The sequence below is a fragment of the Carassius auratus genome, chromosome 28, assembly GCF_003368295.1.
Source record: "Carassius auratus strain Wakin chromosome 28, ASM336829v1, whole genome shotgun sequence".
Lineage (NCBI taxonomy): Eukaryota > Metazoa > Chordata > Actinopteri > Cypriniformes > Cyprinidae > Carassius > Carassius auratus.
The window spans coordinates 3,795,752-3,867,840 of NC_039270.1; the positions used below are offsets into that span (position 1 = coordinate 3,795,752).

A 72,089-nucleotide genomic window follows, 5' to 3' on the forward strand; every position below is an offset into this window, starting at 1 on the left:
TCGGGAATGGCTTCGGGCACCACCTCGGCCTCCGGAACAGCACCGGGCACCGCCTCGGCTACCGGAACAGCACCGGGCATCGCCTCGGCCTCCGGAATGACACCGGGCACCGCCTCGGCCTCCGGAACAGCATCGGGCACCGCCTCGGCCTCCGGAACAGCATCCGGCACCGCCTCGGCATCGGGCACCACCTCGGCCTCCGGAACAGCATCGGGCACCGCCTCGGCCTCCGGAACAGCATCGGTCACCGCCGATGACAGCGGGCTGCTCGGGACCGTCCTCCGGGCTTTGAGGAACGGTTGACACCTGTCTCCTCTTCCTCCGCCCTCTATGATGGCGAGTCGGTGGCACCTTGACGGAAGACTCAGGCGTTGAGTCAGCCATCTTGTCTGGCAACACAGGTGTAGATTCGGCCATTCTGTGCAATGGTGCTGGGCTGGCGGCCATCTTGTGCTGTGGCGCTGGCCTGGCGGCCATCTTGTGCTGTGGCGCTGGCTCAGCAGTCATGACGTGAACCATCTTGGGAACCTCTAGGATCCTTGATAGCATCTCGAAGTAATCGAGATGGGTGTCAGCGGCCATCTTGCACTGTGGGGTGAGGCTGGCTTCCATCTTGCCTCGTGGTGCGGGGTTGGTGGTCATGCACTGCAGCAGCGCTGGGTTGGCGGCCATCTTGTGCTGTGGCGCTGGACCTGTGGCCATCATGGGCAGTGGCGCTGGCTTTCTTCTTCTGCCCTGGCGAGATGGCGGCTCTGGTCCCTCCCACATGAGCCCAGAGTCGAAGGGGGGCCATGGTGGAGAGCGATGCTGAACTTCCTCTCGCCCACCTCCTCCTCGGCGACCTCCCCTGGTCCCGCGAAACACGACCAGGCGGGTTCCCTCAAACTGACTATCTCTCTCTCCCGCTCAGTGGCTGGGGAAGAAGCGTCAGTCGACATACCGCTGAATCTCAAGGTTGTGACGGAGTCCTTCTGTCACGTTCTCTGATACAAGAAACACAGGAGAGATCCAAATGCAGGTACGAGGTTTATTGAGGGGCAATCCAAAAGGGGTAAACAGTCCAGGCATGGTCAAAACCAGGATATCCAATAAACATAACAAGAACAAGAACATACAGCAAGAGCAGACTCAGGGAAGTATCACGCATACGACAAGGACTCCATGACAAAGACTCAGACAGACCGGGTATTTATACACAGAAGGATAATGGGGAAACAGGAGACAGGTGGGGGAACAATCAATTAACTAAAACAAGGAGGAAGGTGACCAAATAAGGGAACAGGAAGTGATAAGATGACAGACACCGTGGGAACGGAGGACACCTAGTGGACACGCAGGGAACACAACCCAGACACTGTGACAAAAGTGGTGTGGTGTGGTGACTTTAATAGTCACAACACTTTATGGGGTAATAAAAATACAGATTTTAATGGTAAGGAAAATGAATGACGAAAATGGACTGGTGTGTATTAATGATGGATCAGAAACAAGGGTGAACATTGTAAATGGCCAGAAGTCAGTACTAGATCTTACACTGGTATCAGAAAATATGGCAAAAGTTTGGTCATGGAAAGTTCTGAAGGAAACAACAGTAGGGAGTGATCATTATCCAGTAAGAAGCAGAATTGGTGTTAGAATACAAAAGGCAGAACTAGAAAGATGGAAATGAAAGAATGCACCGTGGGAAGTATTCAGTTATATTTGTAGTAATAGAATTATTGAAATGGATGACCAGGAAGATGTAATAGAAGAATATAATGGAAAAATAAGTAATATTATAAATAAAACCGACAGAGATAATAGGAAAGAAAACAACAGTTAGGAAAAGGAAGTCAGTTCCATGCTGGAATAAAGAGTGTGTAGAAGTTGTACATCAAAGAAATAAAGCATTTAAGAAAGTTAAATCATCATATGTATACTCTGACCTCATAAAGTATAAGAAAGCACAAGCTATAGTAAGGAAAACAATAAAAACCGCTAAAAGAAACTATTGGCGAAATTACTGTAATAATATTGGATGGGATATTCAGATTTCAGATATTTGGAGTATGATTAGAAGGATGGGAGGTATTTGCAAGAATTTTAACATGCCAGAATTAAAGAATGGAAATGAAATTGCAGTTTCAAATAAAGATAAGGCAGAAATGATAGCTAAAGTATTTTCAAAAGTAAATTGTAGTAGTAATTTGACTGAAGAGGAGAGAGAGAGTTAGGAGAGAAAATCCTGATATTTTGAATAAATGTGAAACAGGTGGAAACCTGCTAGATGCAGATTTTACACTTTATGAGTTAAAAACAGCAATTGCTAAAGTAAAAGAAACTTCTCCTGGGCAGGACGAGATATGTTATAGTATGATAGGACAATTATCAGATGTAGCACTTTTTAAATTACTGAAATTATATATGGGCAGAGGGCAAACTTCCTTCAGCATGGAAACATTCAATAATTATTCCTGTAGGAAAGCCTGGTAAAGATAGGTCATAAGCAACAAATTACAGACCAATAGCACTAACATCAAATATGTGCAAAATTATGGAGAGAATGATTACAAGTAGGCTTACATATGTAATAGAAAACAGAGGTCTTTTAACTCCTTATCAAAGTGGTTTTCAGAAAGGTAGAACAACAATGGATTTATTATTATGTTTAGAATCAGAAATAAGAAAGGCACAGATAAATAAAGAAGTCATAGTTGCAGTTTTTATTGATGTGGAAAAAGCTTATGACATGTTATGGAAAGAAGGACTTCTTATAAAACTCAAGAATATGGGAATTAGAGGAAGAATGTATAACTGGGTGTTGGATTTTTTATTTGAGAGAAAAATTCAGGTTAGAGTGGGAACATCTTGTTCTACTGTTTATACAGTTGAAAATGGAACTCCTCAAGGGAGTGTGTGCAGCCCTCTTCTATTCAATATAATGATAAATGATATATTCCATGATTTACAGCAAGATATGGGTAGATCTTTATATGCGGACGATGGGGCACTTTGGAAAAGAGGCCGAAATGTATCATATACAGTTAAGAAAGTTCAGGCTGCAATAAATAAAGTTGAAGAGTGGGCGCTGAAATGGGGTTTTCGAATATCAGTAGCCAAAACACAAATCATTTGTTTTACAAAAAAGAGAAATATTAATATTAATTTATCATTATATGGACAGATTCTGGAACAGGTGTCAGTGGTAAAATTTCTAGGAGTGTGGTTGGACTCAAGATTGACTTTTAAAACACATGTAGAGAAACTGCTGACCAAGTGCAAAAAGGCACCGAGAACTGAGGCACTGAGTAGAAGTTCTCTGAGGAATATATATATGAATAATATATATATATATCATCCGATCAGCATTAGATTATGGTAGTATGATTTATGGGGCAGCGAGTAAGTCTCTACTAAAAAAATTAGATGCTGTACAAACACAGGCTTTGAGAATATGTTGTGGGGCATTTAAAACTTCCCCTAGAGCTTCCATGCAAGTTATAATGGGAGAAATTCCATTGGAAATAAGACGTAAACAACTGAAAATGGTATATTGGGCTTCTTTGATGGGGCACAACAATGAACACCCTACTAAAGCAATATTGGTAAAAAGCTGGGAAAATGGAAAAAGTAATTTTAAGAATATTGGTCAAGAAATGGAGGAAATAGCGGAGTCAATAGAGGTAAAAAATATAAAATTCAGTAATACAGTACACGTCAGCAATTCCACCATGGATGTTTGTAATGCCTAAAGTAGATTTTTATTTAACAGATGGCGTGAAGAAACAGGATTGTGAACCAATAAAAATAAGAGTTAATAAATATATGGATCAGGCGTATTATGAAATGATACAGGTATTTACTGATGGTTCAAAAGATCCAGAAACTATGAAAACAGGAATAGCAGTAGTTATTCCACATTATGAAATAGTTATTAAGGAAAGAATCCCAGAATTTTTATCTGTATTTACAGCAGAATTGGTAGCTATTGTTTTGGCTCTCCAGTGGGTAGAGGAAAATAGATGAAAAAAAAAAAAACTGTAATATGTTCAGATTCATTGGCTGCGTTAAAAAGCATAAAATCAGGCCAGTCTAACTGCAGACCATATGTTATACTTGAAATACTGCAGCATATAGAATGGAAAATCAGGGCATTTTTATTTCATTTATTTGGGTTCCAGCACATGTTGGAGTTGAAGTAAATGAGAAGGCAGATAAGCATGCTAAGAATTCTTTGAATTTGAATCAGATAGGAATTGCCATAAAAATGAGTAAGGCAGAAGCAAAAACAATAATTAGGAAAGCTCTTATAAATGTATGGCAGAAACTTTGGGAGAAAGAGAAGACTGGACGACATCTATATAGAATTCAAAAGGAAGTAGGAATACGTAACAATGACATGGGATTAAGAAGACGAGAAGAATCAGTAATAATAAGAATTAAAATAGGACATACTGCATTGAATGGAAATTTAAATAGAATTAAGAAACATCCGAATGGATTATGTATGCATTGTGGGATTTGTGAAACTGTAGAGCATGTACTGTTGCATTGTAGAGCATATAACAACGAAGGACAAATGCTAGAAGCTAAAGTAATAGATGAAGGTGGAAGCATGATGCTAGTAGATATATTAAGTATGCTAAAAAGGAATAAGAATATTAGAATTGCTTTGTTGAAATATCTTAAAGATACAGGAAATTATATAAGAATATAATGATGTTTGTTTATTTGTTTATTTATTTATGACTATAAGTATTATTTAGTATGCCATACATACATGATACATACTGATATACATACATCGATGCTCCACACTCCAGTTCAGTTGGTGGCGGTAACGCACTAATAAGCTAGTCTGCCAACCGCCAATAAACAGAAGGAAAGAAAGAAATCACTGTCGGGAGAAACCGTGAACAAACGCTGTCTGTGAAGTCATTGTCTGATAAGAGAGCGAGTCGTCAAAGCTTTCGGACGCTGCTGGGGTTGAGTTTTCTGAGGAGAGGTCAGTAATTCACTGTATTTCATATTTGAAACCCATGTTACACAGTTTGTTCTTACAACAATATGTAAGAAAGTAGGTACTCCGTAGTAGTGATGTCCGAACGAATTTTTCGATTTAACCGGTTCTTCTTATTGAACCGGTTGAACCAGTTCCCCAAATCGAACTGAATCGTTTGAAACGATTCGCGTCTCCAATAAGCATTAATCCACAAATGACTTAAGCGGTTAACTTTTTTAATGTGACTGACACTCCCTCTGAGTCCGAATAAAACAATATCCCGTAGTAATTCATTTACTAAAACAGTACACTGTCTAACTGCTGTGAAGACCTAATTGAAGATGAACACCGAGCAGAGCTAGATGACGAACGAACATGCCCACTGCTGGAGCGTTTCTCGAGTCAAGAACCGGTTGCATCGGGTTTCGGATCACCAGTACACTGAACCGAGAACCGTTTCTTTCGGACGCGTCCGATTTGAGAACCGATGAACTGAGGATACGGCTCATGATAATTTTTAAAGTATTTTGTTAATCATCGGAAAGTGTGATATATTATGAATTATCTGTACTGTGTTAACGATGACAGATTCACAAATTGAGTTTGTAGTTAACAGAATATGAACACGAGTAGAGCAGCTGATACTGGACTTCAGCACGTGCCGGTTAGCAGGGGTGGTAAAAGTACTCAAAAGTTATACTCAACTAAATGTAGATGTATCTAAATAAAAAATGACAAAAGTAGAAAGTCCTCCATTCAAACATAATTTGATTAAAAGTACAAAAGTATCCTATTTAAAACATACTTACCGGAATTAAAAAGTAAATATTCAAATTAACTGTAAATATCAATAATTAAGCAGATCAGTTCTTTTGGGAGTGATATGCAATGTTTTAATTGAAAAAATTATGAGATTAGCTGCAATTAAGAATTTGTTAGATTTACAATCAAAAGAGACAATGAAGCACCTTATCGCAGTATAGGGGTTGAACTTTTAATAGACATGTTCCATAACATAATAGCTGCATCAAACAGAAGATGTGCAAGATACAAGGTTAGGCTGTTTCAGAATATCAATGAGCAAGAACCACCTCTTTAAAGATATAGTTCACCCAAAAATGAAAATTCTGTCAGTAATTACTCGCCCTCATGTTGTTCCAACCCCGTAAGACCTTCGGTTGTCTTCGGAACAGAAATTAAGATATTTTTGATTAAATCTGAGAGCTGTCTCACTCCTCCATAGTCTTCTACGGTAATGAAATGCTGGCCCTGAAAAGTTATTAAAGGGGGGGGGGTGAAATGCTATTTCATGCATACTGAGTTTTTTACACTGTTAAAGAGTTGGATTCCCATGCTAAACATGGACAAAGTTTAAAAAATTAAGTTGTACGTCCGGTTTGTCACAAGTTTCGGAAAGTTTTTTTCCAGTATGGCTCTGTGTGACGTTAGATGGAGCGGAATTTCCTTATATGGGTCCTAAGGGCTCTTCTGCCGGAAGAGCACGCGCTCCCGTATAGCAGAGCACTGAGAGCACAGACATTCACTGATCAGAGCGAGAGCGTCGCGACTTGTCACAAAAGAAGTGTGTTTTTGGTTGCCAGGGCAAGACAACCCTGCACAGATTACCAAAAAAAAAAACAGCATTAAGGTACCAGAGGATGGAGTTTATTTTTACAGAGCATCAACGGAGTTGTGCAAGTGTTTTCGTTTGTTCCCTGCATTTCGAAGATGCTTGTTTTACAAACAAGGCCCAGTTTGACGACGGATTTGCACATCGTTTATTTCTTAAGGATAATGCAGTCCCAACGAAAAAGGGTCACGATCGTGTGTTGGAATTGCAGGCGGTGAGTAAAACTGCTTAAAATATCTCTGCCTCCTTGTTAGTGCGTCCGCCTCCCATGCCAGAGACCCGGGTTCGAGCCCGCTCGCTTACTTGCGCTCGTGATTCTTTAGCTCCGCCCACACGTCATGCCTCCAGCCGGTCGTGTTTTTCCGGGAAAAATCGGTACAGACTATCTTTCTCTAATGAATATAATAAAACTAAAGACTTTTTGGAGTTATGAAGGATGCAGCACTACTCTATAGGTACTCAAGATTAACAGGATATTGAGTGAAAGCGAGCATTTCACCCCCCCTTTAGAGAGATCATTAATATAGTCCAAGTGACTACAGTGGCTCAATCTTAAGTTTATCAAGCGACGAGAATACTTTTTGTGCGCAAAAAAACCCCCAAAATAACAACTTTATTCCACTATTAATTTCCTTCTCTCTGGTCCTCTGGAATTTTTCTGCAATATATATTGCGATATTTTTTCTTACAAACAAAAATGGGGTGAGCACACTTACATTCTCATTTTAAATGTTTTAAACATCGACACCATAGTGTCAATTGATTAATATGCGCGGGGGAGAGAGAGCAATACAGCGCTAGTGTTGTTTGAAGACGGCTCGCTCTCTCTCTCTCGCGCTAGTCTCTCTCGCGCACGCTCTCTCTCTGTCTCTCTCTCTCTGCCCTGTTAAACTTGCATGTGGTTTTCAGTCCTGTCAATGATAAACTTTCACTCTATGATGGTTAAGCTGTGCAATGAATCTGCGAATCACATTCGTCAAGGGCCGGAGAGCAGCTGGCCTGTACAGTTAATGAATAATGGATCAACTATGACAGCCTACATCGCACATCCTGCGATATGACTATCGTGGATTCGTACATCGCGATTTCGATGCTTAAACGACACATTGTGCAGCCCTAATCTTTACTGATGAGATTTTTTTTTTCAGCCCTACTGAAATTTCATTCACCCATGGCAGGCAAAGAAGACATTTCAGCCGATAAGAATCTCCCTTGAATTCAGTGAATTCAAACATATCCTTGAGATATGGCCATGGGTGATCCCTGTCGGGAATCTCGGGATCATTGCAGGCAGCAAGAGCTGCACTATAATCTGTTTTAGAGGTCATCTTCCACCTCGAACTAACTGCTGTGTGAGCGTATGTTGGTGAGAACTCGCACGTTCTTTTTTTTCCAAAAGAAAACCAGGTTTTTCATTGGTTTGTAAAATAAGTGTAATAAATACTTGTAGCGGGCATGGGGAAATGTATCGGAGTAAAAAGTAAACTTTGTCTTTAATATAGTAGTGGAGTAAGAGTGAAAGTAGATGCAAATAAAACATACTCAAGTAAAGTACAGATCTCCGAAACGGTTACTGTATTTGCATCCGTTGTTGCAAAACTTAATTGTAAACCTTTCATGATTATGAGGCTTTTAACTGACTAAAGTTATGATTACTGACTTGATATATTTGAATGTTTGATAGACGTGATGTCATTGCGTCGAGTGTAAAGAACCGGTGAACTGTTTTTTTTCAACCGGTTTATTGAATCGAACCTTCCAAAAGAGCCGGTTCGCAGGAAAAATACCAAACTTCCCATCACTAGTGCTCAGATCAGGATTTTTGAGGCTGATCATCGATCTCAAGAAGGAGTTTACCTACTATCTGAGATACCACCAATCATGGGCGCTGCCAGGAATTTTGGGCCCCATGACAAAAAAAAATCGAATTGGGCCCCCTCTGCGCAGCTGTTGTCACCAAATCTCTTGGACCTAACTGTCCCGTCAAAAGCTTTACATAACTCTAATCAAAGGCTTGCAATTGTCTTGCTGCTTGTAGTTCAATACTAGTACTAGCACAATATTTACTGCTGGTGATTTGTAAATACAAGTCTGCATACAGTATGCAGTTCACTATTTGATGCAAGATTAAAAGCCCCCATAAAAATGTTTTTAAAGCAACACTATGTAAAATTTTGAACCTTAAAATAATGTTTCCAAAATCATTTCTGTGGTTCATCACGTTGTAACAGGTTGAAAGGCATTTCTCTCTTTAAACCAAATCAATTAAGTTTATGAAAATCTTGAATAAATTATGACAATTTTCATTTTTATTTCATATATATATATATATATATATATATATATATATATATATATATATATATATATAATATTTTTTAAAAGCACAATAAGATAAATACAATACAGATACAAATTAAACTAATTTTTCAGATACTGTAGGTTTAACTTAACATGTATACATTTATTTAACGTCTTTTGTTGATTACAATTAATGACATAGGTATTTAATTTGGAATGCTGTCCTTTTAAGACGGAAGACATGCATTAAATACTGACACATTAAGTTTTCACACACCTGTTCACGTTCACTTATTCCATAACCTACTGTATTTACGTGAGATACTCTACACGATAAACATCTGGACTGCTGTGTGTGTATTTGAGTGCTGAGAACTGATCTATGTATTTGAACTGAGGAAGTGGAGCGAGAGAGAGAGCACTTCTATCAGCGTGATTTCGCTTATCCCGTCTTCACTAAATTTAAGTTAATCGACAATGATTTATTACTCTTTGGAAAAAACGGGACGTCTGGTCACCTCATCTCTGCCCCTTTGGGTGCTGAGGCCATTGTTTCAGATCGCTAGTTCGCATTTTGGTGGTTTATCCATCCACTGCAGCTGTTATACTGACTAGATATGCAAAGGGCCCTTATCCGATCGCAATCCAAAGACAGGGACGCACATTTTGAAAGACAATAGCCTATAGGATTCATTTTGAATGTCCGGTAGTCCTCAAATAACATTGTAGTCCAGTCTCATTTAGTTAACGAAAACGCGGCATAAATTTCATCGTAATTTCGTCATCAGATATTCTTTTTAGCTCATCAACTTCTTGTCTTAGTCGCACATAAAATGTTAACAAATATTTTTCGTCATTGACTTCATTAACGAAATTAACACTGATAGCGTGCCGTGCATTAATTGACTGTCTGCAACTAACTGTCGAGCTTAAACCGAGCGTGCTAGTGCATGCCAGGGCCAGTCGCGTTTCCACTGTCACTTCCGGAGCTTGATCGTGCATTGTCAGGGCTTCTTTGGGGCCAATGGGCCGGGTTTTTTGGCCCGACGAAAACCTTGCTGGGGCTAGAGGAGTGGTTATGAACAAAGGCAGAGTGTAACAACACAAACTTCATAATCATCGGGAAGAAGGAGGCGGGAACCGGCGGACAATCAAAATGAAAGCTTTAATAATAAAATAAATACAAAACAGCGCGACAGTCCCTCGCAGACGACTGTTGCACACAAACAAAATCAAAACACAAAATAAAACGCGAGACCGGTGAGTGGCGCAGGTGTCACTCATTTCTCAATCACTCCACCGGCCTCTCCCTGTTCCCAAGGCTCTCGGCCCCGCCCCACTCGCCACACAGAGTTTCTCCGCATCTGGAAAGTTTCAGCGCTTCAGATCATTACAGAAAGATAACAGCTTTAACACCAGTATTACAGACTTTTTAAAATAAGTTGACCTCAAAACTCACTTTCAGTTAGCAGCTAGTGTTTGAAATAACTTGATCCGATGTGGATTATGATTACCATACAAGGAAGAAATATTTAAAAGCGATGTAAAAGACTATGCACAATAAACATTAACATTACCATAGCAAACAAGGTTAATACAACCACATGGAGAAATCAGACGTCAGTCTTATTTCTTATCACAATTGTGTTTTCATTTAGTAACATATTTTATCTGTCATAAGTCTCATATCAAGAGTTTAGCTATGTGTAGAATATGTCATCAAAATAAAATGATTTTTGTTCGGGTGCTTTTATAAAAATAGAGAGTCAGCGCTGCGGATCATAACAAAAAGCAGCTCGAATGAATAAGCAGGCTATTTTTATAAGCGTTTAAAATAAATAAAATACAAATACATTTATTTCTGTGTGATTTAATTTTGAGTCCTGATGAATTAATTCATTATGATCAATGTATCAATTATTCTACCATAGTAAAACATTGATGCTTTTGAATTTGAATATTTAACAAAGCATACAAACACACGGCCACTTTTATCATGTTCGTTTTATGATCGCGCTAGTTCCTGTGACTTATTTCTTAGTTTTCTGATAACTTCTCTTTGTTGGTGAAATTATGGGGTTGCGTGACGTTGTTCCTGAGAGAAGTGTAAAGGGTGTGTTTTAGTGAAACACAGCGGAGCTTCAGGCTCTACTGTGGAAACCCTGTGCTATTCTGGCCTCGGTGCTACTTGCCCGGGGCTATGAGCCCCAGCCAGCCCATTTTAAGCCCTGGCTCTCACTGGCCCGACAGTGGAAATGCGGCTACTGATGAATGCGCTAAGGCAGGACCATTTCATGCAGATACAGGGGGTGGTTGGTAAATATGGATGTTTTATTTTTTGGTCAATGGTGATATTTAACTTTTATTGCCAAAATAAGTAAAATCAAAGACATCATTCATTTTATTATTATTTGAAATATACTCTGTGTTTTATAGTGTATAATGTAATACAAATTTTAAATTAGTTTTTACCTTTTTGTTGGGCCCCCTGTCAGTCAAGGGCCTTTGGATTTGTCCTAACTTTCCCCCCCTATACGGCGCCCATGCCAACAATACAGATATTAAAGACTTCTTTTTATCTGATAAAACTATTTATAGTGATACTCCTATGGAAGAAAATGAATGACAAATGTCTTTGGAATAAGAAAAAAGCATGAGGAATTGCACTAACTGAAAAAAATAAATAAATAATCCATTTAATTAATAGTGCTTGCTTTTTTAATGCCTTGTATTTTCAGGGTATTTTTAGGTCCTGAAATGTAACATAGTTATTTATTTAGGCTGTGAATTGTATAATTCAAAATATCTCACACACTATTTCAGAATTAAAAATTAAATAATTCATATTCACCTGAATTCACTTCCTAAATATTCAATCTGTTTAAAAATATGAAGGATGTATTCGACTGGAATATTTTGGTTCATTTCATTTTACTTAACAAAATATGCTTCCATAAATTCAGTGGTTCAAATACAGCAGAAAATTCAGCATTTCACATCCGGGAGCTGCATGAATAGCAGTAAAGCATCCCCCGAGATGGAGACAGAAACTAACAATTGGAATTTGCATTAAGTCAGGTCACCAGGGTAATTTACATCTCAAATGGAACAGAAGGTAGTTAACATGGAGGATCCTGAGAAGGGGCACTCCCATTACTGTAGGCAAAATATCTCTTAATTCTTATGCTACGTTCACACCAGATGCGACTTGCATGAATAAATCATGCTATTCATGCTTAGTTGGACGCTTGAACAATTTGAGTTTAGATACTTCATTCACGCGTGAAATTAACTTCACAACAGACGCGAATTCTTGTCATGGGGGGGCTTGTGCCAGTTGAGTTCATGCAGCATTTTCAACCACCATTTTTATTCGGATGATTTTCAGAATATTACTGTTACCGTGTCATGAAATGTAGTTTTAAAAGTAGAGGTCGACCATTAATTGGCACTGATAGTTGATTGCTGGAACAATCAGTTATCAGCAAAAATCCATGCCGATAGTTTTCCAGCATTTCGTCCCTTGCTGGAGCGTCTGATAGTTTTCTGGGTTGCGGCTGTTGCTGGAGCGGCTGAGAAGGCTCTGTTTTCATTATACAGTGCGAGATCGGCCTCTAGTGGTTGAAGTCACTGACAACACGTGCTGTGTGTTTAGACACGTGCACGCTGAACAGAGAGAGGGGTGTGTGATTCAGCGCTGCTCTTTTATTCTGATTAGATAATCACTTGAGTGTTCAATAACAGAAGTTCAAGTGTGAGAGATTACATCATACTGGGATAATTGTAGGGCTCTATGATTTCCGCGATGCGGAAAATGTGGACGGAATCCATTCATAAAAACGAAATTCACAGTTAATTCAGTTGACTCTCGCGGTGATTTCAGCGTCTGCCGACTGACTTAATGAGGATGAAAACACATGAACAACATCTCCAGAACTGCTCTGAGAGTTAATTCATGAGCATCTGACCGTTTGATTTGAGCAAATGCATCATTTCACATGCACAGAATTGTAAAGGTAATCATTTATTTTAAAACCCATCAAAATAAAAGTCCGGTTTTGAAGTATATTGTTCAGTAGGATGTAGTGCTGCAACGACGCGTCGAAGTCATCGATTACATAGACTACAAAAATACGTCAATGTGTGTGAAATGCATTGAAGCGTCACGCTGTTTGTTTACATCTCGCGTAATGGCATACTGGGAATGGAGAAAGTTGCATTATATCACAAAAACAGAGGCCACTGTTATCAAAAGTATGGGAATACTTTAAACAGAGGACAAATAAAATGGCCCTTTGTTCCCTTTGAAAAACCGATATGGTGTACCACGGCAGCACAACTGCGATGCGCGAGCACCTCAGAGGAAAACATCTTGGCGCTCTCCGGTGTTACGGTTTAAAGGGACACTAAGTAGGAATTACTCCCATCTAGTGGTGAAATTGTATTTTGCATTCAAACTAATTTTGCTCTCCAGCGCCTCGCTTTTTCAAATTCACGTTGCATCTACGGTAGGCGATATGTACCAAAAAGCTTTGACGGGATGTCTTCTAATAGCACTTCGTCGAGTTTTCCTTCAGGTGAACAGGTGTGTTATTTCAAACAAACTGCACCATGACCATAAACAAACGAATGTTACAGTATGAATTACTGACTGTGGAAAACATGAAATATTGTAATTAGAGACATATTGTAATGTCTTCTTTATTCGTTATATTTTCTGAATAATGTGCATTGTTAGATATAAAAAAAAATATTGTAATATAGATTGTAACACTGACTTACCTGTCGAGAAGAAAACTGGCCACTTCAGCGTCTCTTTTGAAATCTTTATCCAGCATTAGCTCTTTCCACCTAGAAAAAGCTTCCCCGACATTAACTCTTGTTTTCTGTAATCTACGGTCACGTTTCCTTTTACGTTCTATTTTTGACTGTTTTGGCGATGATGTTTTCTTCTCCTGTGGCGCGGCATATGTGTGGTCCATAATAAGAATGCAATCCAGACTTTTAAACTTGCCGGTGCAGTTTCAAGCGCCTCTCACTGCTCTGCACCTGCGTTTCTGGCTCTGACCGAAAACACGTTGTGGAAACGCGTTGGCTTAGTACTTTTTGTCCCTCTCTGCTATTATAGTTTTGCAAGATGGTGGAAGTACATGGAAGCCTCCGTCGACCTACCCGTCCCATGTATATAAAGATAATAAATTCTTCATTTACGAGGATTAGTTTAAACATTGGCATAGGTATTTGTACACCATTGAGGGCATATTTATGAATAAAAATATTGATTTTAGATAATAAAATACCTAAAAAGTTACTTATTGTCCCTTTAACTGGTTACCGTGTGATCTGGTGACTTCCTGGTTCAGGTCTGATATGCTTGAGCTTGCGGCATTCTGAAAAGTTGAGATGTTTTTAACTCGATGCGGTGCGGACACGCCTGGAAAAAACAAGCGTGTCGCGACCGCGTAGCTTCCATTATGAGCGCGCTTATTGTGTGCCTACATTGGAAATAACTAACTTGAGCGCGCAAAAGACGTGATATGTGAACGGCCCCTTAAAACACAACAGTCACAAACAGTCACAAACCACCGAGCTACCCCGATTCAGCTCCAGATCTCTGGAAACCATGCTAAACCATAGCAGAACCCTGACTACATTTTATGGTTTGTGATGCTAAAGAACATTTCATGACGTCTCAGACAACTGTAAATTTATGGCTACTGTCGTTTAATTATAAACGCTATCATAAGCTCATATTTACCATAGTAAAATAATTTTATTTGCCTCTTATTTATTTTATACTGTAAAAACTTCAACCCCATAGGTTGAAAATGAATAAAGGTTGAAATATTATATTAAATAATTGTTAGATTAGTCGACTAATCGAAAAAATTATTGTTAGATTAGTCGACTAATCGAAAAATAATCGTTAGATTAGTCGACAGAAAAAATAATTGTTAGTTGCAGCTCTAGTAGGATGTACATTGGAAAAATCACACAACATTTCTTCCATGTATTAACTTTAATAGTAAATCCCCCTTGTTTCACCAAAAACGTTTGCTTAATTTTAAGTTTCATTTCTTGATTTGATAACAATAAAAATTTAAATGCACAGAATTTTTTAAGGGTAAAAATCATTAGGCTTCTTTAAGAAAAAATAAATTAAGTTGTTTTATGCATTCAAATAATTAGACATGCTAAAACAGAATTTGATAAACAATTAAACATTTCTTTTCAATCTTAACAATTGCTTTTACTATTCAAACTTGACATTTTGGTCTAATATATGTACAAGAAGATTGACCGAGCTGTAATACTCCCCTGTCCTTGTATGTCATGCTCCAAGATTCCCCAACGATGCCCTCAATTAATCAATACAGTGATATATAGGCTACAGTGAATTGATGAATACTTAATACTTGCTTTTCAGAACAATGTTGTAAAAAACAACGCGTTTCAGAAGATGGTGCATAGAGGAGAAATAATAATATACTGTATGTGGAAAATGTTTTTTTTTAACCTTAAACTAAATAAACACCATTTCATTACACCAACTACACAAAATAATGTCCTTTTTGGCAATATCATATGACTCCTTTAAATACATTAAGGTCTGAGTGATTTCATGTTTTTGTATACTGTGTGAATCATTGTTTCAATGTTTGCAGTGATAATATTGCTGATTGTCTCGTTATCTGTGAGGGGAATGAACACGAACCGATATCAAGTTTGCTGCTGCTTTTTTTTTTTTTTTTTCTCTCTTTTGAAGGTTTATCTTTATCAGATAAAATCTGTTTTAGTTACTTTTTTAGTTACTGTTAGAACAGACACTGCCTGATAGTTCATATAATTAGTCCGTATGCCACGTGGGTTATTTTAAATCTCTTCAGATGAAGAGATTTACAAAATATTACATTCCTTATTTGCTGTTTAAAGAATATTTTCTGATCACTTTCAATTACTGCATATATAAAACTATAACATGTTAATAATTTACTTTAATTGCTCTGAATTTAGCTGTTAGAAAAAACTATATTTAGATGTGCTCTAGTGTAGTTATTTACCTGTAATTGTTAACGAAGATGGATGTAATCAAATTTCTGTTTATGCTTTTTTCATGTTTTATTTACATTTGGAAGAATTTACATTTTTTTTTTTTGTATTTCTAGATGGATATGTTTTTATATGTAAATAAAGCAGAATGAAAAATAAAGTTGGTTAGTGATGTTAACAATAGAAAGATAGACAAAACAGAAATGCACAGAATGTGTAAATGAGCACATGTGAGTGCAGTGTTACAGAATGAACATTTTAAATTGATCTGCTCTGTGTTGACTGTGTTGACACTGGTACTTTTAATATAGTAAAATTCTGATGAAGAGAACGCTTTGTATTTGTAAGGCTCTAGTCTAGGGATGTATCGTTATGAACATTTTTTATCACAATTATAGTGAGCAAAATTATCACTGTTTTCAGTATTATCACGGTATTGTTAATGTGCTGGAGATTAGGGATGCGCAATCATGATTTTTCATGGCCGATTCTGATACCGATTTTCAGTTATTTTTTTCTTTAAGCAACGAACAAGAAAGAAGGAAAGTATGCATAAACAAGATGTTTATTTGGTATTTAATAGGCCAAACTGGCTTTTGGCTATTGAAAACAATAACCATAACCATCTGTAATTAACGGCAGAAACTGCACAGTAAGTAGCCTACATTCAATACAAACATAGATGTACAGACATCAGCATTTAGCTTTTGTTTTGGAATTGGGTTGAAACTACATAGAACTGGCCTTAAATGAAAACATAAACTGTAACCATGTGAAATTAAAGGCAACAATTACATAGTTCTACAGTCCAAACCAAATCACAATCAACACACATTCAATAAGAGCATTCAGCATTTGTTTTAATTTTTAAATTTGGTTTTAAATAAAAAAAGATATTTACCATTGAGTCTAAATGAAAGTATGCTATATGAATATGAGTATAATATATGAATATTTTATTCCAAAATGTTAATAAATCAAATAATGTTGGTGCGAATAAAAGTATGAGTATAATATATGAATATATTATTCCAAAATGTTAATAAATCAAATAATGTTGGTGCGAATAAAACAAAGATGCAAAGTGTTTTATTCATCTATCCATCCATCCATTATCTGGGAGCCGGTTCGCGGGGGCAACAGTCTAAGCAAAGATGCCCAGACTTCCCTCTCCCTATACACTTCCTCCAGCTCTTCAAGGGGGATACCGAGGCGTTCCCAGGCCAGCCGAGAGACATAGTCCCGCCAGTGTGTCCTCGGTGTTCCCCGGGGCCTCCTCCCGGTGGGACATGCCCAACACACCTTCCCAGGAAGCCCTCCAGGAGGTATCCGGAACAGATGCCCGAGCCACCTCAGTTGGCTCCTCTCGATGTGGAGGAGAAGTGGCTCTACTCTTAGCTCCTCCTGAGTGGCAGAGCTCCTCACCATATCTCTAAGGAAGCGCCCAGCCACCCTGCGGAGAAAGCTCATTTTGGCCGCCTGTATCCGGGATCTTGTCCTTTCGGTCATGACCCACAGGTCATGACCATAGGTGAGAGTAGGAACGTAGATTGACCGGTAACTCGAGAGTTTCACCTTGCAGCTCAGCTCTTTCACCATGACAGACAGGTACATTGACCGCATCACTGCAGAAGCTGCACCTATCCACCTGTCAATCTCCCACTCCATCCTTCCCTCACTCGTGAACAAGACCCCAAGATACTTGAATTCCTCCACTTAAGGCAGGAGCACTCCACCAACCTGAAGGGGACATGCCACCCTTTTCCGGCTGAGAACCATGGCCTTGGACTTGGAGGTGCTGATTCTCATCCCAGCCATTTCACACTCGGATGAAAACCATCCCAGTGCATGCTTTAGGTCCTGGCCCAATGAAGCCAACATGACAACGTCATCTGCAAAAAGCGGAGATTATATCACGTGGTCCCCAAACCGGACATCCTCTGGCCCCTGGCTGTGCCTATAAGTCCTGTTCATAAAAATAATGAACAGGACCCGTGATAAAGGGCAGTCCTTCTGGAGTCCAACATGCACCGGGAACAAGTCTGACTTACAGCCAGCAATGCGAACCAAGCTCCTGCTCCAGTCATAAAGGGACCGGACAGCCCTTAACTGAGGGCCCTGTACCCCATACCCCAGGAGCACCCCCCACAGGAGGCCTCAAGGGACATGGTCGAATGCCTTCTCTAGACCCACAAAACACATGTGTACATGTTGGGAAAACTCCCATGAACCCTCCAGCACCCTGATGAGGGTATAAAATTGGTCCATGTGTTCCACGACCGGAATGAAAACCGCATTGTTACTCCTGAATCCAAGGTATGACTATCGGCTTGGGTGAAGTCCATCTCTGAGCCCTTAGCCTCGGCTTCCTCCACGGAAGTCATGTCGGTTGGATAAAGGAGATCCTCAAAGTAATCATTCCACCATCCAACGATATCCCCAGTTGAGGTCAACAGTTGCCCACCTCTACTGTAAACAGTGTTGGCAGGGCTCTGCTTCCCCTTCCTGAGGCGCCGTATGGTTTGCCAGAATCAGCTGCCTTAGGAGTCCTGCAAGCCAGCCAGGCCTGGTAGGTCTCCTTCTTCAGCTTGACAGCATTCCTTACTTCCGGTGTTCACCCAGTGGGTTCAAGGATTGCCGCCTCAACAGGCACCAGAGACCTTATGGCCACAGTGCCAAGTGGCCGCATTGACAATGGAGGAGGAGAACATGGTCCACTCGGACTCAATGTCTCCAGCCTCCTTCAGAATCTGGTCAGAGCTCTGCCGGAGGAGGGAACTGAAAATCTCTCTGACAGGGCTCAGCCAAATGAACGTTCCAAACAGACCCTCACAATACGTTTGGGTCCACCAGGTCTGTCCAGCTTCCTCCCCCACCATCGGATCCAACTCACCACCAGGTGGTGATCAGTTGACAGCTCCGCCCCTCTCTTTACCGGAGTGTCCAAGACAAAAGGTTTATCATTGACCTCCTGCCTAGGGTGTCCTGGTGCCACGTGCACTGATGACATGGTGTTCGTTATGGACAAACTGTGACTTGCACAGAAGTCCAATAACAGAACACCACTCGGGTTCAGATCAGGGGGGCCAATCCTCATGTATTCGACCGTGTAGAGTCCACGGATAGAGCACTCTCCAGCACCTCTCCCGAAGACCTCAGGAAGGTCGGTACTCTACACTGCCATTTGGCCCGTAAGCACAAATGACAATGAGAGACCTATCCCCTATTCGAAGGCACAGGGAAGCGACCCTTTCGTCCACTGGGGTAAACTCCCACACATGGCGTCTTAGCTGGGGAGCTATGAACAACCCCACACCAGCCCACCACCTCTCGCCGCGTGCAACTCCAGAGTTCCATATCCCTAAGGCCAGTTTCCATGTCCAGTGATCAGGTCGTTTGGGTCCCCTGCCTTCGACTCCTGCCCGATCCACATTGCACCAGCCCCTTATGATTCCTCCCGCAGATGCTGGGTCCACGGTAGGTCAGCCCCACCTTTTTCGGGCTTAGCCCAGCTGTGCCCCATGAGGGGAGGCCAAGCCACCAGGCGCTCGCATTCGAGCCCCCACCCTGGAGCCAGACCCTGGCTGCGCCTTGATGAGCGATGTCACGGTCCTTGTTTTTATATTATTCATAAAGGGCTATTGAACCACTATTAGTCTGACCCGTCACCTAAGACCTGTTTGCCTTGGGAGAACCTACCGGGGGCATATTACCCTGGACAACATGGCTCCTAGGATCCAATGAAAAATAAATAACTATTGGCTCAAGTAAAAAAATATAGATGTGAATCATTACTCATTATTTTAAATTGGATGAATGAAACATCTATTTAACTGTGAAAACATTTTCAGTGTGCTACAGCAGGTGATTTAATGAAATTAAGTCAATGTATTTTTAAGGTAAAATAAAAATAATCATCCTATACAGAACTGACATTTAATTCTGTCTTCTCAAACGTGTATGCAAGTTTCCTTAAAAAAAAAAAAAGGATTTTAGTTTTGTCCCTTCACTGTCTCCACTTGTGCAGGACGCGGACAGGTACAGTACTCTCGCGCAGGATCAGTGAGCGCAGGAAAGACTCTTATTTGTGCGCCAGTACACCCACAGCTTTTTGGTTCCTGCTTTCTGTGCCTCAGACATGTAGCTCTGAATGGCTGCCTGTGTCCTGCGCACAGATTTCAAAATACTTCCACACAACTGAAATGATAGCAAATGATTAAAATGTAGTCTGTGCACGCGGGCGCACTTCAGGAAAAATCGGTTGAAAAACTACCAAGAACTGGTTCTGATTTATGGCCGGTCAACCAGTGCGTCCCTACTGGAGATGATAAAAAAGTACCGACACACAAATCACTTCACCAAGTTTTATATTTAAAAATCAACAAACAGCAAATAAAATGACTTTGTTTGCATAATCACTAAAACAATAACATTACCAATGATGTCCAGATTTTAAATGACAACTTGACTGACAACAGTTTAATAGCATGTTTAGATGTAAACTCATCTAATGTAAATGTTCAAATAAAGCTTTGAAAAAGTTTAATAAAAAAGTAAACCTTCAGCCTTTAAATACAGAAAATGTCAAAATGATAATTGCTTAAAAAATGATTATATGCATTTTATCTACTCCATAAATAATTCTAGATATATTTTTTAAGCTTCTTTTTTCCTCAAGCAGTCAAAAAATGGCCAGACAGAAGCTGCACACAGACTGAATGTAAATAAAAGTCTTGGCAAATCCACTCTTACAGCAGGTGGCACTTACGGACAAGCTGAATTACAGCTGTTTCTGTAACCTCTGTGGACAAAACAGCATTGCCATTTAAGAACATTTCCTTTAGGTCAGCAGTTCTCAATTCCAGTCCTCGTGACCTTCAGCTCAGCACATTTTTAATGTCTCTCTTTGTTAACACACCTGATTCAGATAATCAGCTCGTTAGAAGTGAGCTCTGTGCATGAACTGTGTCTCCAATGACATGATCCCTACACAGTGTTCATTACTCCCTGAGCAGGGGAAATCTGAGGAAGTTTAACTAAAACTAAACTACTCTGTGTGCTGTGTGCACCGGAGACTGTTACTGAAAGCTAAGATTTTTGCTGGACAATACTTATCGCAAGTTGTTCAAATTGCAGTAATCTAATATGGTTTTAATGATAATTAAAAGATGAAATGTTAATGCTAACCATGTTGTTTGTGTCAAATCTGCTTCTTCCACACACACAGACTCTTATTCAATGAAGCTCTTTACACAAATCCTGTAGAATGAAATGCACAGAAGATTCTGAAGAGCAAACAGGTCTTTGTTTTTTCTTCATTATTAATAATGCAGATGGTTATAAATTTTCGAGCAGATTTAGATTTGTTGTAATAGGGTACTTTTTCAATAGCATTATGTTGGATAATTGCCTAGTTGATTAAAAATATTTAATAGTTCTTCCTATAGAAACATGTTATTTGTGCCTATAATGTTTAAAAAAAAAACATCAACCCTACAAAGATTGATAAATTACAAAAATGTGCTATAGCAGTTGTCGTCTTAATCAGTTACAGAGTTTACAAACCTTTTTTATTTCAGAGTTGATTGAAGAAAATGAAGAAATTAGTGAAGTTGAAGAGAAAAATCATGTTAAAACTGGAGAAAAACAACGGAGTTGCAAACAGGAAGATTTAAATGAAATGGCCAATAAATCTTTCAACTGCACTCAGTGTGGAAAGGGTTTCTCATTCAAACATCAACTTTTGCTTCACATGAGAGTTCATAATCGCGAGAAACCATACACATGTGATCAATGTGGGAAGAGCTTCACTCAATCATCAAGCCTTAAGGAGCACATGAACATCCACACTGGAGAGAAACCATACAAGTGTTCATACTGTGACAAGAGATTCCGTCGGCTAAGAGAACTGAAAAGACATGAGAAGATCCACACTGGAGTGAAACCGTACACATGTGATCAGTGCGGGAAGAGTTTCACACTTAAAAGGCACCTTACAGAGCACACTAGAGTTCATTCTGGAGAGAAACCTTTCACTTGTGATCAGTGTGGAAAGAGTTTCTCACGATCATCAAACCTTAATGAACACATGAACATCCACACTAGAGAGAAACTGCATGCATGCGTTCAATGCAGCAAAACATTTTTGAGAGCTTCAGGTCTGAAGAATCACCTGAGAGTTCATTCAAAGGAGAAACCACATTCATGTCATTTGTGTGGAAAGAGTTTTTCAGTTCTAAAATATTTGAAAGTACATCAGAAAACACACACTGGTGTGAAAGAGTACATGTGCTTTGAGCGTGACAAGACTTTAACTTCAGAAAACTGTTTAAAACACACGAGAGGATCCATACTGTAAAGAAACTATATCACTGAACTGAATGTGGGAAGTGTTTCAAACATTCATCTTCTCTACACAGTCATACAAAAACCAATCAGTATTATCTTCAGATCCAGTACTTTCAGCTCCTCACCACGTGACACAACGATGCATCAAGCAATAAAATATCTGATGAATCTGTCATTACAAGTGACTTGACAAAGAAACATTATTTAATGTTTTCGCAGTGAATAAAGTTAATCTTCATCTTCAAAACCAGCAGATTTAACTGTGATTCAGATCAACTCAAAGATAGAGTTCCTCCCTAAAGAACAATGTCAGAAAGGTTTATTCTTGTGTATCATTTTGCTTCAAGATATGATATATTTGTGTTTTAGTCTTACAGTATTGTTCAAAATAATAGCAGTACAATGTGACTAACCAGAATAATCAAGGTTTTTCGTATATTTTTTTATTGCTACGTGGCAAACAAGTTACCAGTAGGTTCAGTAGATTCTCAGAAAACAAATGAGACCCAGCATTCATGATATGCACGCTCTTAAGGCTGTGCAATTGGGCAATTAGTTGAATTAGTTGAAAGGGGTGTGTTCAAAAAAATAGCAGTGTGGCATTCAATCACTGAGGTCATCAATTTTGTGAAGAAACAGGTGTGAATCAGGTGGCCCCTATTTAAGGATGAAGCCAACACTTGTTGAACATGCATTTGAAAGCTGAGGAAAATGGGTCGTTCAAGACATTGTTCAGAAGAACAGCGTACTTTGATTAAAAAGTTGATTAGAGAGGGGAAAACCTATAAAGAGGTGCAAAAAATGAGAGGCTGTTCAGCTAAAATGATCTCCAATGCCTTAAAATGGAGAGCAAAACCAGAGAGACGTGGAAGAAAACGGAAGACAACCATCAAAATGGATAGAAGAATAACCAGAATGGCAAAGGCTCAGCCAATGATCACCTCCAGGATGATCAAAGACAGTCTGGAGTTACCTGTAAGTACTGTGACAGTTAGAAGACGTCTGTGTGAAGCTAATCTATTTTCAAGAATCCCCCGCAAAGTCCCTCTGTTAAAAAAAAGGCATGTGCAGAAGAGGTTACAATTTGCCAAAGAACACATCAACTGGCCTAAAGAGAAATGGAGGAACATTTTGTGGACTGATGAGAGTAAAATTGTTCTTTTTGGGTCCAAGGGCCACAGGCAGTTTATGAGACGACCCCCAAACTCTGAATTCAAGCCACAGTACACAGTGAAGACAGTGAAGCATGGAGGTGCAAGCATCATGATATGGGCATGTTTCTCCTACTATGGTGTTGGGCCTATTTATCGCATACCAGGGATCATGGATCAGTTTGCATATGTTAAAATACTTGAAGAGGTCATGTTGCCCTATGCTGAAGAGGACATGCCCTTGAAATGGTTGTTTCAACAAGACAATGACCCAAAACACACTAGTAAACGGGCAAAGTCTTGGTTCCAAACCAACAAAATTAATGTTATGGAGTGGCCAGCCCAATCTCCAGACCTTAATCCAATTGAGAACTTGTGGGGTGATATCAAAAATGCTGTTTCTGAAGCAAAACCAAGAAATGTGAATGAATTGTGGAATGTTGTTAAAGAATCATGGAGTGGAATAACAGCTGAGAGGTGCCACAAGTTGGTTGACTCCATGCCACACAGATGTCAAGCAGTTTTAAAAAACTGTGGTCATACAACTAAATATTAGTTTAGTGATTCACAGGATTGCTAAATCCCAGAAAAAAAAAATGTTTGTACAAAATAGTTTTGAGTTTGTACAGTTAAAGGTAGACACTGCTATTTTTTTGAACACACCCCTTTCAACTAATTGCCCAATTGCACAGCCTTAAGAGCGTGCATATCATGAATGCTGGGTCTTGTTTGTTTTCTGACAATCTACTGAACCTACTGGTAACTTGTTTGCCACGTAGCAATAAAAAATATACTAAAAACCTTGATTATTCTGGTTAGTCACATTGTACTGCTATTATTTTGAACAATACTGTATATTATATTCACTTGTCTTATAATGCATGTATCACTTGTACGGTGAGATTTAGATCAACTTAAAATCCCTATTCAGATAGCAAATGTTTGCCCTGAGACCTTGAGATTGAAATAACTTGATAATAGATGATGGATTCGTGAAGCAGTGGAAGTTCATTCATCATTTCTGTGATGTGAAGCTGAAGTATAATGTGAAGATTATTTTATACTGTATGTTTGAACTGAACTTACAGACATGATAACTGCAGTCTTACTGACTTCAGTTACTGTTGGATCTTTATTCTGTGGTCAATGAACGTTATTACATTTACATTTAGTACATTTATTCATTTAGCAGACGCTTTTATCCAAAGCGACTTACAAATGAAGACAGTGGAAGCAATCAAAAACAACAAAAAAGAGCAATGATATGTAAGTGCTATAACGAGTCTCAGTTAGGTTAACACAGTACACGTAGCATGGGATTTTAAATAAGATAATAAATAAAAAGAATAGAGCAAGCTAGTTAGAGGTCTTTATACACACACACACACACACACACACATATAAAATTGCATAATAAATGAAAAGAAAATAGAATACAAAAAGATTAGAAAGGTAGTTAGATTTTTTTTTAAAGAATAGAATTAGAATAGTGAGTGTTAAAGTTAGATTGTCAAATAAAGATGGAAGAGATGTGTTTTAAGCCGATTCTTGAAGATGGCTAAGGAATCAGCTGCTTGTATTGAGTTGGGGAGGTCATTCCACCAGGAGGGAACATTTAATTCTGACATTTACAAAGGAACTAGGTAATTTGTGCAGGTACTCTGTGTTTTTCCACCACAGGAACTAAATAAAGTTCTGGGTAAAAAAAAGTCCCTGCTGGCGAGGTGGTACTTTTTCAAAGTTCTGGAACTTTCGGGGGAGGGACTTGGGCGCGAAACATGCTGATTGGTTGAGTTCACGCAGCATTGGTTGAGTTCAACCACCATTTATTCTGATAATTTTCAAAATATTACTGTTATTGTGTCATGAAATGTAATTTTAAAAGTATTTCAGACGAGAATGTAATTGTTTAAAACTCAAATCTATGGTTTATTTATAAAGACAGCGCCTATTTAAAAATGTGTTTCGCCGATTTCGGAGACGGTCAGGAGGAGCTCAGTGATCATGTATCCGCAGAGAGCAGCCTCAACTCGGCTAGACCTTCTGATATGTGCCGCTGGCTCTGATGTCTCTTTAGTGGTTAAACATTACATATAATTCGTTTTGGGTAAATCTAACGGGTAATCTTTGGTCTGTTTTCAATTTATCTATATGTTAAAATGAAAATATAAAGAAGCAATTGATATAACATTTCATTGTAATGGCTGTATATGAAGAGTTCAGATGCAAAAACCTCTAAATCCATCAGACTTATTTTCTTTAAATGAGCATTTTTTTATCAGGCTCCTGTGTTCACGTTCATTAGTTTTGTTTTAAAGGTACTGATAAGGTTATTAGTCAGTGAATAAAATAACTTTTTTTTTCAAAACTGTCACTTCAGTCAATTCAGTGAGTTTTTTTTTTAACAAATTAGATTTTCTTTTGCATTAAAACCAGCTAAATCCACTTGTGCTTTTTTCACAAAAACCTCTTAATCCACCTCTTTGGGATAGGACATAGCAAATATTTGAAAAATCACTCAAAATGTTACTAGAAACACTGAAAAAGATTAGAGCATAATCGTTTCAAAACGAAACAGTAGACAAACCTCTTTACAGGGTAAATATATATATATATATGTATATATGTATATATGTATGTGTAAAAGAAAGATTCACAAAGTATAACCACATTGGCAAAAATAGCAGTACATTTATTTTAACAATTCAAAAAACAAATGTTGCACAAACATTAAATAAAAAATACATAAATCTATCCAAGTAAGTGCATTAAGTCAGTAACATTACATTGACATCAATAAAATCTTAACGATAACGTCATTTCTGATATTTGGGATTTATAAGTTGAACTATGTAAACATCGCAAACATTGTTGTAAACAATGCATATTCGATTCAGTATAATCAAGTATGTATGTAAGAACAGTGCAAAACATTCTGAATTTTTTTGAAGTGTAAAATAACAGTCTATATAAAAACATAAATACTTCCAATGCCCACCAATATCATAATGTGCTATGTGCATCTAGTATAAAAAAACTTAACCGAGGTTTATTGTATAATCAAGTAGAACAGAGCTACATTCTTAAACGTCAATATCTGTGCATTTTGTATAAGAAGCTTATAAGACTTAAGCAGTGTAAAGTAATAATTTAATGTAAAATTCAAGTATAAAACAATTCAGTGCACAAAACAGGTATTCTAAATTTAATTTTAAAAAAAATGTAAAAGGCCCAAACAATTCCAATATAATGTTCCAATATAAACTGCATATCAGAGAATAAATTAATTCATTAAATTTAAAGCGACATTAAGATAACAATAAAAATAGGACTTGACCTCTTTGTGAATTAGAAAATAGCTTACAATAGCTTACACAAGCAATTAAAACAGAACTGTGCAAAAAGAGGACATCTCTCAGACACCTTTTCATAGAACTCTTGTACAGCTTTTGGTGCTCCCAACTCACCCAGCAGCTTCAAGACATCAGTCCTCTTTGCTTCATTGACGCAGTTCACATCCGGAAGAAGAGCCGGCTTGAACTGAAACCACTTCTTTCCCCGCTTCAGCACAGAGTGCTGGCAAAATTCACCAGCAAAAGCAGGCTTTAGCCCCTGCTTATCTCCAGAGATTTGCAGCACTCTTGCTTCAGTTATTTTGAATTATCTCTGAGTTGTTGTGAACCTGGCTGCTGCCTCTTTGAAGTCCTAGCACTGCCAGTCCTTTCCATATTGATAGACAGTGCCATGCTTCAGCAAAATGTTGTTCTACTCTTCTGGCAACAGAATAGTTGTATGCTTCTGGATATCTTGCTCAATCCTTCCAAACACTCTGTCAGCTGGAAGCAAACTGTGCCATCGTATAGGAAAGAAGTGATGTTGAGCTTGGGGTACAGCTGAGAACGCATGGTAGTGATGTGTCGTTCGTGAACATATCGTTCATTTTGAACGAATCTTTTAGGTGAACGAATCGTCCACTGACTCATATTTCTCGTTCAGTGAAGTTCCTCCCTCCACAGCAGCGCGGCGCTATTAGTAGCACATGCGCAGCTCAGTGAACCGGGTAACAACCATTTTATCCATTTTATCCTCTCAGAATTACTCAACCTCGAGCCAATAGCCTTCGAGTATGAGATGTGACAGAGTATGTGATTTGTTCAATGTAGTGAACGAATACGCCCTGCAATGAACGAGTTTCATTTTAAGTCTGAAATTACTCAACTGAAACACGTCATTCGTGAACGAGCTGAATGAACGGATACATGTCGTTCGTGAATGAAATGAACTGTTACATAGCTTATGTCTATTTTACATAGCTTATTACTATTTTGCTAAATAGTGAGGCGTGTCCAGCTGACTTCAATCACAGGTAATCAGGCTAATACAAAGCACTAGGTTTCGCAGCGGTCGCGGCAACCCTCATGTGAAGACCGACGAGTGTAAATCAATCAATCAATCACCTTTATTTATATAGTGCTTTAAACAAAATACATTGCGTCAAAGCACTGAACAACATTCATTTGGAAAACAGTGTCTCAATAATGCAAAATGATAGTTAAAGGCAGTTCATCATTGAATTCAGTTATGTCATCTTTGTTCAGTTGAAATAGTGTCTGTTTTTATTTGCAATTAAGTCAATGATATCGCTGTAGATGAAGTGACCCCAACTAAGCAAGCCAGAGGCGACAGCGGCAAGGAACCGAAACTCCATCTGTGACAGAATGGAGAAAAAAACCTTGGGAGAAACCAGGCTCAGTTGGGGGGTCAGTTCTCCTCTGACCGGACGAAAACCAGTAGTTCAATTCCAGGCTGCAGCAAAGTCAGATTGTGCAGAAGAATCATCTGTTTCCTGTGGTCTTGTCCTGGTGCTCCTCTGAGACAAGGTCTTTACAGGGGATCTGTATCTGGGGCTCTAGTTGTCCTGGTCTCCGCTGTCTTTCAGGGCAGTAGAGGTCCTTTCTAGGTGCTGATCCACCATCTGGTCTGGATACGTACTGGATCCGGGTGACTGCAGTGACCCTCTGATCTGGACACAGACTGGATCTGGTGGCCACGGTGACCTCGGAACAAGAGAGAAACAGACAAATATTAGCGTAGATGCCATTCTTCTAATGATGTAGAAAGTACGGTGTTATGTGAAGTGTTTCCGGTTCCGGTTTACCTAATTAATGCAGCCTAAAAATCCTTTAACGGATTTGGATATTAAAAGCATATTAGTATGTTATGTGTATGTCAGGTTAAAGAGATGGGTCTTTAATCTAGATTTAAATTGCAAGAGTGTGTCTGCCTCCCGAACAATGTTAGGTAGGTTATTCCAGAGTTTAGGCGCCAAATAGGAAAAGGATCTGCCGCCCGCAGTTGATTTTGATATTCTAGGTATTATCAAATTGCCTGAGATTTGAGAACGTAGCGGACGTAGAGGAGTATAATGTAAAAGGAGCTCATTCAAATACTGAGGTGCTAAACCATTCAGGGCTTAATAAGTAATAAAGCAATATTTTAAAATCTATATGATGTTTGATAGGGAGCCAGTGCAGTGTGGACAGGACCGGGCTAATTTGGTCATACTTCCTTGTTCTAGTAAGAACTCTTGCTGCTGCATTTTGGACTAGCTGTAGTTTGTTTACCAAGCGTGCAGAACAACCACCCAATAAAGCATTACAATAGTCTAACCTTGAAGTCATAAATGCATGGATTAACATTTCTGCATTTGACATTGAGAGCATAGGGCGTAATTTAGATATATTTTTGAGATGGAAAAATGCAGTTTTACAAATGCTAGAAACGTGGCTTTCTAAGGAAAGATTGCGTTCAAGTAGCACACCTAGGTTCCTAACTGATGACGAAGAATTGACAGAGCAACCATCAAGTCTTAGACAGTGTTCTAGGTTATTACAAGCAGAGTTTTTAGGCCCTATGATTAACACCTCTGTTTTTTCTGAATTTAGCAGTAAGTAATTACTCGTCATCCAATTTTTTATATCGACTATGCATTCCATTAGTTTTTCAAATTGGTGTGTTTCACCAGGCTGCGAGGAAATATAGAGCTGCGTATCATCAGCATAACAGTGAAAGCTAACACCATGTTTCCTGATGATATCTCCCAAGGGTAACATATAAAGCGTGAAGAGTAGCGGCCCTAGTACTGAGCCTTGAGGTACTCCATACTGAACTTGTGATCGATATGATACATCTTCATTCACTGCTACGAACTGATGGCGGTCATATAAGTACGATTTAAACCATGCTAATGCCCTTCCACTGATGCCAACAAAGTGTTCAAGTCTATGCAAAAGAATGTTGTGGTCAATTGTGTCAAACGCAGCACTAAGATCCAATAAAACTAATAGAGAGATACACCCACGATCAGATGATAAGAGCAGATCATTTGTAACTCTAAGGAGAGCAGTCTCAGTACTATGATACGGTCTAAATCCTGACTGGAAATCCTCGCATATACCATTATTCTCTAAGAAGGAATATAATTGTGAGGATACCACCTTTTCTAGTATCTTGGACAGAAAAGGGAGATTCGAGATTGGTCTATAATTAACAAGTTCTCTGGGGTCAAGTTGTGGCTTTTTTATGAGAGGCTTAATAACAGCCAGTTTGAAGGTTTTGGGGACATATCCTAATGACAATGAGGAATTAATAATAGTCAGAAGAGGACCTATGACTTCTGGAAGCACCTCTTTTAAGAGCTTAGATGGTATAGGGTCTAACATACATGTTGTTGGTTTAGATGATTTAACAAGTTTATACAATTCTTCCATTCCTATAGTAGAGAATGAGTGGAACTGTTCCTCAGGGGGTCTATAGTGCACTGTCTGATGTGATACGGTAGCTGACGACTGAATGGTTGCAATTTTATCTCTAATAGTATCGATTTTAGAAGTAAAGTAGTTCATAAAGTCATTACTGTTGTGGTGTTGGGAAATGTCAACACTTGTTGAGGCTTTATTTTTCGTTAATTTAGCCACTGTATTGAATAAATACCTGGGGTTATGTTTGTTTTCTTCTAAAAGAGAAGAAAAGTAATCAGATCTAGCAGTTTTTAATGCTTTTCTATAGGATATGCTACTTTCCCGCCAAGCAATACGAAATACCTCTAGTTTTGTTTTCCTCCAGCTGCGCTCCATTTTTCGGGCTGCTCTCTTTAGGGTGCGAGTATGCTCATTATACCATGGTGTCAAACTGTTTTCCTTAACCTTCCTTAAGCGTAAAGGAGCAACTGTATTTAAAGTGCTAGAAAAGAGAGAGTCCATAGTTTCTGTTACATCATCAAGTTGTTCTGAGGTTTTGGATATGCTAAGGAATTCGGATACATCAGGAAGATAACTTAAAAAGCAGTCTTTTGTGGTAGAAGTGATGGTTCTTCGATACTTGTAACAAGAAGTAGAATTTACAATTTTGGCTATATGAAGTTTACACAGAACTAAATAATGATCTGAGATATCATCACTTGGCTGAATAATTTCAACACTATCAACATCAACGTCGATTGTAAAGACAATCGACTCTACCTGCGCGACTCCACCGAGCAAGGACACCGGCAGGGCACTTGAGTATTGCTTTTCTCTTTTTTTTCCCCACTCTTTGTATAGTTTGTTCTCAAATATCTTACACTTATAGTCACTATGTGCTTTCAGATCTCTACTATCACTACTAACACTCGGAGAGCATGCTATGTACTTTGCAGGAAGGCCTGTGTGACAAACCTACACCATGTCCCTCTGACCTCTACTACTATGCTCTCTATTCCAGTTGGTCTCTGGAACTGCCAGTCTGCAGTTAACAAAGCAGACTTCATTTCTTCTATTGCTACTCATTCCGGTATCAACCTCATGGCACTGACAGAGACTTGGATCAAACCTGAAGATACTGCCACCCCTGCAGCCCTCTCCACTAATTTCACTTGTTCCCACACTCCTCGTACCACTGGGAGGGGTGGAGGTACGGGTCTCCTTATATCCAAAGAATGGAAATTTGATCTTCAGCCATCACCTACAGGTACTGGTTCATTTGAATCACATGCCATTACTGTAACCCACCCTGTTAAAATCCACTTTTTGGTCATTTATCATCCTCCAGGTCAACTGGGAAACTTCTTGGAGGAGTTGGATGTGCTGCTATCAAACTTTCCTGAAGATGGTACTCCTCTGGTACTAATTGGTGACTTCAACATCCACCTAGATAAACCCCAGGCTGCTGACTTCAAAACTCTGCTCCCCTCATTTGATCTCAAGCTAGTGTCCACTACAGTGACTCACAAATCGGGCAACCAACTAGACCTCATCTACACACGCTGTTGCTCTGTGGACACATCTTCAGTTGCTCCACTGCACACCTCTGATCACTTCCTCATTACTGCTAACCTAGAACTTACTCCTGAAGTGGCACACACTCCAACGCAGGTCACCTTTCTACGGAACTTACGCTCACTCTCTCCATCTCGCCTATCTGCTGTGGTTTCATCCTCTCTTCCATTCTCTCAGTTTTCTGCTCTGGACACGAACAGTGCTACGTACACTCTTTGCTCCACTTTAACATCTTGCTTGGACAACTTTTGCCCACTGTTGTCTAGACCAGCACGCACTGCCCCATCTGCCCCCTGGCTGTCCGAGGTTCTCCGTGAACATTGCTCTAAACTCAGGGCTGCAGAGAGGAAATGGCAGAAATCAAAAAACTCTACGGACCTCAGTGTGTATCAGTCTCTCCTCTCTTCCTTCTCTGCAAATGTCTTCACAGCTAAAACATCCTACTACCACAAAAAAATGAACAGCTGCTGTGACGCTCGGACACTCTTCAAGACTTTCTCTTCTCTTCTTAATCCGCCGCCTCCACCTCCTCCATCGACTCTTACAGCGGACGACTTTGCAGCTCTCTTCACAAATAAGACAAGATCCATCAGTGACCAATTCTCCACACCGCAGACTGAGGAAAACTTCACAATGACCGATGCACACTCTTTATCCTCCTTCTCCCCACTCTCAGAGATGGACGTCTCCAAAATTCTCCTGTCCAATCATCCTACTACTTGTCCACTTGATCCTATCCCCACTCACCTCCTTCAAGCAATCTCTTCTTCAGTCATACCTTCACTTACTCACATTATCAACTCTGGAACATTTCCCATAGCATTCAAGCAGGCTCGGGTAAGCCCACTGCTCAAGAAACCATCTCTAAATCCAGCGCTTCTTGAAAACTACAGACCGGTATCCCTTCTTCCATTCATTGCAAAGACACTTGAGCGGGCTGTGTTCAACCAGCTTTCTATGTTCCTTGGACAGAACAACCTCCTGGACAACAACCAATCTGGCTTCAAAAGTGGCCACTCAACTGAGACTGCTCTGCTCTCGGTTACTGAAGCCCTGCGACTAGCAAGAGCAGCTTCAAAATCCTCGGTACTCATCTTACTGGACCTGTCTGCTGCTTTTGACACTGTTAATCACCAGATTCTCCTGTCCACCCTCAGAAAGATGGGAATCTCTGGAACTGCTCTCCTGTGGGTTAAGTCCTACCTCTCTGACAGATCCTTCAGTCTTGGAGGGGTGATGTTTCAAAGTCACACCACCTTGCTACTGGGGTTCCTCAAGGCTCAGTACTTGGACCACTTCTCTTCTCCATCTTCATGACATCTTTAGGATCTGTCATTCAGAAGCATGGCTTTTCTTATCACTGCTATGCTGATGACACCCAGCTCTACTTCTCATTCCAGCCAGATGATCCGACGGTAGCTGCTCGCATTTCAGCCTGTCTGAGTGACATTTCTAGCTGGATGAATGACCATCACCTTCAGCTTAACCTTACGAAGACTGAACTACTGGTGATTCCAGCTAGCCCTGAATGCCTCTCCAAACTACCGTTCACACCATTAACAGCTCCTGCAACCCATCCTGAACACCTCTCCAATCAAGCACTCTCACCATTCACACCTCCTGCATCCCCCCTCTCCCCCACACCTGCAATTCAGATCAGCGAGGATGCGGTGCGCCAGGTCTTCCGGAAGCAGAAAAGGAAAAAAGCACCAGGCCCAGATTGTGTTACACCAGCCTGTCTGAAATCCTGTGCTGACCAGCTGGCCCCCATCTTCACACAGATCTTCAACAGATCGCTGGAGCTGTGCGAAGTCCCTTCATGCCTCAAACGTTCCACCATCATCCCCATCCCTAAGAAACCCAAAATTACAGGACTAAATGACTACAGGCCTGTGGCTCTAACGTCTGTAGTCATGAAGTCATTTGAAAAACTGGTGCTGGCCCACCTGAAGGACATCACTGGGCCCTTCCTGGATCCTCTTCAGTTTGCCTACAGAGCAAACAGGTCTGTGGACGATGCAGTAAACATTGGACTGCATTATGTTCTGCAACACCTAGACAGACCGGGGACTTATGTGAGGATCCTGTTTGTGGACTTCAGCTCGGCCTTCAACACGATCATCCCAAACCTCCTCCTGCCCAAACTAAATCAGCTCTCCGTGCCCACCTCAGTCTGTCAGTGGATCAACAGCTTCCTGACAGACAGGCAGCAGCTAGTGAGGCTGGGAAAATACACATCCAGCACCCGTACAATCAGCACCGGAGCTCCCCAGGGCTGTGTTCTCTCCCCACTGCTCTTCTCCCTGTACACCAACGATTGCACATCTAAGGACCCCTCTGTCAAGCTCCTGAAGTTTGCAGATGACACCACACTCATCGGCCTCATTCAGGACGTTGACGAGTCTGCTTACAGACAGGAGGTAAAAGAGCTGGCTGTCTGGTGCAGTCTCAACAACCTGGAGCTTAACACCCTCAAAACAGTGGAGATGATCGTGGACTTCAGGAGAAACCCCCCTGCACTCCCCCCACTCACCATCATGAACAGCACTGTGACTGCAGTGGAGTCATTCAGGTTCCTGGGAACCACCATCTCTCAGGACCTGAAGTGGGACATTCACATTGACTCCATCGTAAAAAAGGCCCAGCAGAGGTTGTACTTCCTTCGCCAGCTGAGGAAGTTTAACCTGCCACAGGAGCTGCTGAAACAGTTCTACTCCACCATCATTGAATCCATCCTCTGCACTTCAGTAACTGTCTGGTTCAGCTCAGCTTCTAAATCTGACCTCAGAAGACTACAGAGAGTAGTCCGGACTGCTGAGCGAATCATCGGTTCAACTCTCCCATCTATTCAAGAACTGTACTTATCCAGAGTGAGAAAAAGGGTGTCAAAATCACTCTTGACCCCTCACATCCAGCACACTCCCTCTTTGAACTGTTGCCATCTGGTCGACGCTACAGAGCACTGAGCACTAGAACGACCAGACACAGGACCAGTTTCTTCCCTCAGGCAATCCATCTTATGAACAGCTGATAATAACGGCGAACACGCTACACTTTATATTTATATACACACATTTTATTTATCTAACACACATACTTAGTATACACTTAAATTTTGCACACAATATATATGTACATACATAACTTCACTTTGTAATATACCTGCCTACAATTGTCATTTGTATATTGTCATTCACTGTCTACATATTTGTATTTTTTATTCTTTTATTATGTGTTTTATGTTCTGTCGCTGTCATTCTGTTGTACTGCGGAGCTTCTGTCACGAAAACAAATTCCTCGTATGTGTAAACATACCTGGCAATAAAGCTCATTCTGATTCTGATTCTGATTCATCACAACTTCTCTATACAGCTGGGCTCGTCAACCATAACTCCTTCGAGGACAGTCAGAAACCTAGGAGTTGTGATGGATCATCAATTAAGCTTCACTGACCACATTGCTACAACGACCCAGTCCTGCAGGTTTGCCTTATACAACATTAGGAAGATTAGACCCTTCCTGTCAGAGCAAGCAACCCAACTTCTTGTCCAAGCTCTTGTTCTCTCCAGACTGGACTATTGTAATGCTCTCCTGGCGGGCCTTCCTGCATGTACTGTCAAGCCTCTGCAAATGATCCAGAATGCAGCAGCGAGGGTTGTCTTCAATGAGCCAAAAAAAGCTCATGTTACTCCTCTCCTCATCAGGTTACACTGGCAACCAGTAGCCTCTCGCATCAAATTCAAGGTACTGATGCTTGCCAACAAGACGACCACTGGCACGGCACCCACTTACCTAAACTCACTGGTTAAATCCTATGTGCCCTCCAGAAGTTTGCGCTCTGCAAGTGAACAACGCCTTGTGGTGCCATCCCAAAGAAATTCAAAATCACTCTCACGGACCTTTTCCTGGACTGTGCACAGCTGGTGGAATGACCTCCCAATCTCAATTCGTACAGCTGAGTCTTAACTCATTTTCAAGAAACATCTAAAGACTCATCTTTTTCGCCTGCACTTAACCTACTAACACCAGTACTTTTCCTTTTCTTGTCTTTTTCATTTAATAAAAAAATAAATAAATTATATATATACCTGGCTATGCGTTCTATACTAGACTAACTGAGACTTGTCATGGCACTTCTATACTGTTGTTGTTCTCTTGTTGACCTGACTGCTTCTATTGTTCTCATTTGTAAGTTGCTTTGGATAAAAGCGTCTGCTAAATTATTAAATGTAAATGTAAATGTAAATCTCGTTCGTGAACGTAATGAATGAGAGTAAACCAGGTTAGTCTGCCATTTAGCATGTCAATCTCGGAAAATCTCTAGAAAGAATCATAATTTCCACCACTAATGCATGGCAAACAACATAGACAGAACATTAATGTTTTTATTCTGGCCATATCAAGAGTTTGAGAACAGGCGGAGGCTCTGACACTGGCGCAGATCAACCCTTGCCACTGAGGTGAAGTATTGATTTAGAGCTGAGGCGACAATGTTACTATCCTTTGAGTTCTCATATTCCAGCCAGGTGTACAGATTTATCTCATGCCGACTCTGGGGTTCTCCTCTGCCACGGTGAAGGACCACACCGAATACATAAAAGTATGCCTCCAGTGACTAAAACATTTGATAGATGGCAGACCTAGGAAGGACCAGGTTATCCATTATGTCAAAGCAGTGTATCACCCACGTCATTTAGTGTGTCATAAAATTAACGAGCTCGGCAATGATGAAGTTTGTAAAGAAGAATCTTGTTCCGCTTCTCTTCTGTAGTCAGATCAGGATCATTGATTGCGATGCGGAATTTCACACACAAAGAGCACACATCTTTGGCAGGATGACCAAAAGCCAAGTTGAAGTCATATACAAAGATGTTCCAGAATAGTGAGTAGGAAACTTGTTGATGATTCTGCTCAAGAAACATCTGAAGCACTTTCGCCACACTCAAGTCACTCGGCAGGAACTTTCTCCCAGGTGCACCACGGAGGGCATAGTGGCTTGCTCTACAATTAAAAGACTGAATGTGCTTTCGAACTATGTCCTTCTTTGCAGTTTGTGCTTCAATTTCCCTGGGACCACCACGATTTTCGGGACGTGCTTTGCCGTTCTCAAGCCAGTACTTTGCAATACTCTGAACTCTGTCTTTCTTGACACCTAAAATGAAAATAAACATGAAACCAATCATGCATACTCTCTCCATTGTGCAACAATACTATTTGTAATTTCAATTATATTTCTTTGATACCACCCATCTTAGTCCATCCCTATAACTTATTCCATCTATATCTCACCTGCACATACAATGTTTGTTCTATTTTTTATTTTATTTTATTATACATATGTATTTTATATGTGTTTGTATTTTTATTCACTTATTTTTATTTTTCATTATCTGTGTGTTGTTGTTGTCTCTGTTTACTGGAAGCTTTTGTCACCAGAACAAATTCCATGTATGTGCTAACATACTTGACAATAAAGCTCTTTCTGATTCTGATATCGTTTTTAAACAAATTTAGGTAGCCTATGACCATCAATGATAATAATTTAAATAAGATATATGTAATTTAATACTGCAGAGAGATGCGTTACCAGATAATAACTGCTGAAAAATAGCCTGTGTAACGTTACTGAGCATGTACTAGAGGAAGATAATTGGATAAACATGGCTTTGATGAGGTAAAACAAAAATTAGAAAAATAAATAAAACACTAACAATAAAACAAATACTAAGCCACTAATGCAAAAATAGGGGAAAAAATATATAAACTTGTGATGAGAAAATCTTTGTACTTACAGAAAATGCTCAGGAATCAAGCGTGGCAGATGGGAACTTTTGTTTTATCTTCTTTCAAAATGGGATACTTTATCAATACATCTATTTGCCTTCTTTTCTCTTCAGCCTCCACTTGTTGTCTCCTCCATTTACATGGCATAGCATCCATATGAGAAAGAAAGATTGGCATCTTGTTCGACTTTGTCGTTTGTGGAATAGAGCTATTGTTTGATGTAAAATAAATCAGATTCCTTCAAAGTAACAGCACTGCACCAAGAAGTGTTATGAGTGCATGCTACACTTGCGTCCACGCCATTTCCACTGAATCGATTTACTTTTGCCTTGTAACAGGAAGAGTTTTGAGGTAAACGACATTTTCTTCTGCCATTTGATGTCAGTAGGACAGGCTCATCCATTTCATCATATTCCATCTTAAAAATTAAAAAAAAATCTGATCGGAGTAAAACAAAAACAATCTGCCTGTATTGATTCGCACCTTCTGACTGGTTCTCGGGACGTAGCGGCTTTTGCCAAAGGGAAGTGGCGTCTAGAGGCTTTTGCCAACAAACTGATATTTCTGAATGGGCTGAGGGTGAGATTTAGGGTATTTGAAGCAAACATATTTGTTGAACATGTACTATGTGCAGATAGCTTTCACTCAATGTCATTATCTCATTTTTGACGGAGGTGGCGTTTAGTGGCTTTTGCATCTGAACTCTTCATATATACACACATTTCCCTGAACTAAGTACATTTCTGCAGCTGTTATTATGTTTAAATGAAAACGAAAGGAGGCAGTGGAATTTAATATCCTATTTCTTTTTATTATAAATATACAATGAGGAAAATTGCAGTAGCCAAGGCGAGCTGACTGATATTATCAAGTACGTAAGCATGCTGTTTGCAGATTTACCAGTTTGTGTCATCGCGTACATCACACTCCTGAGTTGAATGCACAAAGTCAGAACTACTGAGGATGCAAGTCCAAAATCAGCGTACTTTGTATTGAGAAACGAGCGCAGACCTACGTCACCAGTCTATTTGCCTAATCTTCCCGGTACATTAGACAGCGGTGAAAACGCAGAATGCAATAGGTCTGGGGGAAAAATGTTCCTGGGGAAAAAGGTTCCTGGTACAAATGTTTCGGGTAATTTCGGTGGAAACGCGGCATTAGATGGCAAGCATGTCAACACAAAGGATTCAATTCAATAGTTTTTATGGCTCTAGTAAATGCAAAGAAATGTATTTATATTGATGCAGGGACAATTGGCAGAGTTAGCGACGGGGGAGTTTGGGCAAAGTGTGGGCTGAGCCGGTCATTGGAAGACAACACACTGACCATACCACCACCAGAAGACATGCCTGGACGTCAAACCCCTGTCCCTGTTGTTGTCGTGGCAAATGAGGTCTTTGGTTTGAAGCCATGGATGATGAGACCATACCCAAGGACAAAACTGGATAATAACAAGCAAAGTTTAACTACTGGCTCTCTCGTGCACGTCGTTGTGTTGAGAATGGCAAACAAATCAAAAAACCTAAAATCAAATCCTCGATTAATTGAACATTTTACCTCAATTACAATTAATGAACCATGTATTTGTTTATGTTTAGTTTCGGGGGGGGGGGGGGGGGGGGCATGTGGATGGTTACATCAGTGTATATGTCAGGAGTCTAGTTTTATTCCTCTGAATGTTTTTCTCTCACACACACACACGTGCGCTCCCGCACAGCTGAACTCATTCTCAATCAGCGCTTACTCTCCTGCTCTCTTCACACCTGTTTCCCTTTTACCCTGATTTTCTGGCTATTTAGATCTCATGTGCTTTTCCCCTCTTGTTGGTTTATTGTTTGTTCGCTCATGTCCGATACTGATGTATTAGTTAAATTGCTACTAATCCTTGTCCTGTTAGTATGTCGTGTATCAGACGACTTACTGCTCCGGTTTTCCTGTGCCAAGTCGGGTTCTGTGCTTCGGTTACTACCTGGTGGAGTCTGCGCTTGTGTATACCTGCGTGTATTACCTGACCGCTCTCCTGTGTCGTGCATCCTGCTGGGTTTCTGTCTGGGTAGCGTTTTTCCTGCTCCGTGATCTCCAAGACGTCCTGTGATCTACAGACGGCCTGTTTTGCATTTACTCTTTTCGTTCATTAAACAACATGAGTAATGTGGATTATACTGATGATAGAGCATCAACTTGGTTAGCATTCACCTTCATTGTATGGACATAAACCGCTGACAACTTTCAACAAATATCTGTGTTCTAAAAAAAAGAACACAATTTTGGAATGACGATTGTGATTTCATGGCAGTTTTTTCTTTCTGCTTAACTACCATTTAAATTAACTTTAAACATGTAGGGTGGAGCTAAATTACTAGTACTTCCCTGATGAATGTCTAATTGCAGAAAATCCTTCAGCTAGATATATTTAAAGGGTAACTAAACCCCTAGTCAGGGCCTGACTCCACCCACTGGCAATATTTGAAAAATGCTGAAAAGTGGGCAGAGCACAGCGGAGATATAGGGGATGAACCAAGGGCGGGGCTGAGCGGGTGGGGCGTGAACCTGAGACCCGCAGTGACAGATTGATTGACAGCTACTGTCAGAGTCCCTAAAATGGAGAGTGAGGCAAAAGTAGCTTTGCAACGGAGCGTTCATTTGAAGTAGAGGAATTTTCTCCCCCACCTTCACCTGAAGTGGAGGATGTTGAGGTGTCTGTTCATATCAATTTCGGGCCGCTGGCTCAAACTGCGGTCTTAACTACCGCATCGCGTCGCTTTTCAGCGCGTGCTGTGTGGAGATGCCCATTTCTACCTCCATTGCGTCGGAGAAGCAAACCCGCGTAAAATGCAGTTTGCACACTCCAGCTCTAGACGGGAACTCGCGGTCTTCCAGGCCAAGTGCATGCAACCACTGGCGCCTAATTTTAAAGTCTGCTGAGAAACTATGCGGTCCTGCAGTGCTGTTGCAACCAGCATCCTGACCACTGTAAATACAGATAAATCTACACCAACTTGAAGTTATCCTAACTGATGCAATACTATGCTACTAACTATGCTTCTAACAATACTAACGTTACACTAACTACTATGCTAATTAACTACATAGGTTACACAAAATAATCTAAACAACTATATAAATGCTATGCTATAATGTAGTGTAGTAGTATAATGTGGTGTAGTCTATCCTGATCGTTTTCAATACTCGCAATTCCAACTCCTGACTCACTACAGTGATTTTGACGGAACAAGATGGTTTTATAATGCCAAGGTTGTGGTAGCTCGTATCAAGGGGCGTGGTGAGCTTGAAACTGCATACGTCACCTGTCACTGCTTACGTCACTTGCCACAGCAACATCCAATAGGAAATATCATCTGCAGTAGCTACCGTTCAACCTGAAGAGGGCAGCACTCAGACGTTTTTACACCATATATTGTAGAATTAAAACACTTTATACTCAAATGTCAAAAAAGTTATTCGAATCAATGAACAGCACTAATAAAGCCCCAATCTTACAGATCATTAACTAATAAAAGTTGGTTTAGGGTTTAGTTACTCTTTAAGGGTTTACTAGAATCCCCAGCAAGCTCCTGATCGAATATTCCTGTTCATCAGTTAAAAAATGCCTTTTGCTTAAATAGGTGAAAATAATAATCATACCACACACAACGATGCAAGGTGTGCTGGGCAGTTGGTCAACTTTAGATGGCAGACTCATCTCATCAACCACCAGGAACATCTTGGCCAGTTCTTCATTGAAATATCTCAGAAGCAGCATCAAGCATCAGGGTAGATCAGCATTTAAATGTTTTGCTTTGGCAATTTCCATGCCTGCTATGATCTCCTCGATTTTGCTCTTCTTCTCATGGGACATGAGGTATGAAATTACTCTTTTACTTGAAACAGCTTCTCTGTCAACATCGATGCATGTTAGCTCTTTGAAGTGAACCATTATCCTGCACATGTTGAACAGATATGGCCACTCTTCTACCAAGACAGAGGTTTCCATTCCACTTATTATGTTGCTCCTCTGAGTGCAGAAAGTTGCCAACATTTCATTTTCTATACTTTCGGTGTTCTTGCTTTTGTTTTTGTGCATGTTCTTTAATTCTTCTTGTGTATATTTCTGAGTTCCCTCAGTTTCATCTGGTTCAGTTTCATCTATGGCTATACAGCCATAGGTATCTACTCTTATCATCTTGGAAGGTCGGTCTTCTCCATCACTTGTGCTGGATGTCTGTCTTTTCAGGTAAAGTGAGATTTTTCCCCTTTTCATGTTGTCAACTCTACTCTGCGGCTGCTTGGTAAGGGAGTCATAACCACTACCTACAACTTGATCTTCAATTACGTCTCTAAATGATTTAGGATAAGTTGAAACAATCTTCCTAGCGATTTCACCAAGATGTTTCTTCCCTGGTGTTGGGCAGATGGTCAGGATCTCCCCTACCATCAGCCGAATCAGTTCACGTCTTTCACGTCCAGATGGGCGCTCATTGTTTTTAAGCTTTCAAGTAATTTCTGATGGCATTTTACTCCAGGGTATCTCAAAATTGAAGTGCCAGTTGTTGTCCAGTGGAGTGTGTCTATGAGGAGTTGAGACTTCACTTGAGCTTGAGGTAGATGCACTAAATTATCTGCACTGTATTCACCTGGAGACAGCACAAAAAGTATTTAAAAATACTTCATTAAATTTTAGCATTCACTAATATTCACAGAAGATTACTCCATGCTTCAGATATACCTGATGTACCTCTTATGCCCATACATTTCTATTGTTTAATTAACAAAGGATTAGTTCACTTCCTGAACAAAAATTTACAGATAATTTACTCACCCCCTTGTCATCCAAGACATTCATATCTTTCTTTCTTCAGTCATTAAGAAATTATGTTTTTTAGGAAAGCATTTCCAGGATATTTCTCCATATAGTGCACTTCAATGATGACCATGAGTTTGAACTTTAAAAATGTAGTTAAAATGTAGCACAATCTTCCTATATCACTGCAGAAGTACCGACCCAGTGTTTACAAAGTGAATGTGCAAAGAAGGTCAAAAGCCCTTTACCAAAAAAGGTAAAACAGTAATGTAGGACAATTTTGAAGTTGGAGGAGAAATGAGATGGGAGTTTTGACATACGCTAACTGTATTGAACTGGAGTGCACAAAAATGTGCATGCACATTCACAGAGCTAGACAAGACAAGCTTTTGTGGGTAAAAAGTGTATACATTTTTTTTTTTTTTTTTAGAAAGTAACTGATCTTTTCGCTAGATAAGACCCTTCTTCTTTAGCTGGGATGCTTTAGAGCCCTTTGAAGCTGCATTTCAACTGCATTTTGGAAGTTCAAACTCACGGGCGCCATAGAACTCCACTATATGGAGAAAAATCCTAGAACGCTTTTCTCCAAAAAAATAAAAAATAAATAAAAATTCTTAACGACTGAAGAGAGAAAGACATCTTGGACGGCAAGATGGGTGAGTAAATTATTTGTAATTTTTTGTTCTGGAAGTGAACCTATCCTTTAAAGGAATCATTCGAAAATATACATTTTATTTTTTTATTTTTTTATTCAGCCAAACGATTTAATCACACATACTTGTAGATGAACGCTCTCTGTATGGTGTTACATTCAGCTGAGCTCTGGTAGGCTGATCAGGAGTCTCACTGGCATCTTTCACAGCTGGATAGAACAGACAATAGGAATTAGGCTCTTATCAATTGCTTTGCAAAGCTAAAATAATAGAATTGATCCATTATGTTGTGAGGATATAATATGTTAATGTTAACATACATTTACTTGCAATTAAGTATACTTACATAAAGCTTTAATCTGTGCAATCAATTTTCTAGCTTCAATTGGCCTCGGGACATTAATAAGATCTGGCTCCTGGACATATTTCAGATCATCCAGGGTTTCCACACCTAAGGTCTGGAGAGTCTATAACACTAGGTTTCTTGAACTTGAATTTGGCAGCACAGAGCCAATGAAGTTAGCAAGATCACCGTCTACATCATCCATTACTTAGAAAAAAAAGGGGTCAGACATTAAAATTCAATGTTAGCTCAAACATTCTCCAAAGGCCAATTCAGCCCAACAACAAATGTAATGTATTCTTAATTTCTTAGCTTCAGAGGCAGCCATTTCACTATTTGCTCTGAACACTTTTAGCCTGAATTATGTTTTAGTATGCATCTGCATCTTATGTACGTATGTATGGATGTATGTATTAGGGCTGTCAACGAATATTCTAAATTCGAATATGTATTCGAATAGTAAAAAAAAAAAAAAAAGAATTTTGAATGTGAAAATTAATATTCTAATAAAAATAAATGTGGAAAAAAAGCCCTGTGGTAGTAGAGGCGTGGTTGTCTGCTTTGCGAGTGGGCGCGCTAGCACGCCTGAGGGTTCAGGGACAGGTCACAGCCTCACAGGAGTCACACTGTCTGGCACAGCATCACTGCTGAAAGTTGACGCGTCTTCATGGAAGATGCCAGCTAGTGCAGAGCCCAACTTGACCGCAGCAGAGAAAATGAGGTAAAATTGTTGACCCGCAAGATAAAGTTGTATGCAAGCTATTTAAGATACAGTTAGCAAACCATTCGACCACTAGCAACATGAGGTCACATCTCAAAAATGCGCACCCAAATGAGCATGGCATAATTTGTGGAACTCCAGCTAAACAGTCACGTCTTGACACTTAACGTTACTTTGCATCGCCCGCCGCAAGCTCTTTGTCTGCAACACAACAAGAGGCCATAACGGATAAATTAATTTCGTTCATTTGTAAGGACATGAGACCGATCAGTATCGCGGATGGTGCATGCTTCGGGGAGTTCTGTTAAGCAATGGATCCGAGGTTTGATTATTTATCGTTTCATGTCAAGGAAAAGTTTCATGTTTACCACAGCACAGCTCGCTCTGAGAATTTAATGTCAGTTCTATATGCTGTAAAACTTCAATTAATATAAATAATATTTGTTTCAATCACTGAATGATGCCTGCTATATTTGGGACAACAATCGCGACCTTACATTGCTTGCACAAAAATGTGTTTTTTCATTTAAACCATTATGCGCAGAGAACATGAGGGTGAGAGAGCTTGAGGTCTGCAGTCTTGGCCATTAGTTGATTTCCTTGTTCTTGTGTAGGTAATACGTTGTTATATATGTTTAAACTTAAATAGACTACCTGTACAAGTAGTTATGTCTCTTTGTATTATTCTGGCCTGTTATTGACGTAATGTGCGTCATTGACAACATGCGCAACCAGATGTTCGAATAGTTAGAATATTTGTGTATTTTTTAGAGGGATTATTCGAACGTCATTTTTGAGCAATTTTGACAGCCCTAGTATGTATATACACACACAGGGCACAATATCATTTCACTCTACTCAGTATCTACTATGCTACGTTTGAGAGAAATGACTAGTTCCACAAAGAGAATAAGCAGGCAATGGATAGTAATCCAACAACTGCTCTCCAATTAGGCACTTCATGTCCCCACATGCAGTGTGAATTTCATACAGTCCCAACTCTTGTAAATACGATGAACCATGAGGAGTTACAAGAAAGTATACGTTTTTGTCCATTATTAGCATAGGTTTGATTTGTGCAAACTTTTGGCATGCAAGGATTTGTGCAAAGAAAAAGGCTCTTTCTGTAAAGAGTGCCTTTCCACTGTATCTCAGTGGATGCTACAAAAGCACATTGATCAGGCAAGCTTGCCTCTACTGCAATGCGTACTGCATCACTGTACAAGTCTGCATGGAAAGTAGAAGCTGACATTTTTTCGGGATTTCCGCGGGTCACGGGAATCACAGGGGAATCCCGCAGGATTGGGAACAAAATCACTAGGCTTGTTTGAGATGAACAAAATCTGCGCAGAACCGATCACCGGTGATCACCACGAGATGCATGCCGGTTAGAAATGTGTCCGACTGCGGCCTGATGTCATGCTGACGTATGTCAAAAAAGTATTGCGAGCGCAAGGCACGCCTGTCGGATTCTGCAGTCACGCGCAGTTGCTCTCCACCAACTGCGTTGATCAAAAGCGTGATGGGAAACGACTTGCTGACGACACAGCTTAAAGGGGGGGTGAAATGCTATTTCATGCATACTGAGTTTTTTACACTGTTAAAGAGTTGGATTCCCATGCTAAACATGGACAAAGTTTCAAAAATTAAGTTTGAAGGAGTATTTCTGTTCCAAAAATACTCCTTCCGGTTTGTCACAAGTTTCGGAAAGTTTTTTTCGAGTATGGCTCTGTGTGACATTAGATGGAGCGGAATTTCCTTATATGGGTCCTGAGGGCACTTCTCCCGGAGGAGCGCACGCTCCCGTAGAGCAGACTCAGAGCAGAGACATTCACAGATCAGAGCGAGAGCGTCGCGAAAAGTCGCAAAAGAAGTGTGTTTTTGGTTGCCAGGGCAAGACAACCCTTCACAGATTCCCCCAAAAAAAAAAAACTGCATTAAGGGACCAGTGGATGGAGTTTATTTTTACAAAGCATCAATGGGGTTGTGCAAGTGTTTTTGTTTGTTCCCTGCATTTCGAAGATGCTTGTTTTACAAACAAGGCCCAGTTTGACGCTGGATTTGCACATAGTTTATTTCTTAAGGATAATGCAGTCCCAACGAAAAAGGGTCACGATCGTGTGTTGGAACCGCAGGCGGTGAGTAAAACTGCTTCAAATATCTCTGTGTTGTTAACTTAGCTATCGGCGCGTAAGCACATCAAGTAAACAACATGCGATGTTGTCATCAAACTGCACTTTCCACATGTACAGCTTAAAAAAAAAATAAAAGAAAAAGACGACATAAAGTGGAACTTAGTCATTTTCCAAAACCGCTAAGCAAATATATACAGTTTCAGTACATACCACATAGAGACGTCGTTGCTGATGCTGATCTTGTTAAATTTCAGCCTCTGGATCTGATTCTGGATCATAAATATTTGCTGAATCTGACTGTTAGCCATGGTTTGTTTTGGACGCTGTCAACGCAAAAGCCTACTGGCGCTCGTGATTCTTTAGCTCCGCCCACACGTCACGCCTCCAGCCGGTCGTGTTTTTCCGGGAAAAATCGGTACAGACTATCTTTCTCTTATGAATATAATAAAACTAAAGACTTTTTGGAGTTATGAAGGATGCAGTACTACTCTATAGGTACTCAAGATTAACAGGATATTGAGTCAAAATGAGCATTTCACCCCCCCTTTAATGCTCATTGGCAGCAAATGTCAGCTGATATTTTTTTGTCCTTAATTCCAAGAAGTCCATTACCTATAGCATAATACTATTTTTTTTTCTATAGACTTTATTAGTAATTAGGACGTGTCAATTCAGTTATGTCATCTCTGTTCAGTTAAATAGTGTCTGTGGATTTATTTGCAATCAAGTCAACGATATTGCTGTAGATGAAGTGACCCCAACTAAGCAAGCCAGAGGTGACAGCGGCAAGGAACCGAAACTCCATCGGTGACAGAATGGAGAAAAAAACCTTGGGAGAAACCAGGCTCAGTTGGGGGGCCAGTTTTCCTCTGACCAGACGAAACCAGTAGTTCAATTCCAGGCTGCAGCAAAGTCAGATTGTGCAGAAGTATCATCTGTTTCCTGTGGTCTTGTCCTGGTGCTCCTCTGAGACCAGGTCTTTACAGGGGATCTGTATCTGGGGCTTTAGTTGTCCTGGTCTCCGCTGTCTTTCAGGGCAGTAGAGGTCCTTTCTAGGTGCTGATTCACCATCTGGTCTGGATACGTACTGGATCCGGGTGACGGCAGTGACCCTCTGATCTGGATACAGACTGGATCTGGTGGCCACGATGACCTCAGAAGAAGAGAGAAACAGACAAATATTAGCGTAGATGCGATTCTTCTAATGATGTAGCAAGTACATGTGCTTTATATACCCTTTTATTTTCTTGGTTTAAAGTTCTTTCTGTTGTAATTTTCACTTTATTTTATTGCATGCTTGTGTTAATTTTGTACATTGACATTTTTGTACAACATCAATCCATTTAATAAATTAGTCAATCAAACATGCATATCTAAGTTTTACAATAAGGCCTCATGTTTGTGTTTTTATCTGAGATCTTTATCTAGGTATGTCTTATACCAGGAGTGCAGTAAACAAAACCCACATATGCATGCTAATTTCTTAATTTAGAATGTGTTTTTGTCTTATATCATTTTTGAATATTAATTAGCTGTACACACTTTTATTGGTCATTAAACATGAAATCCAAACTTACATTAAGGTGACACATAATTGTGTAATATATTTATATGGAATATTTTTCATGTAAAAAAGGGAGTAGAATTCACACACCGGACCACACTGCTGTTGCTTGACCTCACACAAATGTATCTGCATTTGTACTAGAGAAATAAAATAGCATTTTGAAAAAGGTTACAACATCAGCAATGAAAAATTTCGCAAAAAACTTGGCAACATGATCACTACTTACAAAAGGGCTAAAGACGGGTGTCGGTCAACAGGAGAGGGAAAAGTTACATGGGTGTATTACAAGGTTGGTTTGCTTTTCGTATTGAAATTACTGTAAATCACTGGGTTTACACAAAAAATAATTTCTAAAGCATCTCTATTTACATCTTTTTACATATTTTCTCAAAGGAAATGGAAGACTTATTTGGGAAATCTGGAGCTGGGAGTGCACCATCAGGCACAATCTGCTCGACTTCTCTGTTCAACACTACCTCATCCCAGAACAAGTCCTCAATTGCACAGGCCACAGGCTCCCAAGAACAGCCTCTCCCAGAAGAACAACCAGGTCCCTCCACTGCTATGCCCTACAAAGAAATGCACCATTCCATTTCCATGTGTATCATCATTTTATTGCTTATCACATCATTATTATAGAGATAACACAAAACATTCCTCCCTAGACAGGGGACAGTGGTTGACAAGCAGAATATATGTCAATAGTAAGTGCTTAAAATAATTGTGTACAATCCCATCCACCAGCTCACAAAACAGTCAAATCAAAAAGCTTCTTAAAATAAGTTTAAATAAGTTTTTATGGAGGGAATTGTTGAAGGTAGAACAAGTAAATGTGATGTTCACAGGCAGCCACAGATTGCATCTCTATGATGTGATGCATCATTGTGAATGTGGGCTTCTGGTGGGTATAGTTCATCCTCCATAACATCTGCCTGCTGATCCTCATCAATTTGGTCACTGGATTTCAGGCAGATGTTATGAAGAATGCAACAGGCTGTGACTGCAGAAGAAATGTTCTTTACTTTTTTCATGTGCACACATCTGAGTCCCCTGAATTTTGATTTTAATATTCCAAATGCATGCTCAATAACTACACGAACAGAATTCAGTTTCCTATTGAAGCGTCTCTGGCTGACAGTCAAGTGACCATTGTCTCTGTATGGCTTCATTAAGCTGAAGTGAGAGAGGATGCAGAATCTCTAATTATATGCTTGCCCTCAGGAACCAGGAAATGTGGATCTTCCTCAAGAAGTCAGCCTACCTATGACAACCGAAATGCCCTTGAATCATGCCAACTACCAGGGTGACCCACACTGACTTGACAGAACCGCCGCTGACTGTCATAGAATCCAGTACAAATAACAGAATAGAACTGTTTCCTATTGATATAGGCCACAGGATTCTCACAGTGCAGTTTTACTAATGGAATGTGGCATCCATCAACTGCACAGACAAGTTTTAGGAAACCCAGCTGTTTCGAATTCTTACTGTGATATGTGTAGGGCTTGTTCTCTGGGCCAGGAGATGTAATGTGACAAATGTGTTATTACAAGAGAACATAAATCATGCAGGTGTGTAGAAACTGTAGATTTGGTTATGTTAAATCTGTCTGCCACTCTTCTATAGGACTCTTGGTTGGAAAGAGTCCACAGAGAGGCAAGTATACTGTTTGTCAGTGGCACCTTAGTCTGCTGTTTATTCATGTAAAAAGGACCAAGTGTTTTTATTAAATCCTGCATTAGGAAGAGAAAAAAAATAGTTCATATAATAAATCTTATATTAAAAACATGGACACATGAATTTTCTTTGGGGGGGGGGTCAGCATATGCTTAACATGATGTTTTGTTTGCCTACATACCTCCACATGCCCTCTAGAAAGTCTGAAATGCCTTTGAAACTCAGAAGGACTGTACAAATGGACCACATTCTCAACAAAGTGAGGAATTTTAGGGACATTCCTAGGAGAGAGAAAACATTTCTTATGACCTCTCTTTCAAAAGCAACTTGCATTTTAATGAAATCCTTTAAATCTTTATATTATTTAATGCTGAATTATCTGCAGTCTGGACTGTTTATTTTCATTAGATCTATTCAAGTTGCAACATACCAAGACCAGATAGATTTATATCCCTACTATTTACTGAAAAAGCCATTTTAAGTGTTGAGCACTTCACCTTCAGTGATTCTCCTCATCATAACCATCTTCGTGCAAAAGCAGTGGTATTTATATTGCATCCACTTCGTCTGCGATAAAGAATGCAATCTCTTCCATTGCTGACATTTGCTGTCCACAACCAGATGGCAAGGAAGTCGACCGGAAGTTGAAGTCGGCCGGGTGCTGCCATCTTGTAGCAGAACTTCACTTGTGTTAGCAATCCCATTGACTCCCATTCATTTTGGCGTCAGTTTGACAGCGAATAACTTTACATCTGAGGCGTTTAAGGATTCTGTTTGTCCATTATTTTTTTTTCTAAAGATACACGACAATGTATAAAGTGCTCCATTACCTTCCATGTTACATTATGGCCCCGTAGAAACAGTTTTTGTAAAAATAGGCTAACGATTGCATCATAACCACTTGTCTCTCTGTCGCATTACCGTACAGACAGGAGGAGAAGCTCGCAGGCAATTAACTTAATATGGTGTACTGGCGTTACATTTTAAAATACTATACAAAATAATTAATCAGAATACTTACTCCTGCTCACTCACGCCAAAGAACTCCCCGCTCAAGCTCGCCGTTTCTGCAAGATTAACGATGGCAGTTTTCACGCACAGCCACTTAGAAGATCTACATCTGTCAGACAGGTTGCTGACGTCGTCAAGCTTAGTTTGAGTCTGCGCGTCAGAAACGGAAGTGCTAAGAAACTCTATTAAGTTCCAATGGGGTCGCTGTGTCCATTTCTTTTACTGTCTATGTGTGTCAGTCTGCTTCACGCTGAATCACGCATGCGCAGTATCATCAGATCCTCGGTTCTCAAATCAGACGCGTCCGACAGAAACGCTTCTTGGTTCAGTGTACTGGTGATCCGAAAACCGATGCAAACGGTTCTTGACTCGAGAATGAGAAACCCTCCGGCAGTGGAATTGTATGTTCGTTTTCTGGCTCAGACTGCACTAATGGCCTTTATTTAAGACCGGCCTTTATTTGTCCGCGTTGACCATGCCCCCGGCCACTATAAGAGGCCTGTCGTTTATTTGACTACCGGTTTTTATTTGAGGAATTAAGGTATTCAGTACTTTTTAACCCATCCAAAGTGTACAGTTAACACACACCCGGAGAAGTGCCACTTTGTCACTTTAGCCTGGTTATTCAGTCAAGTCTGTTTCTGTTTATTTTTTAGCCGCAGTAGCTGAATGAATTCTTGTAGATGAATGATATCTCTATTTTTATAAAAGCTCCCGAACAAAAAACATTATTCTATTTTTATGACATAGGCTACATGGAGCTAAACTCTCGAGACGAGACTTATGACAAATAAGTTACAAATAAATAATTACACGATTGTGATAGAGAATAAGAAGCTGACGTCTGATTTCTTCAAGTGGTGATATTTACCATGTGGTAACGTTAATGCCTAGTGTTTTGCATGTCAAAAATCATAATCACAAATATTTTGGTCAATATTGTAATTACGATTATTTAACACGATCATGAGGGGGCCATATGACCAAAACTTTATATGAGTGATTTATTTAAAGATAGTGATTCATATCAAATATGAATTTCCTGTAAATAAGGCTGCTACAATCATTATATCTACACTGGTTACTTCACTGGTTTGCACTCTATCTACCATATGCTGCTTTACTCTCTCCCCTCTCTCGTCCCTGTCGCTCCTCCTTCCATCTCCTTTTCTCTCGCCTCGTCTGTCCTACCCCAAGAGAAGATTGGCAGAAGGCATCAGGTAAGGTGTAGAAATGGGAAGTTGTTTTACTACATGCATGTGTTGAAAATATGTATTAAAATGTAAAATACTTTTTTTCAGACTGGTTTATGATCACTGTAATCGACACATTACATGAACCTTTAATTAACACTGTGTGCATGTCTTTTATGTATGTTTTCAGGAGCAACCTGTATAAAGCTGCCTGTAACCTGACCTGTTGCCTTCCAGACATGTCAGTTCTACGGGTGAAGGATATTTACGAAGGCATGTCGAAAGAATCTGCTCCTTTAATAGCCACTATGGGTATTTCAGGGGATGCGCCTTTAGTTGACAGCGCTTTTGGAAAAGTCCAAGAAGGGAGTTTACTGTCCAGATGCACATGACTTCCCTAGCAACAACAGAAGTCATGGCACACGAAATTGAGGTGGGCACAAGACAACAAAGCACAATGAGGGAATGGCATTTATTGAGAAAGCCACGTCTAACCTCCTCTAGATTCAGGTAACTGTAAACTATACTGTCACATTCAGCACATTTTGTTTTCTCATTTAAATACTCATTCATTGTCATCTAATATAAATACTAAAGTTATTTTTATGTGTATCAATTTATGTCTAGACAAGTTTGCCATGTGAGAGGGCAGTCCTCAGCGGCGAGTCTAGCGTCTAGAAATGAAGAGGGGCCTTCAGATGGAGCCCAAAGCTATTGAGGAATACTATTGAGCAGCACTCACCCTCCACCCTCCAGAGAGTCAAAAGAAGCTACCATCTACACCTCTATCGAAGCAAATAGTTGAGTTATAAGTTAATTTACTGCTTTCGAGGTCCTAGATTGTCAATGCTGAACTCTTTTTGATACAGGCATTTGATTTTGATATTTACTAAAGCAATTTTCTGTCTTTATAGCTCACAACCATCCTTTCACATCTAGGACACTCCAAAAAGAGTCTGTGTCTTCTCGCACTTTTCGCCATCAAGTGTCCCAGTCACCAATGAGCTCGGAAATTGTACAAGATGCTCTGAAAGAAGCACGTCCATCTTCACAGCATCTAGCTCCTGTGCTGTCGGGGGCCATGGTAGCTCCTTTGGCTCTTTGAATGCCTTTATAATGTGAGAATGGAGGGTGCTGCTTCTTGAAGTTGGTCAGCTGTTCCAAGTTTGTATGCACATCCAACTGCTTCATCTACATTAATGCTGAGCTGTATATGAGGTTTGACTTAATACACTCATGTTGTTGCACCTTGGAGAATGTGAGTTCATGAGAGATGTCTTTGTCTCCCTGTAACCGTCTTGTCAATTTCTCACTGCGGTTCAGGATTAGGAAAACCTTGATTTTCCAATGTTTACATGTACAAGTTGCACATGGATCTTAGCTGGACAACCTCTTTGCATTCATCACATTCCTAAGAATGTAATCCTTTACCACACAATATGACTTGTTATGTGCTGCTATCTTCTGGGCCTGCAGGCTGTCAGTGTTGTCTGCTGCCTTTTCTACTCTCTCCCTTCCACGCTCATGGGTTTGGTACTCTGTGTTGAAGTTGTTTCTGCATGATGGATGATACTTAGCTTTCATTGCAAAAAGGTCTTTGCCCTGCACCTTGCGATAAAGAGCCTCTTTCTTTAATTTCTGTGCCCTAGGTTCAATAACTTTCCATTCTGGTTCCTTGTGTTTCCAACTCTGAAACTTTGTAAGCTCTTCAGTCTTGCCCTTGAACTTGGAGTTTGCTTTTTCACAGAAAATGCACTGATTGGGAAACAAAAATCCATAAAATGTCATGGATGTGCATCGGATGGTATCCAGTTGTAGCAGATAGATTATTGTATTAAATGCAGTGTGTATGTATAGTCCAGTGTTGAACTGTTGGAGTTAAAGTGCAGTGTGGCATACCATATTGTGGGAGTATGCTGTAGGGTGTATTAGTTCTGACTGTTCATTAGTCTGATAGCCTGAGGGAAAAGCTATCCCTCAGTCTGCTTGAGCGGGATCGGATGCTTCGGAGACGTCTTCCTGAGGGCAGCAGAGAGAGCAGTCTGTGGTATGGGTGGTTGGAGTCACTGATGATCCTCCGGGCTTTCCTTATACTCCACCTGGTGTAGATGTCATGGAGGGAGGGAAGCTCACCTCCAACAATGTGGCTGGCAGTTCACAAAAACCTTTTCAGAGCTTTAGGTTTGCCACCATTGCTGTTTCCGAAACAGGCGGTGATGCAGCCCATCAGGAGGCTCTCTATAGTACAAGTGTAGAATGATCTGAGGATGCTGGGGCTCATTCCAAACTAACTCTGCCGTCTCTGGAAGAAGAGGCGCTGATGTGCCTTCTTCAGCAATTCATCAGTATGTGTAGACCAGTTGAGTCAAAGTCAAAGTCACCTTTATTTATATAGCGCTTTAATCAAAATACATTGCGTCAAAGCAACTGAACAACATTCATTAGGAAAACTGTGTGTCAATAATGCAAAATGATAGTCAAAGGCAGTTCATCATTGAATTCAGTTATGTCATCTCTGTTCAGTTGAAATAGTGTCTGTTTTTATTTGCAATCAAGTCAACGATATCGCTGTAGATGAAGTGACCCCAACTAAGCAAGCCAGAGGCGACAGCGTCAAGGAACCGAAACTCCATCGGTGACAGAATGGAGAAATAAACCTTGGGAGAAACCAGGCTCAGTTGGGGGGCCAGTTCTCCTCTGACCAGACGAAACCAGTAGTTCAATTCCAGGCTGCAGCAAAGTCAGATTGTGCAGAAGAATCATCTGTTTCCTATGGTCTTGTCCTGGTGGTCCTCTGAGACAAGGTCTTTACAGGGGATCTGTATCTGGGGCTCTAGTTGTCTTGGTCTCTGCTGTCTTTCAGGGCAGTAGAGGTCCTTTATAGATGCTGATCCACCATCTGGTCTGGATACGTACTGGATCCGGGTGACTGCAGTGACCCTCTGATCTGGACACAGATTGGATCTGGTGGCCACGTCGACCTCGGAACAAGAAAGAAACAGACAAATATTAGCGTAGATGCCATTCTTCTAATGATGTAGCAAGTACATAGGGTGTTATGGGAAGTGTTTCCAGTTCCGGTTTACCTAATTAATGCAGCCTAAAAATCCTTTAACAGATTTGGATATTAAAAGCATATTAGTATGTTATGTGTATGCCAGGTTAAAGAAATGGGTCTTTAATCTAGATTTAAACTGCAAGAGTGTGTCTGCCTCCCGAAGAATGTTAGGTAGGTTATTCCAGAGTTTTGGTGCCAAATAGGAAAAGGATCTGCCGCCCGCAGTTGATTTTGATATTCTAGGTATTATCAAATTGCCTGAGTTTTGAGAACTTAGCGGACATAGAGGATTATAATGTAAAAGGAGCTCATTCAAATATTGAGGTGCTAAACCATTCAGGGCTTTATAAGTAATAAGCAATATTTTAAAATCTATACGATGTTTGATAGGGAGCCAGTGCAGCATTGACAGGACCGGGCTAATGTGGTCATACTTCCTGGTTCTAGTAAGAACTCTTGCCGCTGCATTTTGGACTAGCTGTAGTTTGTTTACTAAGCGTGCAGAACAACCACCCAATAAAGCATTACAATAATCTAGCCTTGAGATCATAAAACCTCAAAAATAAAACCTGAGATCCTTACTGATGTTAATGCAGAGGAACTTGAAGCTGCTTACCCGCTCCACAGGTGTCTTGTCCATGGTGATGGGTGCATGTTCTCTAATCTGTCTCCTGAAATCCACCACCAGCTCTTTGTCTTGTCGATGTTGAGTGAGAGGTGGTTCTCTTGACACCATTTAGTCAGTTTGCTCACCTCCTCTCTGTAGACCATGTCGTCGTTGTCTGTGATCAGCCCTATCAGCGTCGTGTTGTCAGTGAATTTGATGATGACGTTGGAGCTGTGTGTGGATGTACAGATATGTGTGTACAGGGAGTACAAGACTGTAATGTTTTATCTTGGTTCATTTCTCTTGGTTCATATCAAATTTATTTTGATAAATAAGTCGCACCTGACTGTAAGTCGCAGGACCAGCCAAACTATGAAAAGAAGTGGGATTTATAGTCCGGAAAATACGGTAAATATATGTTGTCTTTCTCAAGCCCAACTAAGAATACTAAGAGGGAAAACATCATTCAGTTTAGTATGTAATAAAACAAATATTACTAATTTATTTCAGAAATGTAACTATATTAATTTTCACAATTATTTATTAATGTCACACACATATACCTAGCCTTATGATTTAAAAGACGAGAGTGGAAAATGTTACAGACATATTATCATGGAACTGTTCAGTCTATTATTGATTTTTATTTCCACTTCACTTTTATCCAAAGAGATAGAACTATTTGCACTGTATTTATCAGTGGGACAATATTCATTACAGTACTACAACCTAAAATTAATTTGCAAGTTGCAGCAGCACGAATTATGTGCCCAGCTACATCTGATTCAAATATTATGCTAATTAACAGTGAGCTTTGGTTTCAGACATTACAGTGTCGCACTCGTATTGACTCTTATTCTTCCTGAAAGAATGAAAAGACCGTGCTGAAGGTGGAGCAATTCGACCAATTAGATGAAAGTAGCGTTTCAGTTCCGCCCACCAGTAGGAATGAAATATTAAAGCCATAAACCGAAATGATCAAAACATACACGTACAACTGTCTTGTCCATGTTCTGTCACTTGAATCCTCTCGAGTCTTGAGTCTCTTGACCTTCTGCAAGCCCCGCCTTGTTCACGCAGTGAATGATGTTGCGCGAGGGGGCGGAGACGTGATTGGCTCGGAATGCATTTTCAATGTGCACATAGAATTTTGCTACATCGCGGGACTATGGAATGATATTCCGGACTTTGCAATTGCATTTTCAATTTGTGGACGCATAAAATGTGACATAATCCAAAAGCAAATGCAAAGTCAGTTTGCAATTGTGTTTGCCATATCTTTTTACTCTATATTTTTAAATAGCAATATTAATTACAAATTTGCATTTATACTCTCTCTGCAGTATCGCAGTTCCTTTTGCATTTGAATTTCCAACATCTACACGGAAACCTGTCAATCAAGTGACAGGGGTGGGGCCATTTTATTGGACGTGTTTGCATTGGGAAATGACGTCACTCACAGTCAACGGTAATAAAAAAATATGAATGAATTAGAATGGACTTTGTCATCTAAATACTTAATAAACAATAAGGTTAAGGATGTGTCTAACAAATTACTTCACCTTTTCTATCCTGTGAAGCTTTACATAAAAAAGAGTTTCCTGATATAGACACTTTATGTTCTTTTTGTGGTGCTGAACACAAATACATTTCTCATCTCTTCTGGGAATGCACTTACAGTATACAGTCTGTTCTGGAAGAATTTTTGTATCTTCGATCATACTAAAATGTACCATGTTTTTACTATGGTAAATATGAGTTAACGATAGTGTTTATAATTAAACCACAGTAGCCACAAATGTACAGTTGTCTGAGACGTTATGATATATTCTTTAACATCATGAACCATAAAATGTAGTCGGTGTTCAGCTATTGTTTATTTTCACAATAGCTAAAGACAGGTCACAAGTTAACACGGTCACATTTCCTTGATTCAGCAGCTGCACGATGTGACGCCGATAGTCCTGTCTTGAATCTAGAGATCTGGAGCTGATTCAGTGTATATCAGTAGCTCGGTGGTTTGTGAATGTCGTCTCGCGCCGCGCCGTCTTTTAGCGCGTGTTCGAAACCCGTGCCAACACAGACGTACTTTTTTTACATCTTTATCCTACTTACTTGAGCCGCGAAACGGGCGATCATACTAATAACTTGTAATCTTTACGAGAATATCTGAATCATTCAATGAGCAAATCTGCGTTTATTAAACACTTAATATAACATCAGTTTGTGCTTTCAGAATCGCAAAATCTACTGCCGTAGCACATCTGCAGTGGAGACCTGAACCAGGAAGTTGGTCACCAGATAACATAGTAACCAGTTGAACCGTAACACCTAGAAGATTAGACTGGTAACGTAGGTTTCTCAATACAAAGTACACTGATTTCAGACTTGCATCCTTAGTAGTTCAAACTTTGTGGATTCGACTCGGGAGTGTGATGTCCGCGAGGACGCAGTTCCGCTAATTCTGCAAACAGCAGCGTACTTGATAACATGTCAGCTCGCCTTGACTACTGCAATTTTCCTCACTGTATATTTACAATAAAACGAAAAAGGATATGAAATACCACTTGCCCTCTTTCATTTTTCATTTAAACATAATGATAGCAGCAGAAATGTACTTAGTTCAGGGAAATGTATATATATATATATATATATATATATATGTGTGTGTATGTATATATATATATATATATATATATATATATATATATATATATACAGTCATTGCAAATGAAACTAAATATTATATCAATTGCCTCTTTTATTACCGTCGACTGTGAGTGACATCACTGACCAATGCAAACACGCCCAATTAAATGGCCCCACCCCTGTTACTTGATTGACAGGTTTCCGTGTAGACATTGGAAATTCAAATGCAAAAGGAATTGTGATTGTGATGGCAGTTTTGCCAGTATACATGCACAGTACAGAGAGAGTGCAAACGTGGTAATTAAAACCTCTTAAGCACAAATGCTATTTTGGGGATTTCCGTTTTTCATTTTCCTACCTAATTTTGAATGCCTGCCTATACTAATGCTACAGTGTAAGCTCAGAAAGTTTGGTATAATTTCAAAGGAAACCCTTTGAAATTACATAAAACACTGTTGAAATTGATAAAAATGACAATATATGCTGTCTGTGTTATAATAAATAGGGAAAAAAACAAGTTGCTTTTTTATTTTATTTGTGTAAACTGAAGTTTGAAATGGTATAACTCAGGCATTGAAGGGGCTGGCAACTTCAGACCAATGTCTTGTGCTTGTTCCACTTGTCAGCTATTAGAGGAAAACAGAAATTTCTTTCTATCCTAATCTATGCAAAAGTTATTCTATTCCAACTGAAGGAAGGAATAATACCATTTTTGTATAAAATTTTTGTCTAAATAAGTATGAAGTCATCTTTTGCACACTTGCAGTATGGAATATTGTGATATCTGTATATTATTTTACAGAAAACACTCAGAAGTTACATAAAAAGCTGCTGTTTGTGACAAATAGTATTATTTATGTTGTTTCACATATGATGAACCATCTCAATACAATGTGCTTTTTTTGTGTGGGTTTTCTGAACAGTCTTTGAAAGAGAATAAGTCAAATTACACAATAGCAACATGCATAAAATTATAAAAAATATCTGGTCTATCACAATCTAAAATAGAATCCACAATCTCCAGCTTCATATCATTTCATTTATGTCTATTCTGCATCGTGTAAAGATTGGGAGACCTCGCCTGTCTCATTCATATATAATATTTTATTGTTTTATCAGCGTGTCTGTTTGTTTCGATTCTGATTCAGCGTTAACATGCTCCCCGAAGCTTCTACGCGAACTTCGGAGCATCAACAAACGAATTTATGTTTATTCCCCCAGTACTGTACTGTTTACTGTACATTCACTGAGATGCGGTCGAACACTGCACAGTTATGAAAATAAACATATTAGCTTATTGCTAGCGGAGCTTCCAGGCCTCAGAATAAAGAATCAAATGTATGAAAGCGAGTAGCACGCGTATACGCTTACCAGATGCGCGTCCTGACCTCTCCACGGTGACGCTGGTAATCCATAACTTGTATTATGAATATTATTCATTTTTAATCCGGCGAATCCCTGCGTGTAGTTTTTCCTCGCGTGCTCTTTTTCCCAGAGACCAGCGCTTCGTTTGCGTCATTCCGGCGGAAAGGACTGGGCAGTCACTGTCCAGTTCCTGTCACCCCCGCTGGTGCTGAATTCACACCTTCGATTGGAGGGAACGACTTGTGAATGGCAGCTATCAGGACAAATAGCGCTTCACAAAAGAGATCAGACGTCTATAGCAGAAGAAAGGCTTTTAGACCCCTCAATATGAGTTAGAGATCTTGTCAATCATACAGCCTTTGGAGCTCTTTTGCGCACTTGTACAAAACGCTTTATATCTCAGCAATGGAAGCACGCAGAAACGTAAAAATGGTCTTGTTTGAAAGAAGAGATTCTAATCTAAAAGATTATATCGAGTATATAGGTATGCGTGGCTGTTTGCGGCTGACTGAAGCGGTGCAAAATGTATAAATAATAAGGTGAGAAATTTTACATCGCGATTCTGTTGAAGATCATTCGATCTGTGATTGTCACACAATAAAATGATCTACATCATCAGATTCCTGAGAATGAAAGCTTTCTTGTGATATATGACTTGACTGTTTTGTGAAAAATATTTTAAATACACATTCTTACGAAGACGTATTCGCAATCGTTAGATGGAAATTTATGGGGGGCGGGAATATATTTCTTAGCTTAATTTGAGTACTTTATGTAACATAAAACCCCAATTAATGGTATTCTTCGCAAAGAAAACACTCTAAGCTTTCAAATGAACCCATTTATGGGCATAAACCATATAAGGAAGGATATGCAAATGAGACACAAACATCTGGCATGCTATTTTCGGACCCGGTACCGGTCTGCAGAGTTTAAGAATATTGCTATTTAAATATGACAGGCTCATAGCTCGTATGATATGGGAAACACAATTTCAAACGGACTTTGCATTTCCATTTTAAATTTGGCAGACACTGTGCGTTCACTTAAATGAAAATGCAAACGGTAATGCGCGATTTGCATTTGCGTTTGGATTATGTCACATTTTAATGAGTCCACAAATTGAAAAATACAATTTGCAATTCCTTTTGAATAATGTCCGGAATATCGTTCCATACGGGACATTGAATGAAAATGCAATCATAAGTGTCTTGACTGTGAGTGTTAATGTATTGGAAAATGTAAATGTAAATACAGAAATGCATTGCCATTTAACATATTGTATTGTCCTTTTGCATATTATATTCCAAATTGAATATTGCTACCCATATGCTTCCATAGCTGAAAGGATGACAGATTTTTGTAGCTCAAAACCTGAAAATTGGCGTCAAATCATCTTGACTTTTTTTTTTGACAAATAAGTTTTGTGGTTCAGCAAAATATATTTTAAATTCTTCTACATCATTTACCAGTGTTGGAGGAGTAATGCATTACAAGTAACGTGAGTTGTGTAATCAGATTAGTTTTTCAAGTAACTAGTAAAGTAATGCATTAATTTTAAATTTACAGGAAAATATATGACCTAACTTTTTAAAATGCAGAGGAGAGGAAAAGACGCATCCTTCAGCATGAGGCTTATTCATTTCACTTTTGGTGTGAAAGTGAATTAATAAAATAAAATTAAAAAAGCTAAACCTATAAAGCTAAAAAAGATATTAAACTACACAATAAAATAGCTAAAATTACAATGAAACTATAATTTTTGAAAATATGTGCATTTTGTTTGTCTATTTCAATAGCCGCATTTCCACTGTTGAGCTTAAACTGGGCGTGCTAGTCCGTGCCATCCCCAGTCACATTTCCACTGTCCCTTCCAGGGCTTAATCGTGCCTTGTTTGGGCTTCCTCTGGGCCAATGGGACGGGTTTTTCGGCCCGATAAAATCCTTGGGCCAAAGCGGGCCAGATGGGGCTAGAAGAGGGGTTATGAACAAAGGCAGAGTTTCTCCATGTCTGGAGAGCTTAGCACTGCAGATCATTTCAGAAAAATAACAGCTATAACACCAGTATTAAAGACTTTTTACAGTTTTTCTCAATCGATTTGGTACGTTTCTCCAAACTCAAGTAACAGCTCTCAAAACAGTTAACACAGCAAACTAAACACACTCTTATGCTAGCGAAACCGTTAAGTATTCACTGCATAATGAAACACAGAATTTTATTCTAGTAATGCATTTATTAAAATTCTAAATTAACATCAAAACTAAAAGTGTGTTTTCTGTTGATTTTATAACAAATTCTGCTGAAGATACTCAAAAAGATAAATGAAAATACATGTTTTTTATTTAGTTCTTTAATGAGGAGTTCAGGTGTATAACAATAAGTTGTAACCCCCCACACACAAAAATATATATATTATGCAAATAAGTACATAGGTAAATAAAAAACAAAGTGATAAATGTACTGCATTCATTGAATCAGTTATTTTATTGATCATGCCTCTCAATTACATCTGACCAGAGAATTTCATCAACATTACAGAAAATATTTTCACGAGTCATGCATTGTGGGAAAAAACGCCTTGACTGCTGTATCCATCCTTGACATGCTTGTGCCCAATATCTCCACAGGCCTTTCCATCGCTTGAAGAAGACTTACTTGGTTGTAAGAGTTGCGATCATGTACTAACCATCTCCAAGAGGAAAATAATTCCTCAATTGGATTCAGGAAAAGAGAATATGGTGGAAGAAACACCATCCTGAATTGTGGGTGATTCTCAAACCACTCTTGCTCTAGTGCTGAATGGTGGAATTGGACTTTGTCCCAAACAACTACAAAATTTTGCACCATTTGCTCCTGATCACCCTGCAGAAAGAGGATTTCATTGAGGAGGTTTAAAAAATGTAGGAGCCTAGCTGTGTTGTATGGTCCCAAGACAGCATTGTGTGCCACAACACCAGTTGTCGAAATTTCACTCTCAGTGAGTGATGTTGCCTCCTCGTTGTCCAGGGACCGACTGCAGCACGATGGCCAATCAAATTTCTCCTTCTTCTCCTTTTTTTTTTTTTTGAAGATTTAAGCCTGCTTCATCAATATACAGGTATTCATAATGAGTTGCACTGCAATCCAACTCCAAGATTCTCTGGAGTAAAAAGAACACAAGATAAAATATAGTAAATTTGTGTTTTTTTAGATTAATGGCATTGATTGCAGTCAATACTACTATGAAATTGTTGCTGTTTGAGTTCACACTTTGAAGCAGCAGTATACATAGATATGCCTAAATCTTTTCACATATAGTAGCATCGAATAGTTTAAATATTTTAACATATAGTAGCATTGAATAGTTTATGGACACATACTTAAAATTCAGGAAAAATATATATTTTGAGTTAACAGTAAAATTGCAGTTATTGGGTTGCACATACTTGAACAAACTGGAATCGCAACTCCTTTACTCTAACGGAGTTCCTCTCAAAGGGCACTTTGTATACTTGATTCATTCGGATAGCATTTCTTCTTTGAACACGGCCAATTGTGGAGAGACTGCATTGGTGGATATTGTGGAACAGTTGATTGTCCGGTGCTATTCTTTGTGGAATTTCTTTGAGGTGGAGGGTGTTGTTCTGGACCACCATGTCAACAATGGCATGAATTGTCTTTTACTTAAATTCTGAAAAAGGTTTGGACAAGCAGGAACATTTACAGTAGAGATCTAGACTTAGGTCAAACAAGGCTACATGGACTCTCATTGTAAAAGTAGAATGATATAGTTACTTTCCCTCTGAAAATGTATGGATAATTGAAGCCACTGTGGATCTGTTTATATTGGGCTGAACTCTATGGCCAAACTTCTCTCAGTGAGAGACCATGATTTATGACATGGTCAATAAGTGTGGCTCTGATTTCATTTGAAACACACATGTACCCTACCCTCATTCTACCTCTCTTCCTACATCCTCAGCTCTTCTCGCTCTTCCTCCTACATCTTCAGCTCTTCTCGCTCTTCCTCCTACATCTTCAGCTCTTCTTTCTCTATCTCCTTTTCCTCTTCTCCCTCTACCCTGGCCACCACCTCTCACTCTTAAACCTCATCTGTTTCCACTGGTCATACTTGTTTTTTTTTCTTACTGTATCTGCGCATTTGTCTTCTTTGTTCTTCTTCTTCTTCTTTTTTTTTAAATTGGTGGTTGGCAAACAACTTTTAAGTGTGCATTACCGCCACCTTCTGAAATGGAGTGTGGATCCTAATAGCCTTCACTCACTACTCTTTAAATAAAGAAATAGATAAATACATAAATAGATAAATCCAATAAATAACTACATAAATATCTAATATCTAATAAAATATAAATTTTAATACCTTACCATTCACATAATTAACTCCAATATTTTAAGACAACTAAACTCATACTTTCTAATGAGCCCTGTTTTATTCAAATAATCAAATATTGCACTATACCCCACATGCCCTGAATTCAGTTGTAAAATTTCATTAATTTAAAATCTCGTTTTTTCTTTACTTAACCTTTCTTTCAGCCTTAACCTTTCCTCCTTATACCTATCACAATTACTAAATACATGTTCTATGGTTTCACTAATATTACAGACCTCACACATCCCATTTTCATGTTTCCCTATTATTTTAAGCGTACTATTTATCCCAAATCTCTTCTCGAAATAATGTCCTCTTCATTTTTATTCATATTGTTTTCTCTCATTTCTCCTACCTTCTTCTGGATAGTGTAGTACATTCTCGCTTTTGTTTCCATATTCCCCACTCTTCCTGCCACTTCTTTCTCATTTCTTCTTTGATTATACTTTTAACTTTCCCCTTACTGTAACTTATTACCATATCTATCTCAGTTTTTTTGGTTGCATTTTTTGCATATTTGTCTGCCAACTCATTTCCATCTACCCCTATATGAGCTGGAATCCATATGAATTTTACTATTATTCCTAATCTTTTAATTCTCTAGACCGTTTGGGCTATTTCCAACATAATGTCCTGTCTCACATCTTTTCTTGGTTAACTATTTTCTACCCACTCAAGGGCTAAAAGAATGGGCAACATTTCTACTGTAAACACTGACAATTTATCATTTACTCTCTTGTTTAGCATAACATTTATTTCTGGTATAATGAACATACAGTATTGTTCAAAATAATAGCAGTACAATGTGACTAACCAGAATAATCAAGGTTTTTAGTATATTTTTTATTGCTACGTGGCAAACAAGTTAGTAGGTTCAGTAGATTGTCAGAAAACAAACAAGACCCAGCATTCATGATATGCACGCTCTTAAGGCTGTGCAATTGGGCAATTAGTTGAAAGGGGTGTGTTAAAAAAATAGCAGTGTCTACCTTTGACTGTACAAACTCAAAACTATTTTGTACAAACATTTTTTTTTCTGGGATTTAGCAATCCTGTGAATCACTAAACTAATATTTAGTTGTATGACCACAGTTTTTTAAAACTGCTTGACATCTGTGTGGCATGGAGTCAACCAACTTGTGGCACCTCTCAGCTGTTATTCCACTCCATGATTCTTTAACAACATTCCACAATTCATTCACATTTCTTGGTTTTGCTTCAGAAACAGCATTTTTGATATCACCCCACAAGTTCTCAATTGGATTAAGGTCTGGAGATTGGGCTGGCCACTCCATAACATTAATTTTGTTGGTTTGGAACCAAGACTTTGCCCGTTTACTAGTGTGTTTTGGGTCATTGTCTTGTTGAAACAACCATTTCAAGGGCATGTCCTCTTCAGCATAGGGCAACATGACCTCTTCAAGTATTTTAACATATCCAAACTGATCCATGATCCCTGGTATGCGATAAATAGGCCCAACACCATAGTAGGAGAAACATGCCCATATCATGATGCTTGCACCTCCATGCTTCACTGTCTTCACTGTGTACTGTGGCTTGAATTCAGAGTTTGGGGGTCGTCTCACAAACTGCCTGTGGCCCTTGGACCCAAAAAGAACAATTTTACTCTCATCAGTCCACAAAATGTTCCTCCATTTCTCTTTAGGCCAGTTGATGTGTTCTTTGGCAAATTGTAACCTCTTCTGCACATGCCTTTTTTTTAACAGAGGGACTTTGCGGGGGATTCTTGAAAATAGATTAGCTTCACACAGACGTCTTCTAACTGTCACAGTACTTACAGGTAACTCCAGACTGTCTTTGATCATCCTGGACCTGGCCATTGGCTGAGCCTTTGCCATTCTGGTTATTTTTCTATCCATTTTGATGGTTGTCTTCCGTTTTCTTCCACGTCTCTCTGGTTTTGCTCTCCATTTTAAGGCATTGGAGATCATTTTAGCTGAACAGCCTATCATTTTTTGCACCTCTTTATAGGTTTTCCCCTCTCTAATCAACTTTTTAATCAAAGTACGCTGTTCTTCTGAACAATGTCTTGAATGACCCATTTTCCTCAGCTTTCAAATGCATGTTCAACAAGTGTTGGCTTCATCCTTAAATAGGGGCCACCTGATTCACACCTGTTTCTTCACAAAATTGATGACTCAGTGATTGAATGCCACACTGCTATTTTTTTGAACACACCCCTTTCAACTAATTCAACAATTGCCCAATTGCACAGCCTTAAGAGCGTGCATATCATGAATGCTGGGTCTCATTTGTTTTCTGAGAATCTACTGAACCTACTGGTAACTTGTTTGCCACGTAGCAATAAAAAAATATACGAAAAACCTTGATTATTCTGGTTAGTCACATTGTACTGCTATTATTTTGAACAATACTGTAGCTCCTATTCGATTATCATCTGTTTTTGATGAATCTGTATATATCTTAATAAACATTGAATACCTCTCCCCTAGGTATCTACTTCTGAGTCGGATGACTTTCTTTTTGCCCTTTTAGATTTGCCCAATATGTTAATGCTACCTGATTTCTTCTAATATCCAAAGGCATCTCATTCATCTCTACTTGTAATGCTGCAACTGGAGTTGTTTTAAAAGAACCACAACATAGTCTCAACGCCAGACTTTAAATCACATCCAACTTTTTTAATAATGTTCTTGAAGCAGACTGGTAAATTGTACATCCATAATCAACAACTGACCTAATTAATCCAATATATACTGCTTTCATTGAAGTCCTACTCATAGTGCGAACTACGGGGGAGCTAGGGGGAGCTCGGCTCCCCTTAATAAGACATGGGCTCCCCTGAAAACGAGAAATGTGAATTTTGGGGGGTCTCAAAAAACATTGACAATGTGAATATTTTGAAGTGCAATTTCAGTTGTGTAATGTGATCATGATGGATTATTAAGTGTGTTGTACCGTGGATACCAGGGAAAACTCAGAGAACACGGAAACTTCTGTATGATCTCTCTTTATTGAGGCTCATCTCTATAGCCAGCAAGCACAGCGCAAGCACTCCCCATAGACAGTAAAAGAAATGGACAGAGCGACCCCATTGGAACTCAATTGAGACAAGTGAAGCCTGTTTTTAGCTATTTTTAGCACTTCCGTTTCTGACGCGCAGACTCAAACGAAGCTTGACGACGTCAGCAATCTGTCTGACAGATGTAAATCTTCTAGTAGCTGTGCGTGCAAACTGCCATCGTTAATCTTGCAGAGACGGCGAGCTTGAGCGGGGAGTTCTTTGTCATGAGTGAGCAGGAGTAAGTATTCTGATTAATTATTTTGTATAGTATTTTAAAATGTAACGCCAGTACGCCATATTAAGTTAATTGCCTGCGAGCTTCTCCTCCTGTCTGTACGGCAATGGGACAGAGAGAGACGAGTGGTTATGACGCAATCGTTAGCCTATTTTTTACAAAAACTGTTTATACGGGGCCATAATGTAACATAGAAGGTAATGGAGCCCTTTATACATTGTCGTGTATCTTTAGAAATAAATAATGGACAAACAGAGTCTTTAAACGCCTCAGATGTAAAGTTATTCGCTGTCAAAGTGACGCCAAAATGAATGGGAGTCAATGGGAATGCTAATGCAAGTGAAGTTCTGCTAAAAGATGGCAGCCCCCACCCGACTTCAACTTCCGGTCGAGTTCCTTGCCCCTTGGCACTCCCACACTGAGTGTTCTTCTCTGCTTTTAACAGTGCTACAGCCACACACCCAGTGTGCCACTGCCTCCTACTGGACAAACATAATATCACCCTTAACATACAACATTTCCCCTCCACTTAACTCAGAGGCCATCCTTTCCCAAGACACAAAATCTTCTAGGACAATTTTTACAGTGAAATTATTATTATTATTGGTTCCTTGCTGCTGTCGCCTCTGGCTTGCTTAGTTGGGGTCACTTCATCTACAGAGATATCATTGACTTGATTGCAAATAAATGCACAGACACTATTTAAACTGAACAGAGATGACATACCTGAATTCAATGATGAACTGCCTTAACTATCATTTTGCATTATTGAGATACTGTTTTCCAAATGAATGTTGTTCAGTGCTTTTACGCAGTGTATTTTGTTTAAAGCACTATATAAATAAAGGTGATTGATTGATTGATTGATATGGCGAGGCGGCTCAGACGCTTGAACCAATCAGGGCACTTCCCGCCCTGGTACGTCAGAGCCCGCCGAAATGGGCGTGGCTTATGGCTACAATCGACCCATATCTAGCCTATGAAATAAAACGTTAATCAAAAAAATAATCACACAATTGTGCACATCGTTAAAAGTGTAGCCTATTTGTAGGACATCTGAAAAGTTTGAATTTAAGGTCAAAATAATACTAGTTTCTCACAATAGGGGTTCAGCTAAATAAAACGGCAGGAGGAAGTAGCTGCCCAGCCGAAAGCCCTGCCAAATTAGGAGGGACCTGCTATTTTGTGGCAGCCATAGACTGTATAAAAACAGCTAATCAGTATTGTATAACTGGAAGTCAAGTGACCGCAAGCAAATGTTCAATGGTGGGGCCGGCGATACCTAGTAAACCATACTAGAAACATAGTTAATCATGTTAAACCATGCTAGAGCATTTTCAAACTTTCTGGCTAGGCTTTTTCAAGCCAACCTAAAATTTGTCTACAGACTTTACTGTATAGTCAGAATTGTTGTCGATCATTCTGATTTCAGAACAACAAATACCAAGTTTGTAAACGTAAAACTAACTTAAATGATAGCAAAATATGATTTTAAATAAAGGTCACTGATGAGACGTATGAGATGTATGTATTTATATACATTTCATTATTTAACATGTACATGTACACTCATTCATAAATTATATTTATACACATACAAATTCATAATTTCAAGAGTAGCTTAATGGGTTTTTTTGTGTCTATGATCTTATTTACTTGATTTATATTTGATAAACCTTTTTTAATCATATAATTACTAATAGAAGTTTATCTCTTCTTGTCTAATGTGTAGCAATGAAACAGACAACACCACCATTCAACAATGTATTTATTAAAATACAACATTAGAAACAATTATACATTTTACACACCTGTTTGCAACCTGTCTCTCTTGAAATTTCTCTTTTAGAACAAAAATGAATAGAAAGACTGGGCTTGTCTCCTTATCAACCTTAAGGCGAAGGACGCGTGTAGACGTTCAAAAAAGACTTGACTGACATGACTAATATGGACATGACAGGTATAGGGGCAGAAGACCGAGTTCTTTCTGAGAACACTGCCCCACCCTCTTCAGCTGCACATTCAATGCCAGAGGTGCAAGTTTTTACTGAAGAGGACATGGAATTGGACATAGATTTTGATGATGTGTATTGTCATGGGGGTGGGACATCAGGTTCGGATTCTGAAAATGATGATGACCTAACATTACTTTCTGATAACATTGCCAACTGGGCAGTGAGTTTTGGAATTTCCCTTGTTGCCCTGACTGCACTGTTGAGTATACTATAACCCATCCCAATCTGCCAAAGGATGGTAGGACCCTTCTCAAGACAAAAACGCATTATGCTATTCAGGAGAAGGCTGAGGGGAACTACCATTACTTTGGCATCCTTTCCTCCTTGAAGGCCACTATTAGCAAATGTGCCAAAACACTGGCAGAGGGCATGACATTGGGGCTGCAGATTAATATAGATGGTCTACCTTTATTTAAAAGTTCCTCTGTACAGCTGTGGCCCATCCTTGGCTTACTGGTTAATGTCCCCATTAAGGAACCTGTTGTTATTGGGGCCTACTGTGGACCAATAAAACCTAGTTCGGCCACAGAGTTCCTATCTGATTTTGTCAATGAACTACAGGAGCTAGAGGCTGGGTTTTGCTTTGGAGATAAGAACCTTAAAATGAAGCTTCACACAGTAATCTGTAATGCCCCTGCACGGGCCTTTGTAAAAAAAACAAAGGCCCATAATGCTTACCATGGGTGTGATAAGTGCCTACACCCAGGGCACTACCAGAACCGGCGTATGACGTTCCCTGGATCAGAGCACCCCCAGAGAACTGACATTTCATTTAACCTGATGGTTGATGAACTTCATCACCACAAGGGGCTACATCCATTTAAAAATGTGAAGGTTATTATGGTATCGCAGTTTCCCTTGGATTATATGCATCTAGTGTGTTTGGGCATCGTAAGGAAACTGCTCCAGACCTGGCTCCGGGGTCAGTTAACAGTAAGACTGCCGGCATTAATAGTAGACAGGATGTCAGGGAAACTCCAGTCAATGAGGCCCTACGTGCCAATTGAGTTTGCCAGGAGACCACGATCGCTTAGGGAGTTGGACCGTTGGAAGGCGACTGAATTCCGACAGTTCTTACTGTACACTGGCCCAGTGGTGCTGGCAGGATTCCTGGACCGGAACATGTACCACAATTTCATGCTCTTGTCAACTGCTATATCTATTTTGGTAAGCCCTGAACATCTCAATGTTGCTGATTATGCTGGACAATTGCTAAAATCTTTTGTAAACCATTTTTGTGAGCTATATGGGACAGACCAGATTGTGTACAATGTCCACTGTCTGGTTCACCTGGCAGACGAGGTGAAAAGGCATGGCTGTCTGGACTCTTTTTCATCATTCCCATATGAGAACCACCTCGGGAAAAGAAAAAAAAACTTATTAGAAAACCAGAGTTCCCTTTAGCTCAACTCATTCGGCGCCTTTCAGAGGTTACAGCTACCAAATTGGATGCTGATGCAGAAATTACACTGAAAAGGGAGCATTTTGTGGGCCCAATTGTTGATGGCAAGGGAGTTAATGCACAATATGGGGAAATGCGAGGTGAAAGGTGGACCATCAAATTAACAACAGGGGACAACATGTTTCTGGTGGAGAATAAAGTCTGCCTTATCAAAAACATTATCCAAAATGATAATGATGTGTACGCTATTAACACTGAATTTTCCCAGCAGTCTCCATTCTATACCTACCCCTTCAACTCTGACAGAATGAACATATTTGTTGTAAATTATGCATCTGAGGAGCTGAAGTGAGGTGTCAGCGTTGCGACAGAAATTTGTGTAGCCTTGCCATACCGGGATGGTTTTGTGGCCATACCTCTCCTCCACTAAATGGAAAAAAAACTAAGAAAGAAAAAAAATCTAATCAATCAGTTTAAACAATCAGTTCAAGTTAAAAAGTAGTTTACTACTGACTTCAGACTATGACTTCCATTACTCTGGATTAAAATTTGCTGTATTTCACAAAGTTGGTATTTTTCCATACACTACACCCATAATTTCACGTTTTCAAAGTATGAGATGACATACCATCCCTCAATATGCCAAGGGAAATTATATTTTAAGATGAATTTAACATGCAATTTGATACATGTCCCACCTTTATCAATACCTGACTGTACATAGTCCACTAAATTATTAGCATTATGCAATGATTTTTCTTTTTAGATTATGAAACACCACCACAAAACATTCTGCCAAAAATTTTTTAATAGTACCCTAATTTAAGGTTGTGCTGAAGTTCTACCTAACTATTATGATCTGTACATTTTCTTTCCGTTTACTTCTTCCCACCCTGGGGAACCATCAAGTTAACTTTCAGCCCATCTTACTTGCTTATTTGTATAAACTGTACACTTGTGCATGCTTTAGTCTATGTTATTGCTTTTTTGATGATTAATAAATACCTCTTTTCTTTCTTTCTACATTAAGGATGCCTTTTCATTTAATTGAATTTCAAGCGAGCGAGGACATCGCTGTTGTGCCAGTTGACTGGTATGATGACGGGATGGTGTACTGGCCCAGCTTTAAGAGCACTGAACGTGTGAAAAGGGCAGCTGCTAAAGAGGAGAAGCATGAGCCAAACTGGCCAAGATATGACGTAAAGGTCGTAAGAACTTGTGGTATGCCAATTCATAAAATTCTTGTGTAAAAACTAATTTAATGGTTGCTTCTCCTTCTGCTTGGAATAACATATTATTTCTATGTTCTGAAAATGCACATTAAATTAATTGTCTTGGCCTTAAAATATTGCATTTATATCTATAGTAATAATAATTATTATTATCATGTTCTGTGCAGCTTTACAGCTAATTTGAAACTCATGTTCATTTTAACACATTCAATTTTAGACAACTACAAAGATGCCATTAGGCTTATGACTCAATATCAGAATGGCTGCAACACCTCTGAGCTACAGTCTGAGGCAGAGCAGGAGGGTAAGCTGCCAGAGAAAAGATTCAGGAAGCCAATGTAAGTGTGTTCTATCTTGTTTTTATGTTATGTGTCTACAGTAATAGGAAGGTTATTTCCCGTAGCATTAAAAAAATAGACCAGAGTTGCTTGTACTATGTATATTTG

The 72,089-nt window shown here is 39.5% G+C and overlaps 1 pseudogene; it reads left to right on the forward strand.

Annotated features, from left to right (window-relative positions):
* The first annotated feature begins 4,847 nt into the window (after positions 1-4,847).
* LOC113047501 (gastrula zinc finger protein XlCGF7.1-like) lies at positions 4,848-22,392 on the forward strand (annotated as a pseudogene).
* The last annotated feature ends 49,697 nt before the right edge of the window (positions 22,393-72,089 follow it).